General features: G+C 40.4%; 2 protein-coding genes across 5 annotated transcripts; one reads left to right on the top strand and one right to left on the bottom strand.

Moving 5' to 3' along the window:
* Positions 1 to 9,489: 9,489 nt before the first annotated feature.
* CCNA1 (cyclin A1) lies at positions 9,490 to 15,531 on the bottom strand. Its single transcript, XM_040055632.1, has 9 exons — positions 15,477 to 15,531; positions 15,163 to 15,311; positions 13,835 to 14,078; positions 13,497 to 13,618; positions 12,598 to 12,821; positions 11,777 to 11,981; positions 10,840 to 10,953; positions 10,060 to 10,193; positions 9,490 to 9,752 (listed from the first exon to the last, which is right to left on the bottom strand). The coding sequence occupies exons 2-9, from the start codon at positions 15,292 to 15,294 to the stop codon at positions 9,701 to 9,703; spliced, it is 1,227 nt and encodes a 408-aa protein (XP_039911566.1). The 5' UTR covers positions 15,295 to 15,311; positions 15,477 to 15,531; the 3' UTR covers positions 9,490 to 9,700.
* Positions 15,532 to 49,190: 33,659 nt separating this feature from the next.
* On the top strand, positions 49,191 to 66,058 carry SPART (spartin). 4 transcript variants are annotated; one of them, XM_040055570.2, is made up of 9 exons: positions 49,191 to 49,298; positions 54,234 to 55,069; positions 56,228 to 56,425; positions 57,408 to 57,512; positions 59,259 to 59,388; positions 60,179 to 60,373; positions 61,363 to 61,521; positions 61,599 to 61,689; positions 64,418 to 66,058. In XM_040055570.2, the coding sequence occupies exons 2-9, from the start codon at positions 54,236 to 54,238 to the stop codon at positions 64,602 to 64,604; spliced, it is 1,899 nt and encodes a 632-aa protein (XP_039911504.1). In that variant the 5' UTR covers positions 49,191 to 49,298; positions 54,234 to 54,235; the 3' UTR covers positions 64,605 to 66,058. The 4 variants fall into 4 exon arrangements, with proteins under 4 accessions (XP_039911504.1, XP_039911506.1, XP_039911505.1 ...); XM_040055571.2 differs by lacking the exon at positions 49,191 to 49,298 and adding an exon at positions 51,362 to 51,429; XM_040055572.2 differs by lacking the exon at positions 57,408 to 57,512.
* The last annotated feature ends 6,031 nt before the right edge of the window (positions 66,059 to 72,089 follow it).

The following is a 72,089-nucleotide window of genomic DNA, read 5'->3' as shown; positions in this document are numbered from 1 at the left end:
CAGCACCCAAACATGGTTAAAGGCATTAGAAAGTCTGATAATTGCTTTTGACCTTAAAAATCAATGCATCTATACAGACAACATCAGCTAAGGCCTCTGTACACTTTGACTCAATATCGAGCAAAAACCCCATCACTTTTTGTTGCCAAAGCCTGAGCTGCAACATGCCTTCTAATTAACCATCACCCACAACTATCTTAACACACCACTTACTTCAAATTTTAAACATAGGTTTATGTTGGTGAGGATGAAGCTAGAAAGCCTTATAAATATGACTGCTTGGATTCTGAGAATGTGAAACCTATAGGTGGGATAGAATTGAAAGCAAGTTTTGATGTTTGAGATGTCCTAGCTACTGGATGCCTAGGAAAACAGTTATGTGGCCAGCCAAAGGTCAGTCAAATGGAATGTTCTGTCTCACCCCATAACATATGGTCCATCCCACATCTGTAACCCTTCCCTGAAGTATCAGGCATCTGTAACCCCATTGGCTCAAGTCCTGTTCCAGCCCACCCTGAAGCCCCCTGATAAGGTGTCCCAAGGGGGCTGGATGCTCTCTTTGCCTGGCACCCTTCCCGAGGACTTTCCTCTCTTGGAATTTCCTCTCCCTACCTCTCCCTTCCCCCACCTCCCTAGGCCTTGCCACGAACTGCACCTGGCAGCTCAGAGCAAGGCCTCCATCCTTTACAATAAACCTCATCTTCTAAAACCCAACTTCAGAGATCTCTTGTCCACATTCATCCACACCATCCTGGAGTCTGCAGCGAAGCATTATTGACAGGTTTCTTCTACAGCTGAAGTACATTCAAGACTGTTCATACGCAGTAACTTAAAAGGTTCACTGGTGAAACACATGAAAAGCAGTCTGCTCAGCAGGATCCTACAAAGCATTTATTAAAGACAGAACAAATACAAATGAGACAATGAATTAAGTAAAAGAGTAATCATGTTCTCTGAACAAGAAGCCATGGTCCTGTTCAGCCCCTGCACAATGGAATCAGCCACAATAAGACTACCCACTCATTTCAGTCCAAGTGTTTACTGATGAGCAGCGAAGGCTTAGGCTTCATGTGTTTCCTTGGCTTTCTACAGTGGCAATAGATCTTTCCTTGGCAAAAAATAGGAGCCAAGCTCTTTATCAAAAAATGGTGGGTTCTAGGCAGAAATTAGCATCATCCCTGGATGCAGAGTATGGCAAAAAGATCTGTAAAATATGTTCCTATCCTGAACTCCCATCATCAAATGCAGGCCCCATTTGATGACTGTGAGATTCCATGAAGATTTCACTAGCTGAAGACAGGGGCAGTCAATAAGGTAAGAAAACAAAAATCTAGTGATAGCCTTTAATCTGTACCCATTTATAGATCAAGGGAAGATGGGTTCATTACATTCAATACGGTAATGAGCTCTTTTCTTTAGCTTTAATGTTACATTGAATTTTATACCATTACACTTAATGTCACTCTTGAATTTTTCAGTACGTTTAAGATGAGTTACCACAAAGAAATTCCCACAATCTCCTTGAGCATCCCTAGAATGATCACTCCTGTCCCATCATACCAGGAAAATCAGCAAATGTTCTATTATTTTTACAGACACTTACCAACCAACCTTGTGGAGGCTCTTCCCATCCCAAGCATCCAGAAGGTTCTCCAGATGGAGGAAATAGCAAATTTTGATTAATGTTGTGTTGTGCTAGAGACAATTCAGTACAGTATTGATACAATATTGACAGAATAGTCTTTATGATACTTTGATTAATGAATTTAAATTTGGTGGGTGATGGGTTTTCTATACCTTTTTTTGTGTTTGTTTCTTTAGCTTTAAAAAACAATTGCTTTTCTCTTTACAATACAGCTATGAGAGGTTCTGGAGGTTTCATCTGAAAAGACAATAAAGGACTTTTTCCCCAGTTAAGTGCAGTCAGCATTTGCTTGAACACGAGCAGGAGTTACAGAGATCAGCAGTTCCCATATAGTAACCAGAGAATGATATTCAACAGCAGAACCCACTCGTACATCACTTACTGCCCAGCTCAGTGATCTGGGAGCACGAGCAGTGGTTATGCTGTGAGCGTCACAATGGCCTACGCTCCATGCACTAAAACAAGAAGCTGTTTACAGAAAGTTTTGTGAGGCAAAATCTGGCAAACCGCAGCAGAGCTTCCTGCACTGATTACTTGCAGAAAAAAATAGGGCCATCAGAGCCTGTTTACTCCCTGTGAGGCTTGTCTTTTCACCAGGCAATACAGGACAAGTAGCCAACAAAAGATTAAGAGCCAACTTCATGTTCAAGACTGGATGCAGGGAGATTCTTTGAAAATTGGGTGCGCTCTGTTCAACACTAGTGTGTCAGTCCTGCCCCGTGGGATATTTATTACTTGCTGGCTCTGGGCCAGGAGCCCTGCACAGTGTTATCCTGCTGGCAAAGGAGCCTCTGCCGGGCCACATCATCCTTCCACTCCATTTGAAAATTGTGAGCAGTTACCAAATGACAAGAAAAGAGAGAGAAAAAGGAGTACAATGTCCATGTAGCAGTGCACAGGCAGATGTGGAAAATCGCATTTGCTCACGGATGCTCAAAGTGGTTCTTGAAGACATGCCTGCATGATGTGAACACACTCTCCTCTTCCTGCTACCTCTTTCATTCAGACACACCACCACCTCCTAAAAGCTGCTGTTTGCCAGAACAAAACATTTATTTACCTCTGGCCAATGTCCATGGAGTGCCTCAGGCAGCCCATAGCTCTGTGCACATGACGTGTAGTTCAGCAACTGTCTTAAAATAAACGTGCGCAAATACCTGCAGAAGCTCAAAAAGGGTAAGGAACACATGCTCAGTCACAACTCAGCAACATAACTGTCCAAGGAGAAAACATTTCCCTTTGACTTAAAAAGCTTCACTGACAAGTTTTTTTATTGTTAGATACCACTGTTAGATACCACTACAGTACTCAGATGACTTCCCTGGATGCAAGTTTTCCACTGACTCTGGCAGTGCAGCTTCTGCCTCCTATTTAACAGGTTAAAGATGGGAGCAAATACATTATAGAAATAGCTGTAGAAAAAAGAAGTATAAATTTGAATGGGTGAACAGCTACTGAAAGTAAAATTCAATTCAAGCTGGGACAGGACAAGGACAAAATGACCAAGATAAAAAAAAGACACAAATACTTGAATTGGACAACAATTGTCATACTTAAACACTGTCCATATAGCTAGACTACTCTAAAAAAAAAAACCAAAAAAGCCCCAGAACTCAAATTTTCAATGAGCAAGAGAAACACATTCAAACTTAAAATTTTAGCTATTTTTTCCCCTCTTTCCTGCACAAACCATACAAGATCTGTAATATTAGAAGTGCTTCATCTGCCCAACCTGCAGTATAAGGAGATACTCCTCTATCAGACTTGCTTCCACAGAACACTTACGTCATGAATATTAGCGGAGCATATTTCATCATATTTTTATCCTCTCCAAATCAAGCTTTCAGTCAACATCAGTTAGCTTGATTTTCCTAGCCAGGGAGAGAAGGAAAAAAAAAAAAAAATTCCCCAGAAAATGTTTGATAGATTAGTGCAAAGAATCAAGCTTTACATACAAGACCAGAGATGCTCTGAAAAGATAACTTATTTTGTTTAAGTACCCCTGGATCACCAGGTGTGAGAGCTAGGCAGCACAGCTGACAATCTTACGTTGCAACTTTGCTAAATCCTGGTTACATTTCATGAAAAATTCACTGAACAGAGCTGTGTTGTTGCAATGATGGTGCATGTTGCTGGTCCACATGTAAACTGCGTAAAAAGGAACCCAGGACCAAACACTTTGTGGGGCTGTGGCCCTTTTGGGGAGCACTGAGGCTGGCTGTCCCCTCAAGCCCCAGACCAAGGATGCTGGTGCCCTCTTCTGGTCCTGTCCTTCGGAGACCATCAGGATACAGCATCTTTCCGGATTAACAAAAGGCTCACGGTCTTTCCCTGCTCGGCTGAACCCAGCTGTGCCTCCTCAGTGAGCAGAGGTGATGGTACACCAGGTGTGCTCCGCCAACGTGCTTCAGAGTGAACCTGCTTCTGCCACCTCAATGTCTCACTCCGTTGTCACAGGGAGGAACAGCGCTGCTGTTGCTGCTCATCTGCACTCTGTTTTGCCACCCATTTCGTTAATGCTCAGGTATTTCTATCCTCTTTATGAGGAGAAAAAAAAAAAGCCAAATTGATTGTTCTGTTTTGAGATATATGTCTGCCTAAACAGGGATGCAGTTTACATTATTGTACTGTAAGGAGCCCATGTCATCTGTTGAATGCTGTGGGGTCTAGCGCCCTCTCTTCCTTTTTCAAGTTATTTACACATCAGAACACAAACAACAGTAAACAAGCAGAAAAGGCAGCTTGGCTGCAGATGGTGGAGGGAGGAGACTATTTCTTGCCAGAACTCAATGCTTCATCGTGAGCCTGGTTTTCCAGCACTTGGCTCCAGTAAGGTTCTTCTGTGTTCAAATAAAGAAGATCTGAAGTACAAGGACCGAGGACTCCCTCGTGGTTTAACTAGGTATTTACTGATATTGGTGGCAGAGATACTTTGTCGTTCTAGACACATTGCTGAGACAAAGGACGGGCAGACTGCAAACACGAGCTCGGAGCACAGACGCCCACACAGCCTGTTAGCTCACACTGAGTATTTTGTCCTGCTCCAAAAGCTCTCTCCAAGTCAAATCTACTTAAAAAACTAGCCAGCCCTAAGCATCATGGCAACAAGCCAAATGGAGACAGACATTCGGCCAGGAACCAGACCTTGCTCAGTCCACAATTAGTTTTCAGTACCAGCACAGTCTAAGTAGGCAAGCACTGCGCAAAACTCCAAGACAGAGCCATAATTTTAGCAACTTCAGGGGGATTAGGTCCAGGACTGCCGGGTCTTTCATAGCCCAGACACAAGTTAATTTGATACAGGTAGGCATGTACTTTAGGATTAACTCTATCATGTGGTCAATATCTGTCTGCAGGCTGACCTGTAAGTTTGTCTGTCCTAAATTTCTTCAATGTTTGCAGGGCTGCTATCTACAGTGACAAACCACAAGGAGTGCACAGAAGATCTGTGACTGGCTATATTAGATACTTATCACACAGGCTGCCTAAACCACTGCTTCTCTACATCTCTGCAGTGCACATTCTCCATAAACTTTTTTATCAGGGATGTTCATTATGGACATCTCATCAGGCAAAGCTTTGTCTTTTTTGCTATTAGGTAGATGCAGTATAAACAACCATCCAAGAGAAAATCAGAGCTTACCATACCAAGAGAACTTGTAAAACTCATGAAACAAATAACAGACAATAAGTATTCAGTGCATTTCTTGTCTTATGCAATGAGAAAATACATACATCTACTTTAAACACTAAAGGACCCAAGAAACTTCCTAAGAGTCAGCTTGACAGGGCTCTAAACATCTGAGTAGTAGGGGATGGGTCTGTGCTACCTCCAGTTTACATCTGCTTAGCACAGTCTGCACAGCTCTTCAGTATAGGAAGGTGATCTTGCTCTGGGGAAGCAGGCGCTGAGGAAAATTGCAAGATAAAAAGCTTAAACCCAGGAAGCAATCACTGATGTTGCTGGCTTGTTTCTCATGCTTAAGAGCAGCCCCACAAGCTGCTTCAAGGTCAGTGCTAAAATAAGTACCCACCTCAGATCAGAACCAATTTGAGTCATTTGTAGAATGATGACAAGCAGGTTTGCACACACACTAATCACACAGTCCGATTGCCCAGCAAGGCAGACAACCTTCTGTTGCTTAACTGTTCTGAACACAGCTAAAGCATTCTCTCTAAATACCTAATTACCTCTCAGACATCCTTAACTCACCCCAGATAAGAGGAAAACAAAGGCAGACCACAGCTCTTAAACCAGTACCTTCCCATAAAGTATCAACTTGTATTTATCCTTTTTAATCTTAAGGGAACAATGGATCCATAATTCATCTTGAATTATAAGAACAGCTTTATCAGGACACCAGAGGTGGCTAAAATATTGTTAGAAATTATTGGTTAAAAATGTTAACTACAACACAGAAAACCATGATCATACAGCCAAGTCTCTTGAAAGTCACAGCATGATAATATGGAAATTGCTAGAATAAGATTAGGGATGTTTGTGTTTGTTCTAATACCAATGTTAAAGACCTCTTGAACAGAACATCACGGGCCAAAGATAAAATCCTCAACATCTCTCTGTTCCAACCTACTCCACTAGGAGTACTGAGTGATCCCTCAAAGCTCCTCAGACGTGCTCAGCCTGCTGTTTCACCAGTAGGTTTTGTGCCATTAAATTTTAACGGGGGGAAGATACTGTGACCTGCAGAGATGTCAATATTCAACCTTTGAAATACACATGTTGACATTCAACAGACTGATACTCACAGCAGAGATAACTGAGCATGATCAGCCTTGGCATTTCCAAAACTACTACAGTTGAAATACTGCCTGAACTAAAAAAGCCCAACAAATAACAATAACAATAAAAAGGTTTTATTTGTGGCCATGGTCTACAAGCCACTAAGGACAATGGTCAGGAATTGAGACTGTCTCAGTTTAAGCTTTAATACTGATTACCTTTTATTTCTTTTCCAGGATATGGCTGTCTTCAAATGGTCTGGTTCTGTTTCAAGCATAACACAAGGCTGTGGGCTTATACCTTAGTTTTTCCATATATCATAGGCACTACATTAATGGAAACTTGAAAGCAACTCAAAATGAAGCTTTATCTCCCTCTTCGTAGTGAAAATCAGGTATACAGGAAGATGGATTTATAATATAATCTTTAGTAATCCTACGTGGTTTTGCATCTGTATCCAAGCACCTCCTCTATTAAAACAGCATTATTTCACCTTCATTACCACTTTATGCCCAACTGCAGAACCTTTTATCCCTTGATCTCAGGTATCATCTGCAGAGGACACCCCACAAGCTGTAGGCCAGAGTTAAGTGTGATGAGTCACATTGAAGGACAAAGGAGATAGCACTCAGTTTTCACCTTGGAAGAGTCAAGGCTCACTCCTATAACAGCAATAAGTCTTTTTTCCTTGCTCTGAACATGACAAATACAACAAAAGGAAGTGAGAATAGAGCAGGAACAGTCAAAATGACATTGTTACAGATCTCAGATGAGACCACTTCAGGATGAGTTTCTTGTGTCTCTCAAATTAAAATTTAATCCATCTTGCCCAAACTCATTATTAGCATTCACACTGCAGCATTGTATGATTCTTCACCTTATTTTCTTTTACCCTTTTTAGTCTTGGACTGAAACAATATTTAAGTCAAAAGCTGAGTTGAAAAATAATTCTAAAACAAGACAGATGAAGCACAGTCTTCATATAGTATAGCTTTAAAAAAAGCCAAAAAAATCCAGGTACATTTATATACCAAAGAATTGAAGCTCTGAGAACGTGACATGAAACTGCTGCAATTGCCTTGCAGTTATAAGTTAAATCTAAGAAAGTAAAACAGAAGTGTGACTTCTAGAAAGACTCCAGATGTTAAAATACTTAGTAAATTCAGACCCCTAGTTTGTTAGGTGCACCAAAACTATCGGCCCAGGAACGTGAGGCATAACTGTGGTCAGACTGTTTATAAGAACAAAACTCATCTCTTCCCCATTACTACTGCAGCATGACCACACAAACCTTTAATCTCCTGTAACACAAGGAAAACTTTCCTGCACTTGAGACACTTCTTTCTGCTTTGAAAATACCCAACACTACGATTAGCTACAGTTCAGTGAGCACTATTACTTACAAGTAGAGTCTTAGGGGTTTCAGAATATCTAATGTTCAGCCTGAAACACCAAACAAGCTGGTACTCATAAGCTGGGTAGACTTAGCAACACTTGCTCAGGGCACTCACCGCTTCCTTGTTAAACAAGGAACCAAGAGTTGCCTGTTGTAGGTAGGTGCCACTGACACAGCTTTGTGCTGAGACACTCTCTTTAAAGAAGCTGACTGCAGGCAGGAGTGAAATTCATAGCCCACCTCTAGGACATATGTATACAAGCCATGAAATTCAGTGCATGGACAAAATCCAAGGATCGAAGGCCCCACCACAAAATGAATACCACAGTCATGAGCACAGGATATCTGGTCACTTCTATCATTATCAGTATGTATCAAGACAAATTCACTTAACTGGTTAGAAAGCGTCTGAAGCAAGAGACCAAGAACTGGACTGAAACCACAGCACAAGACTGTGCTAGACTGCAATGGAACACTCCCCACCCTTAAAGGATGTTTACTTTGAGACGAGTGAAGCAGTCACGACCAGTACCTCCCTTTGGAGAGATACAAGAGTTTGCATTACTAGAAAGCTCCACCAGGCTGCATAGGGATGCATTAAGGGAAAGGAAGTCTTACATACATTGAAAGAATGCCCAAAGTTAGGAGCCTCATGACACACATATTGGCATAATCAGGTTCTAAAATTAAATTAAGAGGCTTGTTAGCTGGTACTTAATATGTCTGCTGAATTGCATACTGGTGTCAAGTGTTAAACCTATTCTTGCTTGGAAACACATAATGCACTGTACAGATCGCTCTCTTAGGAAGTGGTAAGCCCTGGAACTTTTAAACTCTTGCAGTAAGAGCACACATCAGACTTACCATTTAGATGAGTGGATTGTAGCTCTCTACATGTTGACCAATATGACTGATTTTTAAACTACTTTGGCCAGGGGTTGTGTTTGAAAGTACAAGGTGGTGTCCTGTTTGGATTTTTTTTTTCTTCAAAGCACTACCTAACAAATAACTGACAGTGGGACACAAGACCATGTAGCAGCTCAGGCTAAGATAGCTAATAGTTCTGCCCCATCATCCTCCCTTCACACATGATCACCAGTGCTCTAGTGACATGAGAGGTCATCTCAGACAGGTTTGTTGTAACACTACCCCACATCACAGGAATGACTCAGGAGCCATCTAGGTAACTCTGCCATTCCAGTACCACATAGCTTTTAGCACTGCTCTCTAATACAGTCTGTTCACCTGTGTATGAAATGTTCCTAAAGCTCTTCCAGCCACAATCTCCCCTTCCTCCAAATCCCTGCAGAGCAGCCCCCTATTTTGCATCCATAAAGAGAAGTCTGACTTTTACCTCAAAGTTGATAATCTTCTACAAACATGTTCAGAGTTTTTAGACCAACTGCATGTGGATATGGTCTGATATGGTAAACAAGTCACAGAAAACAGCTTCTCTTCATGCCCACATGATTTTGTCTCATTGAAGAAAGAACTTTCGTAGGACTATAGCAAATCACCTGTGCCTACAGGGATGTCAGGCTGTGGTGGTTCAAGCTCTGCTTTATCCTCTCCAGTCAGCTTATGAGTGCTTACAGCCATTTAGTACAAAAAAAAAAAAAAAGTCCCACTAACAAACCAACCCACTACAAAATTCATTCTACTCACGGTTACTGCAGGTATTAACTGGAGTCAGAAGATTCACAGAAGTAAAGTGTAACAAGACATTTATTAAAAGTGCTGTCAGTTATGTTAAAGAGCTATAGTCTATTTAAAAAAAAGCATCTCATTAAAAAATATTAGCTTAAAAACCATTCTGATCACTATGGTTACAGACACATGACCCGCAGTGCTCTGTGAAATGTTAGACCAGCTTTGTTGATTGGGACACATTAATCTTCAAGTCCAGGATCCATAGTGTCTAGCGTAGAGGAAGAACTGCTGGGAGCTCCAGAAGAGACACCTGAAGGTACCTGGAATAGAAATGCAGTGACTACAGATATCGGCTTCAGATTTTTCAGCTGAACTATCACCTGTGCAATACATTGGAGAAGCATCATACTGCAACATTGCAGACAAAGTTGTTATCCAATGCATCTGCATACTTATGGATTAATCACTTTTCTGGCCAGAAAAGTTTTCCCCTCAAGGGGTGGATGGAGGCATCTGTTTCAGAACTAGAAACTGACAACTATAAGAGAGCTACAGCAGCCACAGCCCAAGCTGGAAAACCAGAGTCATCTTGTGCTTACAGCCATCCAAGACATACTGGTAACTTACTTTGGGTGTTTATACTTCTGCTTAATAGCTTGCAGCTGGCAATGGGGAGCATCAAGGCATGCTCTGTGCAGGTCCGTCAGGCAAGGCGCTATCTCACTTAATGAATATCCAGTAAATGCAGCAAGTGTTTCTGGCTGGGCAGATGAGAAAAAACAGTGTTACTCTACTGTAGTCAGCAGTCATCTAGAAGATGGGTTTCCCGTGGAAGCAGAAACTCTTTTCACTACATGAGAACTCACTCTAGATTCTTTAAGAATGAAAAAATTTCAATTGTATTGTGCCATCAGTTTCACTCTAGGTCTTCCTTGGTGCCATGAGATCTAACAAGCTCCTTCTGCTCTAAGCACATGCATCCATTAGATCTCACTCTGTACTAAAGCTATTCCTCTAACACACAGCTGGAAGGTCTACCAAGGCTTGTGGTAAAGCAGCCACACAGTAATCACTCAAGCAGACACACTCAGTTCTCCCCTTTCTCCCAGAAAGGCCCTGAACTGTATCTGGGGGTGTAGTTTTGGAGATTTATGAGGCCTTTGGTACAGCCTTGAAGTAAGTGAGCAAGACAGTAAAATCTCTTCTGTTTCAGAGAAGAGCATGATATTTCAGGTTTACTTAACAGTCATTTATCAGCTAGTCTCATTAACTCAGTAACAGCTACTCATCCTAGGATTTCAGCCTTTAGAACAACATACTTTCCAGCTACTCCTCCTCCTTCTCAGCTCAGTTCTAACAATAACAAAATGATTGAGCTATTTATTAACATACAGTTGTTGTTCTTACCCAGAAAGATCTGTTCACTGTATAGTTTGCTAAACAGTAGGCTGCTGCAGCAATTTGTGAAGGAAGGTACTTCAGAAGAGGATCAGCTTGAAGGAGACTCAGCTCTGCAAGATACTGAACAAGAAAACCCAAGCTTTTCAAAAAGAATCAACCTAGCTGGTACAATCAACCCAATACAGCAAGTATTAAAGTTTGGCAATGGTCCCAGTGTGATGCACAAAAGCATAAACTACATTATTGAGTGAGGAGAATTAGCATTCTAGTCCTGCTGATCTTACAGAAGATCCTTTATCATGTTTCAGAGGGGACATTTTGCCAAAGCCTAACCCATCTACTCTAATAGGAAGTTCTGGTTCCATCATCAGATCTGACTTGATTTTACAGGCAGAGACTCAGAAAAGTCAAGTTTGTGACAAAAATGACAGACACATTCTTCCCATCTGCTAAGGCTCTTGTTTATATAGGCATACCCCACTTGGACATCAGGGACAAATGAACAGCTCTAAGAAGCACAATATGGGCTCTGTTGGAGTAGAGTCACTGTACAATCCTATATCCTCTGCAGAGAAGCAGGTTGTCAGATGTTTTACTGTAATTTTGCTGTTTCTAAGAACAACTTAAGGCAACTCCTATGCAGCTCTGCAGGTATATTCTGTGTCATTGTGGAGTGATATGCAGTAGCACCAAATCCAGGACAGACTTGCTGCACAGGCACTGTTGAAAAAACCACCAGATTTTCACCACCTAATTGCCTAGTCAGTGAATTATCTCTGACCAGACAAGCTGGACCAAAACTAGGATTTCCATGAGGCATCTATCCAGAAGTCTCAGCACACAAGCCACGGCCAGGAAACATGCAGCTTTAGGCCTGTTGCAGAGCCATTCATGAAATGGATCACTTCTTCCCCCTCAGTCCCAGAAGGCAGATAGTCCATACCCTTGCAAAGTTCTCTGTCCTCATACAGATTCCACACCTCTGAATATACTGAAGGAGGAACTGGTTGATGGTTGGGGCTGTTAGGTCAAAACCCAGCACTTTAAGAAGCAAGTGTTCCATTCTCAGCAACTGCTTTTTGGTGTAGGTATCATCTGTTATGTAGACAAATTCATCCACATCTGGTGGGTAGATCTCTTCATACTTCCTGAAAAAGGGATATAGAAGCCACATTTGTCAGCTTTGAAGTTATAGTAAAAGAAATATTTGTGCTGGACCCACATCAGGATGAGAATATGACATTACTAAAACTTGTGAAAAGCTCTAATTTTACTTGTTACTCCAGGCTAGCTAAGAATTTAGTTTCAAACTTGGGCAAATATGCTTAGAGGAACTCCGAGTCATTAGTCTAGATAGACATACACTCATGTTAGCTCTTAACAGAAAGCTTTCAGTGGGGAAGTCTCAGTAACCCAGCACACTCTAGACAAACACCCATGCAACTCCCAAGCTACATTGCTTACCCTGTCTAGTCAGAGCAGATAAAGGCTAACTGTAGATTGCAACTGAGTCTATTACAGCCTTACAGGCTGGCAGTTTAACATCATACTGCTTCCACTACTGTGTTTATGGTTAAAAGCTTTCCCCACTACAGTTCTTCACATTCAACACTAAATGTTTAAGAGCACCAAAGGAGGCCAAGTTGCTAATCTTGAGACATGCGAAAAGCTACCTACTAATGCAACCTTCCTTCCTTCAAATTACAAGACTAAGCCCAAAACCAGGTTTCAGATCGCCAAGATTTCAGAAGATGAAACACTTACGCAGCCAGAAGAATTGCCGCTGTTCCTACAAGCTGTAACTTTCCTCGGAGAACAGACATGCAGGAAAGAAACCTGTCCAGGAAGTTCACTGCCAAGTACAAAGTCTCTGTCCGAAGTTTATACTCTTCCCCTACTTCTACCAGCCAGTCTACCAGGATAGCACGCATTCCTGCTGTGATATCTGGCTGCTTCTTCATGTAGTAGGGCTTGGGCCTAAATCTTACCTGTTTGGAAAGAGTTGAAGAATCAGGATGGATCACTCTGAAGAGAACCATGGAGGGCTGAGCTGATGAATAATCTTTATACTGATACTAAAAGGCGCAAGGGTTGTCCCACTGTTAAGAAGTGCTAAGCACAATTATTGTGCTAGTGGTAATTATTCACAGCTGGTGGCATCTCTATATAGTAGTATCTCTACACTGAAGAGACAGACTGAAGCTACAGTGTTGGCAGGAGAATAGTAAAACCCTTCCTGGACTATGGACAGCCTTTGCCATCAAACAACTGAGCCATTCAGAAAGACCTGAAAATGAACCAATCAGATTTCCCCCTTCTTCCTATCAGGAGACTGCATTTCACTGCTCTGACACAAAAAGGTAGGAAAAACCACTGCTATAGCTGAAGAGCTATCAGTGATATCACATCAAACTGCTTTACCATTTTTTCAGCATTCTACCCCCATTTACAAGATTTCTTCATACCAAACAGTAAATAGATGCTCCCATCACAGGAAATAACAGGGATGCATTAATCCTGAAAGAACTTATCATTACTATATGCTGCCTTAAGAAATTACTTTTACTATTTCCTTTCTCTTCTTTGTAGTTCAGTGGCAGCCTTGGATCCCTGCAATATTGCAGCCTACCATAGATACCTATAAGCTTCTGGCAGCAACTTACTTCAGCCTCTCGGAGGTACTGATGAATGTCTTCTGCATACTCTCCCACAGCCAGAGTTACAACATCTTCCATGTGATCCTCTGGCTGGGATTGGAAGGATGCATCCACTACCATAGGAGAGCCTAACAGGAATTAGGAAGCAGCAAGACATTCGTATAATTAATCTCTTGACTTTCTCTTGCTAATTTTAGCTTAGAAGTGCTGCCCTTCATGCAGACACAATCCAAGTTAGCTTGTAGCGTTATTCATTGTAACATAAGCTACTCACTAGCTTACAACTCACAACCACCATGCGGTGGTTGTGCTGTGGACACCATCTGAGTAGTATCAGGAGTTACCTGAACTCAGATCCAGCAGCAGATGAATACTGGATGTCATTGCACTCGTATTCAGTTCACAGTGGCTTAATTCCAGCTCTTCAGACACGTGGCAGCTGTAGTTTTCTTTATCTTCTGGGTCATCTACGTAGATAGCAAAACCTTGCTTTGGTACAGCACTGACCATGCAGTTGGGCACTTCATCTTTTCTAGATGAAGGGATGGTGTTTTCAAAGCCAGAGAAGCGCTTGATAACAGCAGCACCCTGAAGCAGAGCACATGGTAACGCTGTGGGAGGGCAACTCAGGAGGAAAACAGAAAGCGTCACTCGTTTTCAAAAAGAAAATAACTTTACTTGTGTAACAGACACCACTAACAAAAGTTCATGGGAAAAGCCACCAACTGCATTTGGTGCCTCTGAAGCTGGCGCCACTTGTTGCTGTCTTGCTGTGACAGACTCTTCACAGAGAGTACAAAGTGCAGTAAAAGACAGGAAACCAGGGGAAGCAGCATCATATTCAGTGCCTCCCACCAAGGAGAATGAGGGTGCTGCTCAGTTCCAATGGGGCTGGGAGGTGCAGTCTGCTGCACATTCAGTTCTGGCCAGGAGCAGGTGCAAGTGCAAGTGCAGCAAGTTAACAAAAGTGCTCAAGCACTGCCACAGACTTAGGAAGGACTGCACCGGCCAGAAGGCACTTCAAGCAGAGGTAAAAACTGAAGCTTTAATTTTGGAGCTTAAGCACCACAACACCTAGGACTACGTGTTACCAGACTACAGTCATTCACACCATCTATTGCCAGTAAGCTATGAGCTAAGTTAGGGGCTTTACACAGCCAAAAACAAGAAGAGTTTCTGTACACACACCAGCGGCTTTTTTAGGTCAGCACAGTAACATTACCTCTGCACCACCAGCAGACTCCAGAGGGGCTCAAGGGACCAAAAGGCAGAAAAACGACATATCATTAACTTAAACTTCTGGCACCCTGAACTGAGCACGGCTAGCCACACAGCAGCGAGAGCTTTGGGTCAGTGGACAGCCCTTCCTCAAATCACCCCCTATACTGTGGAGGGTAAGCAGTTGAGTAATATCCCTTCCTTCCAGGATGAATTACTTACGCAGAGTACTTCCACGGGGAAACACCTGCAGGGTTAGGACTGAGCGAGTTACTAGCAGGGTTTCTCGGGAAACTCACGCCTAAGAGCTGGAGCCCGAGTGACCTTCTCAGCCCGCCACGGCAGGCCTTTGCCGGCAGCCTCGAGCCGGCAGCCGGCAGGTGCGCGCACGGCTCATGCCGCGGCTGCCGGCCCGGGGCCGGGGGGCGGCGGTGGCGCGGGCAGCGGGGCTCACCTGGGCGCCGGGCCGCTGCTGCTGCCCGTTCTCCGTCAGCACCCCCAGCACGGCCCGGCCGCCGCTGCTGCGGAGGGCGGCGGGGCACGACTCCCGCCGCCCCGCACGGCTCTTCTCTCCAGTGCGACGCATCGTCTCGACCGCGGTACCTTTCGGAGGGGAAAAAATAAAAAAAATAAAAGAAAAAGAAAAAAAAAAATCCACAGAAATTAAACGAAGTCGCGTGGAGGGGGGAATACAAAATCCTCCGAACGACCAAAGGTGCGCCCCGGGCAACCCTTCCCACCCGCCCCGCAGGATGACGGGTGTCCCACCGCGCTGCCCGGCTCCGCTCGGCACCAGCCCACGCAGGGGTTCAGCCGCCCCGCGCCTCGCAGCACCGCCCAGGCCGCCCGCCGCCCCTTTGTAGGCGCGGCCGCTGGAGGCGGCGGCTGTTGGCCGCGGCCGGTTGGGAGCCCGGCGGCTCAACCCCCGGCGCGCCGCCCCGTCGGCCCCGGGTCGCCATGGTGACCCCGGCGGGGCCCGGCCGCGCCGCCCGGCCCCGCGCCGCCACGGCCCGGCCCGCGCAGCGCCCGCGGAGCACCGGCTGCCGGGGCCGCTGGGGCCGCCGGGGCTGCCGGGGCCGCCGGGGCCGGCCGGCCCGGGAGCCGCTGCGGCCGCGCGTCCCTTGCGCTCCGGACGCGGAGCGCAAGGAAGGGATGTGCGAATGACAGCAGCGTCGCTGTGGGAACAGCTGGGCTCGGACGTCTCTCTTTGATAAAGGACGAGCGAGAAAAAGGAGCTTTTAGTTCGGTTAAGGTTGGGTTTGACTCCCGTGATGAGTCCAAGCCGAAGGACAGCCAGATGCCGACCTGGCTGTGCTGTTGCACGGCTAAGCAGTTCTCAGCTGCCAACCCGGGAAACACAGCGGATCAGTCAGTCAAACCACCAAAGTTTGTCACCAGTGATGTGGACAGTGATGCAGGCAGCACGCGTGGTCAGTTTTTGGGAAGGCTGTGGCCATGCTGGGGAACACGATGAGATTTCTGAAATGATCTTGGCAAACTGGAGAAATGTTCGCGAAAATCAGGATGTTCCTGAAGCACGAGTGCAAGCTCAGAGCCAGTGGATTCAGAAATGCAGGATGGAGAACAGCTAGGTAGGTAGCAGCTCCATGATGAAGAATCAGGAGGTTACAGTGAACCTCAGCCTGAGCATGATTCACCAGGGTCATGGCTGTCCGAGCAGGAGCAAACAGGAGTATAGCCAGCGTGGCACATGAGCCCTCTGAAAGTCCAGTGAAGACAAAAGAGCAAGAACTACAACAGCCGAAACCTCAGCATGAGATGTAGGTTAGATACCAGAACTGCAACGCCCCAGAAGAGGCAGCATGGGAAATTTTAGAATTTCACTTGTTGCAGCTTTATAAGATTGAATTAAAGAGAATTTTGTCAAAACTGTCTGTGCCTTGGCCATTCTTGAGACGCTCTCCAGAGATTGTAGAAATGTAGAAGCTATGATCCCAAATTTGGATATATCAAGCAGGGTCTAATGGCAGAATTGGTTTTTGCAGTTCTTATGATCCAATCTGCATTAAAGGTCTGTATTTTTTCTTCACATTTTTCTTACATTTATTTTTTTACCCACTCCCTCTGAACCCCCCAAAATTAATTTACCATAAGGGGGAAGTGGTATATCTGAAGGTGAAAAATGTTACCTGTGTTTGATCCATTGATCATAACAGACTATTTTTCCTTTTGGATGGGAGGGGCTCCAAGTCATTGCAGCAACAGGGTTGTAAGCAGGTAATTACTATAGTGGATCTGTCACAGCTACAGGTGTGGGCAAAAGCAAGTCAGGGGAACAGAAGATTATGCTGTATGTCCATGTTTTTCTATTTCTTTAATTTCTAACCCCTAGGTCTGCACAAGGAACACTTCACTTGGGGGCAGTTATTTAAACATTTTCATACCAAGTTTTAATTTCTGAAAAAAAAAAAAAAAAATTGTCTAGTTGCCAGCCTTTGAAATCAAATATTAGCCTAAGTGGAGTTTTAAACACTCCTTTTTAAACACTCCTTACCCTTTTGTTTTGATGGGATTACAAATTTATCTTCAGTTAGTGAACATTCTTTATATCCAAGTACCCATAATATCTTTATTCCATTTAGACATAACTTAGGAACCTCAGCTATCCAACAGATGATTTATTCATATTTTTATGTATGGCTATCGTCCCTAGTCATGTTGTGCATTAATGTAACTGAAATGCCTCTCAAATGCTCTTAATGAGGTTATCTAGGCTCCAGTTTCTCAGGAACTCTTTGAAACAGCCCAGTATGGATTAGTACCTGAGAGAGGCCAGTGAGCTTTGCCAGCCACTACTTAATTGTAGCAGCAAATCAAATAAAGCTTTGGGCCATTAGTCATTTACTTCTGAGCTTCCCTGTGTGCTTGAGAGGAAGCGGAAGCCTTCCTGACAGGACTCTTAGGGCTTCTTGCAGTAATCACTTTCTTACTGATGATTTCTAGGAAGTCAGAGAAGTCAGAGGAATTCCTGACTTGGCGATGATGCTTCCTTCCTCTGTGACACTGGAAAAAATACAGTTAAAGCATTCTGTCTCTTCTCTTGTCAGTCTTTCCTAGTTCCTTAGTTCTTTCTCCTTTTTGCAGTCTTTGCTTCAAATATTACCCAGCTTTGGTGCTTTTTTCAGCTAAAGGGTCTTATTCCATGCTGTGGGAGTGGGCACTGGATTCTGCTTTTTCTCTGAGAATCACTTATATTAATTCCCAGTTTTTACACAGCAAGCTCTGCACAGGCTTCAGTTCACAATCTGGGGCACAGATCACTCTGCCCATGAACTAAACCACTGTCAGCTGTCCCCTTCTCTCTTCAGCCTTTGAAGTATTTTTGGGTCCATAGAATGCTTTAATCCCTAGGCTTCCAGCTTAGCCTTGATAGTTATTTGGCCTGCAGCCTGGGAGTAGCATCTTCACTAACAGTAAAACAGCCTTAGTCTTATGATTAAGTGCAAGTATAAGATGAGAAGCAGTTCATGGAAGACTTGCAACTTCCCAGCCTCGCTCCTCTAAGTCTCGCATTGAATTACAACATGATACTCACATAGGAAAACCCATTCAGGCAGATTAGACAGAGTTACAATGACTTTGGCCAGGTCACATTCAATATTTGGCAAGTCTTTCCAGACCAAAGCATTGAGCAATCATACAGCAGGTCAATGTGTGCCATAGACTCTTCTGAGGCCAGCAATGGAAATACCCCTGAATAGCAAATAACACTCTGGAAAATGTGCTGTGGGAGCAGTCTTAGAGTTAGAAAGTTTCTAAAAGTAATTATGAAATCTCCTTGACATTGAGAGCAGAGCCTGGACTCAATGACCTGCAAGGTCCCATCAGTACCTTGTATGGTCTCAATGTAGCAAAGCAGTGGAGAACATGACTTCTTTCACATGGCTATGATTCCTTGGGTTGTGAATAGTCCTCTGCCTGCAGTGTGTTCTAATTATCCTACCAGTGAATTGATCTTGGATTACTTAAGAATTGGTAGACTGTATCTTGAGCTTCAGTGTTTTTCTGAGCCACCAAAATCAGAAAAATGGTCAAGAGGTAAGACATAAGTGCAGGGCTCAGGAGTTGCTGGCCAAGGCATACAGACAAGACCAGGACATGGTCTTGGTTGAGCCACCAACTCTCCACATACAGGGTGATAGATCACTTTGCACTGTCTGTACTGGGCATGTAGCTCATGCCCAAGCCAGCACTCAAGCCCAAGCTTACCTTGTATTCTTCTGCATGACAGTCCACGGAGTCAGCACTGAGCCAGAGTTTGGACAGGTCTGCAGCCCAAAATCTCTGTGCTACCAAGCACTTAACAGACAGGATCACATATCACTGGTAGTCAGCAATCACAGACAGTCTTTGTTGCGTGGCGTACAGGACCAGAAAATGTACACTGCCATGCAGTTCAGTCATCTGTGCTATACAGTTGTTGGTAGAACTCTGACACGGTCCCTGCTGCTGCAGCTGGTTGTGCTTTTCAACAGTTTGTAAGCAAAATGCAAAGGTTAATATAACCAGTTTTTCTGAGCCTGAATTCTTAAGTATAGAAGAAATGGTCTGAGAGAAAGAATTGTGCCTGTTCCAGAAGCTCAAAAAAGGCCATAACTCAAAAAGATTGTCAGGATTCAATCAAATTAGTAATCTGCCATCTGATGTCCTCTAATCTTCTCGTGTTTCTCCTTTTGCCATTCCTTAACTTTTCCAAATGCCTGTAGCTTTTGCAAAGTTACAGTTGCCTTAATAAAAAAGTAGAAGAAAACAGGAGCTATAATTCATTCTGTTACCTTCAAAGGCAATATGAGGGTAGATATAAAAAGGAAGAAAACTGTGTTTATATCGGTTTCAAAACAAAAGTAAATTGCATTTCTTAAATATTTTAGGGAAGTTTTAGCAAAATAACTGAGTCCTAGAACACAGAAAATATTTTTGGATGCTTATAATTTTTTTTTTACTAACCCTTAACCTAAACTCAGTAATGCAGGTTGAAGTGAACTAGTGTTAATTAGTATGGTTTAAATAGGGCTACATGTATGCTTGTCAGCTGAGGCTATGTGTAATATTTACCTTTCATTTACAGGAGCTAAAAGGAAGTAACTTCTTCCAATGGATGTATTTCTTTAAACTGTTGATTACGAATACCTGATACACTTTAACATCTATGTTTCCCCTTCATGATGCATCTGTGAATGATGTCTACATAACTTTAATTACAATGCATCAGTATTCTTTACACTTCTTTAGAAAAATACTTTATATTTGCCTTTCAGAATCATTCAGTGATCAAATTTGCTAGTGTTTTCTATTAAGCGAGTTCCATGCACTAAACCTTTCCGATATAAAAAAGAAATCAGTTAAATCACCATACAGAAATAATTTTACATTGAGCAAAGTTATGATTTCTCTGTGTATATTGGTCTGTGCTGTCACACAACTTTTGTGTATTTTTAAATATCCTGACTTTATAAAATGAATTAAGTCCAAGGTTTAGAGTTAAAGCTATCTTCCTAAACAGTCCCAAATTAATAACTTCTACTCATTATGTGTGTAATGGCATATTATCAAATCTGAGAGCTGGAAGGTGAACTGAGTGATATTCCTGAAGACAAATCATCAACCAGTGAGAAAGGTTCATATTGCTTGGCTTGCAGGATCAATCAAGCAGCCTATTTTGTTACATAGGGTGCTGAGTCTATCCCTGATTCCGGCTATACTGCATACCATTATAACACATACATTAAATGTAAAGTGGGCATGAGGGAAGACAATAAATGTAGGACCTTGTTAAATAGAATGTTATTGGAAGTCCATTCTGCAGAAGAGCCTGGAGACAACCATGTGAAGCTGGTATAGGAAGAGCTGTGATGATCTCAGAGCAGCTCTCAAAAGCAGATTCCTGCTCTGCAGATATTGAATGTCTTCAAAGTTGCAATACACTTGTTCTTGGCAAATGCAGTGCAGGGTAAGATGTGAGATTTGCATTTATTCTGCATGTACTCATCCTCCATTGCTACAGGAAACAGAAATAATCTGTTGACGTTGCAGGGTGCCTGTGTAAGGAAGGGATGCAGCAAGATATCCATGTCCCAGACAGAGCCATAAGCATCCTGTTCCCACTGCATCAGGACTCTTCCTTGTCTTCTGCACTTGCAGCTGTGTTGTGCATGGTGTGGTTGATTCTGGGAGAAGCCTGATGCACTCTGCATCTTTATTATCCCAGTAGGTTGCCTAAACTTGGAGCACAGCCTGGTTGTAAATCCCATTGCCCTCATGCTAGATACTACGGGGACCCTTCAGACACAATCCTTTGCCACTCTGTCTCATGTGTGATAATAGGCAGAGCTCACTTCAGGGAGCAGGGAACCTACCAGTGTGTCACAGAGCACCAGCTGATGCCCACAGCAGGGAAGCAAAGCCTAAAGCCTTGAACAGCTGCAAGATTTTCCCCCTGGGGGTTGTAACAGTCCCAATCAGAAGACTATTGGGCATCAGAGAGTTAGCGATCCACGAGGAGTGCCAACCCGAGCGGGCTGTGCTGCCCTGTGCTGCATGTACAGCTTGCTCTTCAGGATAAACTCAGCAGGGTGATGGTAACAGAGGAGCCCACAGGCAGCTCCCACTCCGTGTTTCCAATTACACCACCTGTGTGGCCTTGGCAGTATCTTAAAGAAGAGCAGCAGGTTCTCGTGTGAACATACAGTTGTTTGGCAATAGATATGATGAGTACATTATTTTTTGTCTAAGAAAATTCTATGAGGTCTCAAAACCAAAATGGCTTTTTCTGCAGGATGGGACCTGTACCATATGCCCAGAGTAGAGGTCTGTGGGATGCTGCATGGCTCAGGGCTCCCAGCATCTGAAGGGATGTAAGATTACATATATCCTTTCTGCTTCTCATGTTAGTGTCAGAAAATGGTGGTTTTAGCAATAGTTTATGGAATCTGAGTGCCTTTATTACTGGATCATAAGGTACACTGAGGTAGGCTCAGTGCCTTGTACTACAGGTTAGCAACACAATAGCCTAAAGTTGACCCCAAAGATGTTTCTGAATCAAGCGGCATAAAAGGTGACAAATAAAGCTCCAAAGAGTTCCAGCTTTGGGGTTGCTTCTCCACAGCAGTCTGCTCCTGCTAGCTTTGTGACTATGTAGGATGCCCAGCACTACTGCAGTTACTCCCCTTTCACCCAGAAGTACAAGAAAATGAGCTTTTTCTGTATCAAAACAATAATAGCACATAACCTATACCCTTTATTGCATGTGAAGAGAAAACATCAAACCTAAAATGAAACATTTCTGCTAACCATATTTTATTCCTTTACAAGCTTCTCTGTATCATAAAGCAGCTGATAGCAAGCTTTAGCACTGTGCATGTTTTAAATTAATGTCCTTCACAGAACATTAATATCTCAACTCTGTTTTTCATTTCAGAACTACACAGGAAAACACCCATAACTTTGAAAGAACCTTGGAACAGTACTGCATAATTCAGAAACAGCCATTTCTGAATTCTTCAAATCATTCTCTTTAATAACCATCTAGTTCCACTGCCAGGTTCTTCTGCCAGGTACTGCTGAAGTGAATGCTGAAATGCCCTTGCTGTATAATAGGTCTTTTCTCAGTCAGGCCCCTAATTTATACTCCCTATACTTATGGAATCTGTTACTCAGCTGTTATTGACAGGTACTGCTCATTTCTGCTTAGAAGCTGACAGTTGAAAAGTCTCAAAAGAAACTCATGTTCTGACTTGGTGACCCTGTGGAAGCTGACTCTTGGGGCCTGTTTCTTGGGTTACAAATCACAAACAAATTCTCAGAATGCAGCATCTGGACAGAGAGCCAACTGTATCCTGGGCTGCATCCAAAGCAGGGTGGCCAGTAGGGTGAGGGAGGAACTCTGCTCCTCTGCTCTGCTCCTCTCCTCTGCTCTGCCCTGGTGAGACCCCACCTGCAGTGGTGCATCCAGCTATGGGGTCCTCAATACAGGAGGGACATGGACCTGTTGAAGCAAGTCAGAAGAGGCCACCAAGTTCATCAAAGGGATGAAACACCTCCCCTATGAAGAAAGGCTGAGAGAATTGGAATTGTTCACCCTGGAAAAGAGAAGGCATCATTTAATTGTGACCTTCTTGAAGTACCTGAAGGGAACTTACAGGAAAGATGGAGAGACATTACTTTTGAGAACATGTAGTGACAGGAGAAAGGGGGATGGGTTCAAACTGAAAGAGAGTAGGTTCAGATTAGATATTAGAAAAAAATTCTTTGCTGTGAGGGTGGTGAGAAACGGGCACAAGTTTCCCAAAGAAGCTGTGAATGCCCCATCCCTGGAGGTGTTTGAGGCCAGGTTGGATTGGGCAGCCTGGTCTGGTGGAAGGTGTCTCTGCCCATGGCAGGGGGGTTGGAACTAGATGATCCTCAATATCCACATCCAATCCAAACCACTCTAAGTTGAAAAAAAAAATAATTTGTTGCTACAGTTTCTACTTGTGTTAGTAATTCAAATGTAGTGGTGTGTATATATAAAACATATGAATTTTGTGTGTATGACTAGTTGAAGACCAACTGTCTGTAACAAAAAGTTTCAATAAACCAAAATTTATAGTAATAGCAACAGTAATCTTGGAAAATAGATTTTTATATTTGTTGTTTGGAAAAGTAGGTGCAATGATCAACACTTCTATAGTATTGTGAAGGAAAAGGCTATTCATAAAGGCTTCAGCTCAGCATAACAAAATCTTGGAACAAAAACAATGCATGTTTTGGTTTTGGAGGAAATGATCAAAATTATAACAATTTATCAGAATGAATCATGACTAGGAACTGTTGCTCTGCATGCAAGATTTGGCAGTGCTGGAATCTGGCAGTTTTTAAATTAAACTGGAAGAGTGGTTGTCCTCTGAACTCTATGCCTTACGTATTAAGTATATGACTACATGCCACCATACATGGGTGAAAGGAAAGACAAGACAGAGGATGGCTCAACAGAGCCATTGCCAGGTGGATTCATGTCCCTGGCACTCTTTCCCCTGCTTCCCCTAGAAATCAGTGATTAGAATCATTAAAACTGTTGGATGAGCTCCAACATGAGACATCAGACCATCCATGTGGATTCCATAGCCTGTGAAGCAAATAGGCTGTACTGTACTGATCATACCTGGAGCACTGCAGTCTTGCTGTTTTCAAATTAAAGAAAAAGAACAGTGTACTTTGTCACAACTATATGCCAGGATTATTAGCCTTGTTGCCAGGACATTGTGTTGAAAGAGGAAATGGAAGTAGCCAAACTCTTCCATTACTTGGAGAGTTCCACTGGCTTTTTTCTTTGGTTTAATTGGAATACCTTGTGGTTTCTTCACAGTGTAGTGTAGAAATTTTAGTTGGCTCTTGGTTATCTGAGTAAATAGTTAATTACGCTTGCTCACTGCAATTACACTTTGCCACTGCAGTTATCAGAACTCTGCTGTTTCAAGTCACCTATTATGTGTCTCTGTTCATAATTATAGCGTATTTTTTTGTAGCAGACGTATGGCACAGCACTGCTTATGTACATATACAGCAGCCACTATATAATGTAGCTGAGCTCCCACATTCCTGTTGCTTGCTACATGCTTTGCTAGTGATAAATGATAGCCATTTTTCTCTAGCACAGCAAGAACAGAGATTAAAACACTGATACCAATCTGATCTCACAGGTCACAGCTTGTCTGTGTAACCTGTTTCATGTTATAACTGATAGCAGTAAAAGGTCTTTCATCAGCCTTGTTTATTTATGTCTGTGATTCACCGTGATGATGATTTATTAGAACACCTGTAATCGCAAGTGTATACCTCTCACAAAAAAATCCACTTGTAATTGCAAGTGTATACCTCTCACGTCTATACCTTGCATGAAAATGCAATGCCGAGGTGTAAAAAATGACCTTGTAGGAGGGAGAGATATCAACAGTCTAGTGTGCATAAAGAAATCCAATCAATAGGATAATCCGATTACTAAGTATAGAACAAATCTGTATATAAACAGTGGAGATGGGCAATTAGTAGGGGAAAATAGAGGACTGGAAAATTCAGCACATCTATTTTATTTTGTTTATAATTTAAAAAGCCTATTCTGGTAGTCATCTATGCTCTTTGGCTTGATAACATTAATCTTGGCTACATCTTGGACGACTGAGAAGCTCTGAGATCACAGAGTTTGTATTTCCAAATTCAGTCCAGTAGAGAATAACTCCATGAAGCAGAAAACACAAAAACTTTTATAGGGAAAAACCAGTGCCTGCATGTTAAAAAGAGGTTAAAAATGTAGGAATGGATGCAGAACAGGATAAATGCTAAGTAAAAAATGTGGAGGTTTTTGTATAATAAAAATTAAAAGGGCTTTATAGGAAGAGATTTAAATATCTTAACATCTTACTAAGCAGAAGACAGAAAGATGACAGGATTGCATTAGGATTCCCCTGGGAAGAAGATAGCAAGCCTACAAAGCCCATTTATTCTAGCAGACACTGAGATAATAAGATTCAGTGACAGGTACCTGAAAACAGTCAGATTCCAATTAGACATAAAGCAAATGTTTCTAACGTCACCCATTACAGCAAGCACCTGGGGGAAAGCAGAATGTCTTTCAAGGTTTTCAGTATGGCCTTTACTTAAGATGTGCATTATCCAAAAACATTCCTGCTACCAGACTGGACTAACTGGCGAAAAAAAAAAAATAATATTTTGGTATGCTAATAGGAAGCTCAATGACATGATCTTTGGCCTTTAAGATCAAAACAAGTCTTCTCTGAAAATTAATGCAGAGATGTGTTTGGGCTGTAGCCTCACTGACAGAATGGCCCTATAAACTTTCACCTGCATGCTTTTATTTATCTAATTCCTTATGCTGGAAGCAGCTCTTTTCTCATAAAACATAGTAACAAACTCTTCAATCCTTTCTTACTCAATCTGGACAAGATTCGTGTCTGTTCTGTCCTCCAGTTGCTGCCTTGTCCCTGTTTTCATCCTTCCCTATTTTCTACCCCAGAAGTGACCCATGTCCTGTTCTCAGGTAGTTAATAGGCATCTATTGGTTGTCTCTAAAGACTGGGAAAACTTTACCTCTGACACCCCCCTGAAAAGAGATAGACATCTGAGGGGTTGAGCAAACTGCAGCCATTTTAGAATCCTGTAAGGATTCTTTTGTTAGCCAGAAAAAAATATAATTTCAGTTTATCTCTAGCTCACAGACTACCACTGGGGTACTGATAAGACAGTGAGAAATAAATGCCTTTCTTGAAAAGGAATATACTATCAGAGACAGTACTTACATACATCTCTTTCATTTCCGGAATTTAGGTTTCTTTTTAGTGCCTAGTATTCAGATTGCTTTTTAAAATTTTTTATGTGTGCTTAGTGCTAAGAGAGTAGAGAGCTTTTGTTTTTTACCAACTTTTCAAGATATCAGATCTTATTTACTGACAGCAATGCATGGTGACCCTCTTCCAACATGTATTTGGTGCAGTGCAGAGAGCTTTATACCCAATTCTTGCAATGATTAAAACACCACGGTGAAGGAGACATGGAATCCCCATGTTTTAGGGTGAATAAGGAAGCCTTTGGAGCTAGATGCCCTAAAAGAAGACATAAATGTCACTGTTTTCTTCTCCTGTAAATAGTGCCCCCTTTTTGTTCATTTGACGTCAGAATTCCTTTTGGAGCATGGTAATTGTGAATGGCCCAGTGTGTGTCATGGCAGGTCAGCCCCAGCAGGCAGGGACAGCTCCTCTACGCAGCAGTAATGCTCAAACACCCTCTGGATGTTCCCCTTCAGGGTCCCTCCCCAGCACACGGTGCCAGTGTGGGTATTTGGCAGTCCTTGAATACGTTCCTCCACCAGAGACCATCCAGACACAGTTCTGGTTGCCGTTTTTACTCTAGAGTCATGAAGATGGGTTACTACTTTGTGGTTGTACAGAGTACTTTCTCTAGATTCTCTATGCACTATGAAGTTAATCAGCCTGAGATACAATATTTAAAAAGCTTTTTCAATCAGTAAAATGTATTAAGTCCTTTACTGTTACTAAAAATTAAGTGTTCCATCTATCTTGCAGCACTACTATTTCTTATCTATTATGAAACACTTAAAAATAGTAAATGAAAATGCATAAAGTGAAATAGGAAGGAGTTTCAAAGTTTTCTGAAATGAAAATATTCCAAAATTAAATACATGGAGAACCATGTTTAGGAATTTGCATTGAAGTAATATGATTTTGTGAGGGAAAAATGGCCCAACAAATGTGTTTGGGCTAGTTTTAACTGAGCTTCTGGAAACTTTATATAAAGACAGAGCAAACAGCCATTCAGTTTGCATTTGCAGGGAACTGCAGTTACAATAAGCTATTAGCAATGCCAGGACTTTCAAGGGTCACAAATCACAAAGTCACAGTCTCTTAGGTTGAGAGGGAGCTCTTGAGCTTGTCTAGTTCGTCCCCCTTGCTCAAGCATGGTCAGCTACAGCAGGTTACCTGCCTTCTGCCCAGCTGGGTTTGAATTATCTCTGCAGATGGAGACTCCACAGCTTCTCTTAGCAAGGTGTTGCAATGGTTGACCACTTTCACAGTAAAAAAAAAAAAACAAAAACAAAAAACCCCACACCTTTCTTGTGATCATGTGGAATTTCCTGTGTTTCAGTTCATGCCAGGTGCCTCTAGTCCTGCTATTGGGTAACATGGAGAAGAGCCTCTTCTTTATTCTCTCCTATCACATTTTTATACTCATAGGTGAGATTCCCCAAGGTTTCTCTTCCCAAGGCTGAACAGTCACAGATCTCTCAGCCTTTCTTCATCTATCAGATGCTCCAGTCCATTAATCATCTTTGTAGCCCTGCGCTGGACTCACTCAAGAATCTGTACCTTGTACTGAGGATCCCAGATCTGGCCCAAGTGTGGCATCACCAGTGCTGAGTGAAAAGGACAGAACAACTCCATCAACCTGCTGGCAATGGCATTCTATCTAATGCAGCCCAGCCACTGGCCACCCTGGCAGCAAGAGCACATGGCTGCCTAGGGGAAACCTTGCTGTCTTTCAGGACCCCAAGATTGTTCCCTGTCAAGCTGCTTCCTAGTTAGTCAGATCCCAGCATATGCTTGTTCCTTTCCATGTGCAGGATTTGGCATTTCCCTGTACTGAACTTCATGAGTCTTTTGTCAGTCCATTTCTTCATCCTGCTGAGGTCCTTCTGAAGGGCAGCACACTAATTCTCTGTATAAGTCACTCCCCCCTATTTTGTATTTTGCAAACTTGCTAAGGGTGCACTCTTCTCGTCATCCCAGTTATTAGTGAGGATATTAAAACAGGGTTGGCCTCTGGTACTGACCTCTGGTAGTGATTTGCCTCCATCTGGACTTTCTGACTGTGACTACAGTCCTCCCTACAGTCCTGCCATTTCAGCCAGTTTTCAACCCACCTCCTTGTCACTTTATCTAACACACACTTTGTATGTGATAGAGTTGCTATTTCTTGTTTCTCACATCTTTAAGTACACCTGTGATTGCTATCCTAAGGCATTGTAATAAACTTAATCGATTTAGTTTTGGAGTACTAAAGTGATTCTCAGAACCAGCTGGATGCCTTCAAATTAAACTATATAAAAATGTTACAGTACAAAGTGCTAAAGGGTTTGTAAACCTTGAGCAGGGTACTTCATAGTAGGGAATAGTATGATTCTTGAGAGCAAATAATTATATTTTTCGTTCAGTGTCTGCATAAACACAACTTGTCTTCAGAAAGTCAAGTCAAGGTTTTAAAATGTAATATAAAGCTCTTAGAAGAATATGAAAATAGGTAAGAATAAGAAGATATCATTAAGTACATGACAGTCTTCCTAGCAGATCTGTGGTTCTTCTAGTTGAACCGCCTGCCTCAGGCAAGGACCAACACCGCAGAAAAACACAGTTTCTTTCCAGTGCCCACTGTTTGACTACAGAAATTCCTGCTTCCTCCCTATACTCCAGATTTCTGGTCATTATAGTGATCAGTGGCATATAAATCAGAGAAAATGTTATTGTAGTCCAGATACGAAAAGTACATCTTATTTGAAAATCTATTTTCTCTAAATGACAAGAGAAATTTATATTCTCTTGCAAGGGAAGGGAACATCTCATTTTAAGCTTGGAGCCTAAAGACTGAAAACCTGAGTCACCCTAAGCAGGTGCCTTTCGCCCTCCTTTGGCTATAGACAGAATCTCTCAACAGGTCATGCGAGACCAATACAATCTCTTGTGATTAGTTTGTATCTAGAAGCATATGAATGTCTAATTTTTTAAAAGTCTAAAACTAAACTCTCAGACTGTGATATCTGATGGCAAGAAGTAATATGTATTCAGTATTTAGAAATTATACTGTCATTATTTTCCCATGTGGGAACGTTATTTCTGCTTGTATTGACATGTCTAGTTTAATCTTTGACATCAGCTGGAGTACATGCAAGCTTTTAATGCTCTTTATACTTTTTAACAGGTCAAAGACAATTTCTGCTTTCTTCTAAAATAGGAAAAGGGCACTGGTATCTTGCCCTGTGAAGCCAGAAAGTCCAGTGTCTCTGGATTTTAACACTGTGAAAGATTTGACAGCGTTTGGTCAAACTTCTCCCTGGAAAATGTTAATGGACCCAGGTTGCTTGTTACAAATATCCCACTGATTTCTTTTAGACATTCACATGTAGCCGTTCAAGGCTGTTGCAACACTCCAAGTAATGTCAAGAGTCATGCTGGGAGTGCAATTAACTATTCTTTATTTCTGTTCATTGCCATTGAAAAGTTTTGCTCAAGATGTGCTCAGACAGAAGGGAAAAAACACCCTCTCAAAGTATTAATTACAGATTTTATTAGAAGTATACAAAAGACTTAAGGCGTAACCAAGCAAACAATCACTGTTCTCTCACCCTAGGAGAAGGGAGAAGAAAGAATTCCAGTGGCAGGGAGCTTAGTTGCTTTTGACAGGAAGGGAAACACAGGCCTCCTAATTAACAGTGCAGTTAAAGAAGGGTGAGTGGGTTGTTGCCAAATGTAACCCCAGGGAAAACTGTAACTGCTGTAATCAAGGGAGTTATTTACTCAGTCAATAAAAAGAGGCTGAAACAAATGACATGACGCCCTGAATAACTGTGGTCTGAGACCAGGGAGTTACCAAGGAACATGGTTCTCCCTCAGTCCTGAGGAGCCCGGAGTGGTGCAGGTACTGCACTGAGGGTGTGCTGTGGTGCATGGGCAGTGTTGGGCACTGAGCTTGGATCTCATCCCCGTGAAATACGAGAAACACTAAACTGAACACGTCTACACACTATGAATAACCAAAGGGAAACGATGGCATAAAAACTCCTCAGGTATTGTTCTGAGTCAACTTGCAGGCTAGCAGGTGTTGAACTGGGCTGCACCATTTTGGATTTTGTAATGAATCTCACAAGATCTGTGTCTTCATCTAACCGTAACTGGAGACAAAATGGGTATTTCCAGTTATTCTTTCTCATTCTTTCTTTCTTTGGACTTCATTTAAGAGCTAGTGGACCTTTTTCACAACACTGTCAGCATCTTTCAGAGTGTCTGAAAAAGGAAAGAAAATCATTTTCACAAATCTCAATCCAAAAATGATTGGGCGTGCCTCAAAAAGGCAAAACTTTACTATCTATGCCTTGGGTGATATTTAGAAGGATACCAGAAAATTACCCAGATTTAGAGCTTTCCTGGCTTACCCTGGGCCACTCAGTGTTAAGTAACTCAATGTCAAAATTGAGTCCAGTCCTATGTGCACTGTATGATGAGAGACATTGATAATGGTCAGCTGAATATGGGTTGGCTGTTTTCTTCCCCATTCATATTAGATTACCCAGAACATCTGCCATAGCCTCACGTTACTATGAGCCTACTCCGTAGGCTCATTCCTACAATCTTAATGTCCTGATGTCTTGGTATCAGATGGCTCAGTGACAAAAGGTAGTTAAAATAAAGCAGTGACTACTATATTTGAAGAATACTGAATACTGTTGGTTGGGGTACCAATTAAAATCTTAGTGCATATAAACAATTTAGTTCTTAGCTTCAGAAATATTATTGTGTTGAACCCTAGAGATGGTTCCATGTAATATGTGACGAGATTTTAGATTCTTTGGTACTCCTTCAGATAAAGAGGGCTCTAATAATGAAGAGTTGGTTGTGGGAGTAAGATTACCAGGGTCAACAAGGATTTTAAGGACTTGGAGTGACATACCAGAGCATTCCTCTAAAACTGCCTTTTTGATTAGCTTTGATGTAGTCTTCTCAAATTCTGCTATCAAGAAATCCAGCCAATACTTTTTGTGTGATGGCAGCCAAAGTAACAAGTAACATAAAGCTGAATCTGGAATTGAAATTATTTCCTGCTTTTGGTTCTCTGAGTACCTGCGTCCATGCTGAAGTCTCTTTGTAGACACAGAAGATCAGTTGCCACCAACATGAAAGACTTAAAGTTCTGAAAAAAAGCATTGAAGGCAAATGAAAGATCTGACTTAGCTGGAAAATCTGCCCGTACATCCATCAGTGAACTCTTTGGGTTTTTTGCTTTCCTAGAAAATAACTAGAAGCAAGGTTCCAAGGTAGCAGGGGCAATGAGAGAGCAGTTAAAATGCCAGAACTTTTAACACTGTATAATGCTTGCCATAAAGGCTGTCCCCATGAGGCCCATCTGTGAATGGTGTTTGTTCATAGGGCTGGGGGACCCACAGTCTCCAGACAGGGCAGTAGCCTTACCATACACCTTTGGCTACTGACTCATAATAAGCTTTAACTCCTCATGTCACAGGCATTGCTGCAGCAGGGAGAAGATGTAGAGATCAGAGGGAAATGGGGGAAAACATCAGATTGGCATAAAACCATAGGAATGGCTAGCAGCGGACAGTTCCAGCTGAGCTGGGTGTTCAGTTACTGTTACTTAGGCTTTGTGAAGCAGATACTTGGTAAGAGACAACTTCAACATCATACAATCCACACAGCTTTTAAATGGAGCATGGTAGCAATGGCACCTGCTCACAGCACACATCAATCTCATCTATAAGTACTTCCATCATTGCAGAACACAGTTACAGCTGTCTCCTAAAAGTATATTATTTTGTTGACTGATGAATGGCACTGTGAAATATCACCTATAATCAGTACCCATTATGGCAAAGCTCATTAAATTTCTGACAAATCTAGTGTTGACAGCACTTTAATTTTGCTTCATTGCCTTCTTTTATCTACACAATTTCTATCTCTGGTTTACAGTTAATAATGAGAGACAGCAGAACCACACTGTGCTTGAGAATCAGAAAAATAAGTATTCATCTTTTTAAAAGTCCCTGATTTAGGCCATAGGAACAGCGAGTACTAAACAACACGCTCATTGAAAAGGTGATTAAAGTTTAATAAAACTGTCAAGTGAAGTAAACCAATCTCCTTGCAAAACATTCTGTTTGCCAGGTGTCTGGACTTCAGCTGTAAAAAATTCTCTTTCCACAGTCTGTTTAAAAGTGTAGCAGACAAATGTTGTGCCTGCCAAGACACAATTCAGTTGTTTGGTTTTTTTTGCATGATCTGTTGAGACTTGCTAATAAAGACTGCTAAAAAAACATATTCAGAAGCCACTATAACAAGTACTATGTAGGATAAATGCACTTTTACTTAATTAATTGCTAAAAACATTCCTATCTCACACTGTCCAAGTTAGACGTTGGAGCCTGGTCTTTCACGCCTGGCTTAATAGAAGATGTGATTCTCCACCCATCCAGTCATCTGCAAATGTCCAAACTATGTTGCTATCTGTCTGACTTGATGCAGTTTTGCAGCATTGTTTCCATATGCATATGATTATACAAAATCCAAGGCAATAAGAAACCAAACATACACATATAGATATAAAACCTGTAGTCCCTACAACCATCTGAAACATTTTTGTATCACAAGACTCTATTAAACTTTAGAAATTGGTTGTAATTAGTGGACTACTAATTATTAATTGGTTTGCTATGCAGTACCTGAGGTAACCTTTTCCGATATTTTTACAAGTTGTATTCTCTGTAGAGCTGTGAGTTAACACAGACTGATTCAGCAATGACATACCCCCGTGATTCTGCCTGATGTGTCAGTGTGTGCGCTGTATGTCAGACCTTTCCTCCTCGTTCTCCAGCAGCCTCTCTGAAGAAAACAGCTCAGACAACAAACTGAGTTTCTTGAAGGTCAGGATGTTCCTGAGAGATTCGCAGTTATGAGAACATCACCATGTTCTTTAATGAGAACATCACCTTGACTCTCACAGGGTTTTGCCACGCAGAGCGCATCAGCTCCCTGACTCGGGGGCAACCCTGACCAACAGGAGCGAGAGACCCCAGATAATGAGGAAACAGTAACACCCTGGCACTGCCCTGAGTTAAAAAGATAGCCTGGTGCTCCGGAAGACAAGCTTTTATGAGGGCACTCTGGAAATATGCTGTGGCCTTGAGAGGGAGAATTGTCCCACTGAACAAATCTGTCTATACACCTGCCAGCAGAGCAGGCTTTTTTCTGATTTTAGAGGCAGCCAGGAATACCCACCCAGCCAAATGCTCTCTACATAGGAAATTAAAAGAAGGACTGACAGCTAAATTTACAATGGCTTCTGTATCTTGGTGCTATCTGAGATATCCTGTCCTCTCCCCACCTTCTTCCCAATGATTACTCCTTTTGCTTGCAATTCATTTTAAATTGTACTGCAAGGTTGTTGGGAAGAGGACGGATGCCTCTGTGCGTCTGTATTAGCTCAGCTTCACGTGTGAATTTTGTGTTCCCCACACAGGTACTGCTACTATGGCTAAAACATATGCATAAAAAAGGACAGCACTAACTTCCCCTGCAAAAGTTCAAAACAAAGATAGTAAAACATGCAAAATTAAAAGATTGTATGAATGTCTTGAATTTTTAATTTCCCCATACTTTCTCTGTGCTTTTGACAAGATGTGTGAATTTACACAAAGCTTTAATTAGAGCTAGATAGTGAAAACTGAAAAGCTTTATGAAAACACACCCATTTGCAATTTTATCTGGAGACTCCTAAAGATAATGAGATAAACTTCATCTTTTTTCCTCCCTTGTAATTGGCTTTTCAATAACACTGCCAACATACACTGTACCATATACAGCATTATCTCTACAAACCCACCACAAAGTAAAAACAAAGAAAAGTAAGATATGCTGCATTTAAGAAAAAATCATTTTGCTTTTTTATGCTTTTAACAATGGTTTTGAAAAGAGTTTGCATGACTTCTTAGTAAGGAACATGCATGACTTTTTCAGAATACAGAAATCTGACTTTGTAGAAAGATCCTTATTAACTGACAATGCCTGGCATTCTGCTGAATGCATTACCAAAGCATCCCAGCCCTGCTACCTGGAGGACCAGTGAGATTAATTCCTTCACTGTCACACTGATAAACACCCAAGGTTTGAATCTGCCGCCTGGTAGCTTAGATCAAGATTATAGAGTTATTGTTCCTTCTCTTCTGGCTTAACCAAAAAAAATCCACCAAAACACCAAGAAGGGATACTAAGATAAAAGAAGCATTTCCAGGGGGGTGCATTTATTTTATTCTAGAAGAGGATTTATTTTTTTTTTTCCCCTGAGGACTTTTTTTAAGACTATTGAGAAGTGTGGGAAAAACAGCTTAGGTTCAGAAAATGGTTAGTGCTGGTGTGACAATGCTGAAGTAATAAGCAGGAGAAGGAACTTCAGTTTAATGACCTGGGCCACCAAGGGCTCTACTCTCATTTGGATTTCTGTATGTTAAACGTCTCTTTCTGAAAAAAAACTGTATTTAGAAAAAGTTGATATTTTTATGCTCAGAGTGCTGTCTAGACCAGGAGTGGTCACCCTTTAATTTTTGATCTGCATTGTCTCATTGGCTTAGAACAGTCCTCAGGCCCCCAGGGGCTGAGAGTGCTAAGTAGATTATTTGAATTCTCCACAGTGGGAAAAAGCAAACCATCTTGTCCTGCTAAGTCTGCCATCGCTAATTTGCCCAGTGTAGTCTTACCCTGCAGAATGAAGTGCTAGAATGCTGGGAGAGCTGTTGCCTACAAACTGCCCCCAAAGATTCTGATATGCAGCTTGCAGGGTCAGGATCTTTTGGCTACCCATGTTTTCGAACAATTTGTTACTGCTTTTCTTCCCCCTAGGAGATAGATGTTTTGGATAGACATGTACAGCAATTGTTGCAGACAGTATTTTTCTCCTGTAAATCTTTCGCTGCTGGAAATCTTTTGCAGATGGAGCAAACCACCCTGGCGTCATGTTGGCTCAATACACCTCCATAATCCAAAACCTCACACATATGTCATTCTCTCAGACCACCTTCTGCTGATTTGAAGGAAGATGAAGGATGCCATCTTTCCCTCTTGGGCTTTTATCACGGTTGGAACAAAGACACTTATTCTTGTTATTTCTGGTGAGCAAAAAGGATAAACCACAGGACTTAGAAACAAAGAAAAGCTGAGAAATATAACTAAAAAGAATAACAAAGAGCTGGCTGCTGCAAGGTACTGCAGGAACTCAAAGCTGTTGTGGTGCCTCAGGCACAGGACCCTCTCTGGGCCTAACGGATCAAGGTAATGTGAGAGGAAAAAGATGATAAGGAGCAAAAAGATGATAAGGATGTTTGTCTCTAGTGTTCTTCTGTTTTTGTTTTAGCATTTACCAGGCACCTTCTCTGGTGCTCAAATCTGTATCTAGATTTAAAAAAATATATATCTCTAGCGAGGGTTTTTTTTGGTTATTATTAATAAATAATGGATTTGCTCAGTCCATTTCAAAGAAATTGTTACTGCACCTGAAGCTCTGTCTAGATTTTAGCCCTACTGCTGTAAGTTCCAAAATACCTGGTCTTCTAATTTGCAGTGTGTTTAACTAACAAACAGCAACACCTTTGTAATCCAAGACCAGAGTACAGCAGTGACAGCCGCACCTTTCTTCAGTTCCACAGCCAGTTGTAGCACTGCTGATGTTAGCTGCTGAGAACGCTTCCAGCTGAAGTGCAATCATGCTAATTAGGACTAGCACACACATTAACTAGTCGACAACTTGCAGAAGCTCATACCAAAACCAAACACAAGGGAGGTCCCTCTCTTCCACTGGTAACAGCTCCTCCAAGAAGTCTTTCATAAAAGACTCTTTAAAAGCTGCCTTCTCTATGTGCCTTTTGGCATTTGTGTATTGATCAACATAGAATATTTATATGCAGCTTCCAGACTGATACTAGTCTCAGAAGAAAAGAGTCAATGAGTGAAGTACATTGTTTTTTTACTTGCAGTCTCCAAGCCATAAACCAAGTGTTTTTCCAGCTTTAACTAGAAAACAGTAGAGTGATAGGATTTGTTTCATTTCTGAGAACACAGGCCACTATTTCTTAGTGTAAATTTAATTTATTAACACTTGAGTTGTTTGTAAAGGTGATGTACACCAGGAGTACTAATGTATTACCAATGCTTTTCTGGCTTAGAATTTGCTTGAAAGACAGGCAATCAAATTCAAAGTGATGGCTAACTGTAATTTCAGCTGTAATGCAGTCTCCTACTCTGTGTAATGATGACTGCTGAAATAGAGAATACTGACACATCTAGTAAGCTAAAGCAATAGAAAAGATGGTATCACCACATTATTCATTATTTTTATGCCTTTTTCCAAAGGAACCAAACTAGGAAAAAGAATATGGAGATAAGCAGGGTTTCAAAATCATTTTGGCAATGATAATAACATACTTATTTAGGACACTTCATTCAAAAAAGTTTTGCACCCAGAGATTTTAATTAACTGCATACACCAGACAAAGGAATCACAGAAACTCAGCCATTTCTGAGGGAGAGCTCAAGCGATTCTACAGATAAAGGATGAGCTGTGGAAATCAGCTTCTCCAGCTGATACAGAGGACTAGCTGCTTACATCAAAGCTGCAGGGTCAGTGTAGGCAGCTGCTCCCCCAGAGCAGTGGGAAGAGGCTGGGAAATACAAGAACTTTTTAGCTCTTTAGGTCTTGGTAGGGGTGAAACAAGATGCAGTTCATCAGTTTTCAAGCGCAGGAGCTCCCACATCACACACCTGCCCCAGATCTCACACACAGCCTCGTCTGCCCTTATACACCAAGCTGGGCTGAAGCCTCCCTGTCCCTGTCCCTGTCCCTGGTTGCCTCTCTGGGGCTCTCCCATTACCCCTCAATGCCACCCAGCACTCTCACAGCTGCCACCACTGCCTGACACCCCAGCTATTCCCAGCACAGCTGGCACCTCACATCACCTGGACCTCATTCCTGCAGATATACAACTGTTTCAGCAGACACACCTTCCTGCAGTTTTCCAAATTACTGATCCTGACTGTCACTTGTGCAAGAACTGCAGCTGCTTTGACAAAGAGAGAGCAGTGCTGGAGTGCCTGCTTGAACCTCCCCACCACTCCTGGACTTTCCCAAGAGTCAATGTGACAATACAGATTCGTGGCCCTGTGTACCTTCTTTTTTCTGTCTGGAGACTGAAAACACTTCGGTTTTCAAGCACTTCACAGAAAACCTGTGTATTGTACCTGTCTCACGGGGAGACACTTCCTGGGCTCTCCAGAAAGTGAATCACAAGACATGAACAAGGCCTTGGACATACGTCCTTTTCTTCTTCCAGCTTCAGAGCTCCTGGCCCTCACCAATTGCAGCTGCCTGTGCTGCACCCCAGGAAGGTGCTACTGCACAAGGTGGATAATTTGCTCTGGTTAGCACTGCCAGCAGTAAACCCTGCACTGTGCATTGTACCCCAAGAACACACAATGGCAACAGCCTTTACAGCAATAAGTGCCTGCAGGAGTGGAAAAGTGCTGGGGCTATCCTGCTGATTCTGAGGACTGCATTCATTTATTTTACTAACAAAAAAATTATTTGTAAAGTTCTATGCAATTCACTGTATATTTTTGAAGTACAATGTTTGTTTCAACAACGTGTCCACAAAGTAAATCTATCAATTACGGGTTCAGGCTTAAACAGTTTATTATTGTAAGATGATTAGCTAGGTTTTTCTGCAGTTAATGACAGAATTTGTTCAAGCAATTTCTGAATTAACTTTGGCTTGATGTATTTTCAGCACAATTGCCAAGTTTGATTTAACTATACCACGTGGCTGCCTGAGGTGCTTCAGATTGACCCAGGCTGACAATGAACATTTGTTGGCCCATTGTTCTTAATTATATAAACCTTCCCATTACCTCATCAGTTTTTCTGCTTTACAGCAGAAAGAGTATGTAAGCACTAGGCTGGAGTGGGCTCTTTTCCCTTCCAGAGCCCTGACATTAGCACAGGTAGTGCAATGTCCTGAGTAACACTGAACTGTTAGTAAAACTTAAGTTTTCCACACCTATATGGTATTACTTCAGTCATACATTGTCTTTTGTTTCTTCCTTTTATATGATACCTGCCTGCTAGCAGGTTCATGTTAACTTCTCTTGGTCCATCAGTCTCTTCAAAAATTTCCTTCAAGACTTTATGGTTGTGTCAGAATCTTGTTATATCTCTATTTGAGTGCAATTAATGTAGCCTAACATCTAAGATCATGATCTGATCATAACATTAGGTGCTACTACAGCCAGTGCTGGCTAACAAGTGAATAGCATTATTTTCAGTAAGGTTACAAGAGGCAAGTATGTCTTTTAGGAGGGAGCAGTCCGTGCATGTGTTTAGGGAAATGTGGTATTTGCCATACTTGTTGCTTTACATGAGGTTTCTTTTTGTTTTTTGATCTCTGAGATATTTTTGTCTATAATCTTTTCCAGAAGGGAAAATTCATGGCAGGGCAGTAGTTGATTTGTAGGAAATGTTGCTTTTACTGTAAGTGCAAAGCTGAGACAGAAAGATCTAATAGAAGAAAAATAGAGTTTCAGAGGAGCTATTAAGTCCTCTTTAAGTATTTCAAACTAGACAAATTATTAGAAGCTGTTTCACCTCTAATGTGTATAGTCCTGTTAAAATAGAATTCAGTTCAATAAGGATTAACTCAAATTTAGGTTGCAATTGATGCCCTAATTTAATTCCAAAAGTATTTTTAATGTACTGACTTTTTCATGCCTACCAGACAAAAAAAGTATACAGAAACTTTTTTTTTTTTTTTTTTTTTTTTTTTTTTTTTTTTTTTTTTTTTTTTTTTTTTTTTTTTTTGGTAAAGGCCTCAAACAAAACAGGAAAACAAATTGTATAAACAACTACCCATCCTTAAAGTCAGGAGAACAATGTTCTGCTCTTGAAAATCAATTTTTTCACTCGGGCAGCTCTTGAAAACAGTTACAAAATATATGCAGTTGACAAGAACAGTGGAACAAGTTCCCCTTGAGTAAATATGTACTGAATTTAAAGCACTTTACAAGTAAAAACAAATCATAGAGAATGAGTACGTTCAAAACCACATTTTCTTTAACTTAGAACAAAGTAAGCATTTGAACTGTCCAAGAGGAACATGGCATATTGTGAGGAAAGCTGATTTACTTTCCATTGTCAGGTACTGGTACTATGCAGAAGTGTTCTTTTCCTGGATGATGCAAGCCATCATCCCCAAAGGCTGGTGCCTCCCTGTGCACAGAGGTGTGCCTTTCTCACAGCCCCTTAGTTTTGCAGAGATCCATGCCCCATTGATTCTTGTTAGCTCATGCAAACAAAAGAAATGAACTAACTACTGCACACCACAGAAACTGCCTAGAGGGTATATTTTAGATCCTTAGGGTGCTGGTAGTGCTGCATTTTCTCGGGCAGCAGGGTTATTTCAGTAAGTTTCTCAGCTCTTTGCTGCAGTTCATCATCCCATCAGGTCTGCAGATGATGGAAACCTACCTTCAATGGCATAAAAGGCATTAAAACTACTGTCAAATCAAAGAAAAGGAAACAGTTCTTCATATGTTATTTCTGTTCGGTTGGTTTTTAAACCAGGATGATTTGACTGTTAAGGTCATTATGCCCCGGGCCTTTCTGCATTTCATTAGTACCCAAACAGCATGAATTCCTGAGTATTCAAAGGGTGAAGTAACTATTAATTCATTTGGTCTGCAAGAGGGAAAGTGAAAGGATGTTTTGGTCCTACAGGTACAGACTTCAAGTCAGGTTAATTCCTTAATACCATTTATTGAGATGATGTACATTAAAAAAACCCCCTAGCTTTAATTAAGCTGCATATTATGTTTTCTTATATATTAAAAAAAAATAATATTTGAGGTAATAAAATAGTCATTCTGAAATATAATAATGTCTCAGGCACTGAGGGAATAGAGTATGAAACTCATTAAAATGTAATCGAGATATTACATTGTTACTCGCATTTCAATATCATGCACATACTTTATCTTGTAGGTTAAAGAGTTCTCAGTGATAGTTATTGGAACCTGTTTTAAATAAGTCCCAGAAGGGTTTTCCTTGTAATACCTTTATAAGAAAGGTAGATATTAAATATTTAAATTACAATAATTCTGAAGTTTAATATAAATTCAAGAAAGTTAAAAACCACCAATTTAATTTCAGGAAAGTTTCACGTCCACTAAATTTAATACATATTTCTCCTTCATTCAAGAGGACTGAACAAAGAAACAGTAATTTTACTGTAGCTTATTTGCACATTTGCACAGTGGAACAAATTGCCAACTTGTACTAGGCAGTTTACCTAAGGAAGTACATAAAGACAATAACAAAGCTTTTGTTTGAAGTTATATATATATATATATACACACACACTTTTATATATGCTTCTGGTACTTAAATATTGTAATATCCAAGCTGGAATAACCATGAGGCATGTCTGGGTAAAGGATGCAGCCCCCTAAACTAGGAAAGAAGAATTAGCATAAACAGAGAGGTTAATAGGTCACAAATTCTTTAGACACTTGGACAAAATCCTACAGATGTAGGTTCAGTTATGGCAGATCAGTCCAGTACCTGTTAAAAGTACTTAGGTGTCTGTGTTATTGTGGTCTCATTTTTCTCTGTTTCGGCAAATTTAAAAATAAATCCAATCATACTGCAAACTAATGTATTACCTAGCAAGTTTACCTGTATATTCAAGGTCAAGGCTTCCCACTGAGTTTCCTATCTAAGTATTAATAACAGAGCTGTGAACTTGCAGGTGGCTTTTTCATTCAACTTTTACAGCTTCTGATGATTAGATTTAATGAACTATTGACCATTTTTCCATCTTATACAGCTTTTTATTATGAGATTTACTGACCTTTACTTGATATTACCCATCTGAAGAAACTCTGGAGCTTTATGTCAGTTTCTGACGGCAGTTTTTGTCTATCAAACTGGTAAATATAAAAACTTTGTCATAAAATAAAAAAGCACAGGCACTGGGTTTACAGAAATCAAGAAAATTCAGGAAGTTTTTAGTCTATGGGTTAGCAAGTAATGCAGTCAAACAAGGCTGTAAATCCAGAATTACTGAATTGAAACCTAATGGTGCATTTTAGCTAATAAAACCATGCTTACATTTTAAATTATTACTTCAAGTAGATATGCCCACAGTACAGCCTTCAGTGTTACGCAGAAATACTGAAAATTGGTGTAAACATCTCTCTGCTATCCTACAGTCTGCAATACAGATGCTGAACAAAGCCTAATTTTTCACTGCAGTATTACTTCATTTCAGGCTCACACCTCTGCACCTCTGTATACAGCTATCCTGCTTTCTTTTCTGCAGTTTAGTCCACAAACAAGAGATAAAAATGTACAGAGAGCAGCAGAAAAGGTTCTTCCAATCTTTCAATAGCTTCTCCAAGGACACTTAGCTGAAATACATAAATAATTGAACTGCAATAGCAGAGATAAACTCAGCCCCGTTTTGATTGCTGAGGCCATAGCAACAGCTTACCAGAAAAGACAATACCAGGATCTCCTTTTCCTGCCAGATCAGATCAGCACAATCCTAAAGGTTCTTTTTTACAGCTTGGGATTGTTGTGACCCATGTGCAGCACCCGGTATTTGCCTTGTTGCATCTCACACAGTTGACCTCAGCTCTTGGATCCAGCCTCTCCAGATTCCTCTGCAGAGCCTTCCTGCCCTCCAGCAGGTCCACACCTGATTTGGTGTCATCTGCAAACTGACTGAAGGAGCACTGGATCCCCTTTCCAGATCATCGATAAAGTACTGAGCCCTGGGGAATACCATTAGTGGCCAGCTGCCAGCTGGATGTGGCTCCACTCACCACCACTTTCTGGGCCCAAAGAGCTGGCCCACTTTTTTACCCAGTGAAGAGCGCACCTGTCCAAACCATGAGCAGCCAGTTTCTCCAGGAGAATGATGTGGAAAATGGTGTCAAAGCCTTTACTTCAATTGACAAGGTATGCACAGAACCATTGCCCATGCCTATTTGTCTGCTTCTTACCACACATAATACCCATCTCCCTGCTCTCACTCTGCGTTTTTTTGTCCACTCAGTCCTTTGAAACTCACTTTGGCCTTCAGCTGAGAGCAATCAAAATCTATTTCACATAGAGCATTGGGCATCCAAAGCTGCATATGACTGCAAAGCAGGCTTTTAACAAATGAGCCTCAGGGCATCATCCTGCAGAAAGCTGAAAGGACAAGGTGGAGACAGCCAAAACTTTGCTCACAGTAGAGTGTTCTGTATATGTCTCAGACTGTGTGAGCCAGCAGGGTCCAAGCTCCCAGTCTTGGGTCTTCCAAGGCTCACCTTCATGTGGGCTGACATGTTAGGGACAGGATGCTTGTGTGTGTAGTAGCCTGGACTAGACAAATAGACATCTTCAACAAGTAGGGAGGAAAAAGGGCTAACGTTCTGAAAGGTGTCCTTGTCCCTTTACAGGGCAAGGAAGGAGGCAGTGGGGTTATACTTAAGGAGATTGGTAAAGTTTGGGAGAGATGACAGGAGGAGCTTGTTGGACATTCAGAAAGACTTTGCTGAATAAGTTTTTTTTGTTTCTGTAACAGAGGGAAGTAATTTTGTGTATCACCCAAACAAGCTTGTTTTGTGATACAAATTCTCACACAAATGGAATCTTGTATAAGATAAAGCAAAGCCTGATTTCAGGCTAAACATTAGCCCGTTTGAAAAGATGTATGCACACAATCAGATTTTTTATCCTTTTAAATAAATGGGTAAGTATTACATTTCATACTCATTATCTGTAGGGCCAAAGTATAATAAACCTCCAGTTTAGACCACCTAAATGAAATGGTCAGATTTCCAGAAGTATTAGTTATTCAGACATTCTTGGGCAGCACATTTCAGAATAGAACCATGCCATTTAACTGTAACAGAGCAGCCAAATTGTACAAATAACTATAGTTTTTCTCAAAGCAATGTGAATGCTGCCATCTAGCTATACAGGATCAGCATACCTCTAGCCCAGTTCTGCTAGACACAAACCTTTCTAGTTTCAGTTTGGAACAGAGCAAGATAGAGATACAAAACTTCCAGCTGCACTTCTGTCAATTAAAAAAATTGACTGCAGCATTCATTATTAAAAAAGAACTTATAGTATTATAAAATAGTATTTTGACAGCAAACTGAAAGGATAAGAACAACGAGGTTAAAATTTTTGCATTTGATGGTGAACAGGCCTTGCAGATGACATGTTTTACAAATGCAGGATTTTATTTTTCAAAAGTTTATACATGCCTTCAGATAAATGGACTTAATAATAAAGTTAAACTCACACATATGTAAACTGAAGTCTAGATCCATTTTCCAGTTCAAGATTTATTTACCAAAGATCAGCATTTCTACAAAATACTTTGTTTAAGAAATATCCATTTTGTTATGTTTGATCCATAAACTATTTGGAAGTGTTTATGTAGTGTCAGCTGAAGCCTCAGTATTCTCATAGTACTGTTTGAGTTCTGCCGTGAGCATATGGAGGCACTTAAGGATGAATATCATTTCATGCTCAAGATGTTCATCCACCAAGCATCCCACTGAACACTTCTTTGTGTAACAAAAGGACCAAGAGACAGAAGACACATGCACTGGACTCGCCCCGACACTGAGAAGGCCATGGGTGGTCTCAGCACCTAGACTTGGGATCCAGAAGAACTGATTTTCACATTTCATCCAGAGCATTATGTACAGAGTTGGGCAGAGCCAGACTGCTGTTTGAATGTGCTCAGTGGATAACTGCAATCACTCTGGTTGAACTCCTGCCCATCAATTTGAGGAGCTTATATTTCAAAACAAATAGAGATATACAACTCCTTCCACTATTTTTCCTAGGTGGGGGAAACAGATGTAATTACAGGATAGATATGCCACCTAGTTAAACACACAGTCTCTAAGTACAAAGCTCTTGGAAAAGCTATCCACTTCCCACCTGAGGAAAAAACAATCTACTTCATCTAGCATACACATAGTGGAACTCAAAATAGATTGTGAAATTTATCCAAGAACAGACATATCCTAAACATAAGAGGAGAGGAAATCTACATAAGCATATGCTTTTAATCTAGTATTTCATATAACCATGACAAATAGGACATAAAACATGACAAATATCCTTGCATAGGATCAGTTCATAGAATTCTGTAGTCTAAAAACTGGCCAATACTAGGTTCAGCAAAGGAAGATGCAGGAAAACATGCTGTTATGTACAAAATAGCAGCCCTCAGACCCATTCTAATTTAAGCAACAGGAGATTGGTCTGGATTTCAAACTGTGAAGAGCTGAGACCAAAAAAAGATGACCCAGAACTTCCATGGGCAGGGTCACAGATTGTCTCATCTAAATCATTAGGAAAACAGATGTTCCCCCACATAGTCTGTAGTAAAATATTGATGAAATTTATTCTTACATACAGTATATCACAATGGCCTAATTCTGCTGATATAATTTTGGAATAGCACACTGTAAAGGTTGGGTTTATGTGCTTTTGTACACACACATATACAGCTAATTAGAATTACAGCTTCTTATTAAAAGAAAAAGAGACAATATGCAATCAAATTACTAACTCAATTTATCACAAAGGCAAAGCCACTTGGACACTGAGTAATATGGAAAAACCAACACTTCATTTTCCTGTGCTATACATTAGTTTTCAGTTTAACATATTAATGCTTGATGGTGGTGTGAGCTACGGAAACCAGAAGACACAAGAGAAGTTACCTTTCATATTCCCAGAGAAAATAATTTATGGTGAAGTGCTATCAATATCCATATCTCTGCTTCTCCTAAACATCAAGAGTATGAAAAAATATATTTAATTATGGATTAAGTATGAGGTGCACTGCTTTCTAACTCTGCACTTTCAATCTTGCATTTTTAATCTTCTGTGTAGCCTTCCACTCCCTTCAAAAAACCTGTAAAACAACAACCAAGAAACCCAGGATAAATGTCATAGTTCAGTATTATTTATTAGCTGTATACAATTTCACTCCTGCACTTAGGAAGCACAAAGTGCCCCTCAATGGTTTCTCTTTTTTGACAGCAGCATACTTTTCCAACTTTGGTGCTGAAAGCAATATATTTCAACACCTCTGCTGCTTTCTGCAGTCTGACAGTATGTCAAATCATTCTGGAAAACATGTAGATGCTATCCAATAAAGTGTCCACTATTCCAAGTGCCACAAAGGGGGCATGATGGAATAGTCACTCCATCAGCATTTGAATTCATTCTTCCTCTGAACTGAACAATCAGCATCTCAATATAGTATCAACATGTGTGAATAACTTGAGTTTTCTGGTGCCGGCTTTGCTGTGGTCTGTCCCAGCACCTATAAACCATCCAACAGAGGAGCTTTGTTACCATTAGTCTTTAAAGAGCCAGATATTTCCCTCGTATTTCCTCTTCTGACCATTTTTGTCAACTCATTTTATGTATTGCTGAATAAACAAACTGAACTCCCAGTCAACTTAAGCTGGTCCATCACCTGTCTCTCTTGTTCTCCCCATTGCTATCCCCATTAGCAGACCTTCCAAGAGCACTTTGATCCCTTTCCAGAAACATTTTCCTGAGGCTGAACTTGAGGACCATGTTTATAGTATCTCCGATGGTCGGGAATGTTAAATCTGGGATCCCATAAAATGGTCTTGGTTTTCTGTGCTTGCTCTGTAGGTACAGCACAAGAATACAGCAGATCGGGGAGAGGGCATTTAGTGGTTGCACACATACAAATAACTGTTCCCAGGAAAAAGGCAGGAAAAAACCTTGCACAAGATGGCAGCAGCCTGGCACACGGCCAAATGCAGTGCACAGATGCTGTCTGGACCCAGCTCTGTTTCTTTGAATTAGAGCCTCTTTCTTCCCAGGGCTGCAGTGGCAACAGCCAGGTTATTCCACCACATTTTGGGACTGGCCATCCCAGATGGGATCATCTCAGGAAGTAGGTACCTTTCCAGATATTTCATACTCATCTGCTCTAAGTGCATTATCCCTGCTTGTGGCTCAAGGCTGTCAACACTGCATACAGATGCTGAAGATGTGTTCTTACACCTTAACAAAGTGCCAGTTCAGTCTGAGGTCAGTGACTGGCCTAATTTTAAAAAGGTGCATTACCTTTGTCAGACAGCTGTTATTGCTGTTTCCTCACTTGGCCTCAAGATAATTTTTCTGCAAACAATTATGAAGTTTGAAGTCAGAAAAAAGGTAATAATCACAGTGAGATCATCTATTCATCTACCACAAAAGTTTATACTATTGTTAGGAGCTGTAGAATAATTACACATTCAGTTGTAGCCACACAACAGTGATTTATAGTGCTTCCATCAGTGATTCAGGGGCTGCTGACTAAAAGCACTCTGTTATGCAGCCTGATTCCCATCGGATGTGTAACCAGGTTACAGTTGTACTGGCTTTTGGCGTGAGTCAATGAAATTTATTTGCATATAACTAAGTGGTTTGGGAGAATTCTCACATCATTTTTACTCACAGCCTCACTCCCCCGGGTTTGTTAGCATTTACAGATCAGTCTGAGATCCCTCATTGATTTTACTGTTTGTGATGTTTAAATAACTTGGAAATATATATATACATATATATATGTGTGTGTGTGTGTATATATACACACACATACATACAGATATATTAATAGATATTGCCTATCTTGCATAGAACTTTATGTTATTAAAGGATAAAAAGGAGATATTTGCAAGAAATTAATTTCATGAAAGTGCAGACAAAAATTAAGCAAGCCTATGGTGGATGTTAAGATTGAAATCACTAAGGATATAGATTACCATAAGTAGAATTAGCATTTACAAATGAGGTTTAAGACTTGCAGAAAAATCACAGAGTTTAAAATTTGCAGATTCAGGTGAGGCAAAAGCACTTTATTTCTGTAGTGGTAGGAGGGAACATGTCATGATAGCAATTCATCCCTCAGTCTAACTCTGACTTAAAGCAAAAATACTAGGGCTTATATAAATTCAAAGCCGATACAAGCTGCCCTGTGAGGTGGAGGGTGGTACAGCAGAGCAGCATGTGGTGGAAGGAAAGGTTGGCATGTGTTCCTATAACAGCTCAGAGCACAGCCTTGGTGCTCACCTGTCCAGCTCATCTCTCCCTCGCTTCTGACACTGCTGTGCCCCTCATCAACTTCTGCACCTCGCAAGGTCTGCTCCCACGGAACATGGGACAAAGGTACTCCCTGCATGGTTAAAAAACTTAAAAAGTCCTTCTATTGTCTTGTAGCCCCGCTTCAAAAGTGTCACTTTCTGTTATAAAAACATTTTTTATTTCCTTATAAGCTTTGTGTATACACGCATAACATAATCCAGTGACATCGAGTTACCGGAGTGCAACCTGCCTTCTGTTTAAACAAATGTTTAGGGCCCTCTCCACCAGTCCAAACTCTCATCTGTCTATACACTGCTTCACATACAAATATCATCCTCATTGCTCTTTGAAAAGAGGAACCCTCCCTGATTTGTGGATGACTTTCTCTCTTTCAGGTTGCTCTCTGTTTCTTGTCAGTAGGAAAAGGACTGAAGAATTGGCATGTGAAAAGTTTGGCACATGGAATTCCAGAAAAGTATTATGCTAGAAACCAGAATGTGTGACAAATTCCCAGAGATACTGTAGAGCTAAATGAAGCTAAGAGGTAAAACTGTCTGCCAAAGGTAGTGCTGGACAGGGCTGCCACTATCTAAAGTCAATATTTATTATGAATTTCTTATGGTCTGTGGCTCTCAGTGTTGATTCACGGTCAGTATACACACACAGTACCTGAGAAAGCGAGTTAGCGAGCCTTAACAGGGCTGGAACCCAGCAAGTTCAGTAAGAGCTAGCACAGGTAAAGAGTCATGCACTATGGAACAAACCTTTGCTCGATTTAACCAGGCTAGAAATTTTCCATGTGGAAATCAAGCTGCAGAAGATTTTTAGCACTGATTATCAAAGCTGCAAATCAGTAATATACTGCCAAATTATACCCAGTAATTTGAGCAGCTGTTTCACTGAGAAGTTGGAGGTTTGACTGAAAACATGAGTGTTCATGGTCTAAGGCAAATGCTGGATGTTTAGCGAGATCATTTTTCTTTTGGTTTTTTCACAAACCAGTGCACAAATGCAGTTCCCTCTCCCACATCCCAGCACTTAGGGCAGCAAACAGCTCCAGCTTACCCAGGTTGGTAAATAAGTGTCACCTGGAGATAGCCACCCTTGGAAATACAACCTTGATCAGTGCCTCTTTGGCACCATTAAAGTAAGTGTCTAAATGAAGTTGTCTAAATGAAGTGTGAAAACATGACATGGAAAGGACAACTTCAGAATGACAGATTTTAGGACTTGTTTTTCCATTCTGTGGATATTCATACCAACTCCATAACGAGAATTTGGGTATATGTGCTTTTGTACACACATATACAGATAATTGGAGTTATAGATTCTTATTGAAGAGATATATGGATTTAAATTACTAACTGAATTCTTTACAAAGAGCAAAGCCACTCAGCTACTGAAAAATCACAGAAAAAAGAAACAAACCATGGTATCACTGGGGCTATACATTATTTTTCAGTTTGACATGTTGATCCTAGATGTGGTGAGCCACAGAAACCAGAAGACAAAAGAGAAGCGATCTTCCATGTTCCCAGCGAAACTACTTTTTAGTGAAGTGAAATCAACATGCAGCCCTCTGTTCCTCCCAAACATCAAGAGCATTAAAAACAAAAACCCAGAAAGCAAACAAACAAACATAACAAAAACCGCACCAAAATCCAAGTTTAATTCGGCATACGGCATGAGGCGCGCTGCTTTCTTTCGATCTCGGCATTTTCAATTTTGCACCTTAATCTTCTGTGTAGCCTTCCAAGCTCCCCCCCCTCAACCCCAAACAAAACAAAAAAAATCCAACTCACAAAAACAAACAAGCAACCCTCCAAAATAAAAACAGAAAAACGGACGAAAAGAACAAACAAAAAACCCCACCAAAACCCAAGACAAGCCGCGCAGCTCATCGCTAATTATTAATTGATAAAGCTCCCGCCCCGCGCTCAGCCCGCCCACGCCGCTGACGCCCGAGCCGCGACCCTTCGGCCCCGCCCGCTGCCGCCTGACCCGGGCGGAGGCGGGGCGGGCCTGGCCGGGCTCAGCGCGGCGGAGGCGCTCGGATCGGTGAGGCAGCGGGGTTGGGCCCTGCCGCGCCCTCGGGGGTCCCTGCGGAGCCGGGGGCGCTGGTTGTGGCGGGGCGGGCAGCGGGAGGCGGCGGAGCGGGCCGAGGCCGGGCCGAGGCCGGGCGGCCCCGCGGTGCGGCCGCGCCGCTGCCGGAGAGCCCCCGCGGGCAGGTGGTGTGAGGGGGCGGCGGGGGGAGCCGTGGTCTGGGCAGGTTGAAGTAAGCCTGATGGTAGATAATGTATCGAATGTCTTGAGAGGCTGTTTGTCAGAATACTCCGGAAAACTGCTCCTTTTATTTTGTCTTGTTCTGTTTTTAAAGGATTCGTGTCGGACAGGTTTGAGTGGTAAAACGTCGGCAGTGGTCAGAAGCCGGCAGGCACTCGCAGCTAATGAAATAGCATTAAGTATCAGCCTTACATAACACTGAATTTTCCATGATGATCTTGCAATACTTTGGAATGGTAGTACAATGTCTTTGTACTTCGGTGCTGCGAAAAACGTCAGTGCTGGGCAGCATTGGTGCGAGATGAAGGGCATTATCTGCCCCACTGGTTTCTGCTTTCTCTTTTAGAGAAGTGACAAGTAAGCACCCGGGGCCTAAAAGCTCCGTGGTGGCAGCATGTGATGGAGGTGCAGGCCATGGAGTAAAGAAGGAAGCTCTTTCATTTGGACAGAAACAATCTTAAAACAGCAGTAGAGGAGGAAAATTAGACGTGCTGGCTGAGTGAATGTAGGTGCTCGGATACCAGCCTGAGAAGGTGTAGGTTGAAATGTCAGAGGATGGCAGTTTACTTTTATGTATTTGGTAATTTCGAGAGTAAGAATTACTTCAATATCACTAAATCTTTCGGTTGTCTAGCCTGTTATATTATCTAGCCTGACAATTTTTTTTTTTTCTTTGCTTAAAAACTAGGAGTAGGCCACCACGTCATGAAAAATGTAAAGGCTTCTTTAAACAATTTAAGTAAGACAAAAGCATGAAAAGGCAAATCTGTTAGCTAGTACTTGGCTTGTATTAGTTGATATTCTAGATACCATTTAATTATTTAAATTCTTGAATGTTACTAATACTTTGTTACTTGCTCTTTTCATACCGAAATGAGGCTTAAACAACTGTGTTTCCGTGGTACTTCTTAATTGGTGACTGTGAGAAAAAACAGCTGACAAATAAGAAGTACTCTTGGGTTAAGGGTGTTTTAGTTTAGGAGGTTTTTAAAATTTGTTTTGCATTTTCCTCCCCTATTCTCCTTCAAAAATACTGAATTGACAAGTGTATCCTACCTCTGTCAGTCAGGCTGTTTAATCTTCTTAATAAGACTTAGACTTCATGTTTACAGTCTGCTAGTGATATCCACCATTGACCTGTATTTTTGTTAATATACATTACTTTTTAATGAAGTGGGCTTTGCTGCTTCAGAGGAAGGATGACTGAGATGTTATCTTACATTATCAAACCAAACTCAGGTTTCGTTGCTGCAATGTAGCCTCCTTTAGTCAAGTCACTTAAAACCACAGAGTATATCTGGACTGATAAAAAGAGCTGAAGTGCTGGATTGATCTGTGATTATCTACAGTGCCCTTTAGCTCTTATCTCGGTTTTGGACTGGCTTTCTCTGAGACAAGTTCCTCTAAATCTTAATTAAAGCTAAATAGTACAGATCTGGGCTGGTCTGAACAGGCCATAGGATCAAGGATTAGCCTGCAGTGCTCTTGAGATTCAGTAATACACGTTTTTCTATTCATCACAGCTTTAAAACAGAGGAAATAAGATTAAGCATTGTACAGAAGTGGATTACAGATACATATTATAACATGCAGGACACTTAAATGCTATATTAAGATTGTTCACTGAAAATAATAGTGAGCAAGGATATTCCTTGGATATGATCTGATTGATATTTAAGCGTTCTCTTTCAGAGAATATTTATTCTTGTGTTGTGAGGGAGCAATTAGATAAGCTTATTTAATATAATCCATTTTCTTTTGTATTTGTTTTAATCAATTACTAAGAATAAATGAAATTCAGTTCCTTGGGCTGACTTTTAGTTATCACACGTGTTTAGCTTGAAATCCACGGTGAAGTCCTGCCTCCATTTCCAAGTGCTCTGCCAACCAAATGCATTATTTGGAGGTAATGACACTGCACATATACTGCAAAGTTGGGATGTTTCGGATAATCAGAGTTCCTGAGCCAGCTTTTGTAGCTCTGCCATGCTGTGTGGGCACTGCTGGTGCTGACATCTCCATTTCCTTACAGACCTTTTCTAGTGCAGTAAAGACTGAGCTTTAGCAAGAACAGTCCTGCTGTTAGTATGAGAACTATACAGTGAAGAGTAAATCAATTAAATATTAAGTTGAAATGTGGTTAGGATTTTACTTGATGTCTCTTCTTGTTATGTGCTAATAATCACTACCAAAAGAATTATTTGAAATCTATGTATCTTTGCATTAGCCTCACCCAGGAAAAAAAAAATCAATAAACATGGGGCAAAGGGGACTAATGTACTGCAATTGTGTTCACACAGATAAATTATTTACTTCAAGACTTGAGAAAGGACTTTATACGGGCTTGGCCATCTACGCACTAAAATCTCAAACCAGTACATTTTGCTCAATAGAGAAGTAAATGGTGATGATACATTAAACTTGTCTGTCCTTCTCAGTATTTGAAACATTTTCTGTGTTTTAAGGACCTACAATTCTCAAATCAGAGGTCTTTACTGTTAAATTGGTTTTCATCTTCATTCCTACTCAAACGGAAAAGGGGATCTTTCAATAGTAAATACAAGCATTGACACACAGTGGTGTGCTTTGGCTGTCACCAGTTTGTTTTTTTTTTGCTGTTAAGGATCCAGCTATATTCACAACCTTCTAAGGAGTTCTTTCCAATTGCTTTTATTCTAATGGTTTGCTGTTGTGCTGGTCAGGAGTATACTTTTAACTTCTAAAGGTGATGTCCTTGGTGATTAGTAAATACACACATATGACAGTGTTGTTGTTGAGCTTAAAGATGCTGAGCCTCTTGGCAACAAGTTACTATAGTCAATCAGAAAAATCTCCTCCCGCCCAAAATTTTCTACATGGTGGGCAGTGAACCTGGAGGCTTGAGTTGCTGCTGACCCACTCCACTGGGCTTCCTTCTCAAGCCACCCCTGTTCTACTCTGAGCTACATGTCTGTTATTGTACTGAAACCACACGTCTTGACTTTTACATGAAATTGGATTCTGTAGCATCATAAAAACAGGTGCCTCCCAGATTGCATGGCAGTTCTGCTGTGTGACTGCAGATGCATCAGTCACTTAAATGCTGTCTGCGTTTTGATTATAAAGAGTGTGGGAGTAGAACATAACATTCTTTTCTTCTTTACAATCTTTTTATGATCTGCACTTTGTAAGTTTCTCTGTTTTTGTTAGAGTAGGGGAAGGATATTTTCCAGATTATTTTTTTAGTTTGTTGATAGTCTGAAAAGAAGAAGAGACATTAAGTAAACTTATATGTAGTTACTGTTTCAGGATTTTATTACAAGTTTGGATTTCATTGTTTTTCTTTCCCCATAATTATTTTTTCTTTACTGATTTACTTATTTCTTTTCATCCATTATATTTGTAGAGACTAGTAATCTCCTAGTATTTGTTGTATTGCCTTGGTAAGCCAAACCTACACCTTTCTAGGGAAGAGTGATTGATTCCTCAGGAAAAAAACAAAAAACAAAAAAAAAAAACCCCTGCCCACCTCTTCTGGCACAACTCTGGCACAACTTCCTTGAGTGTGGCTCAGTGTGTGAATTCTCACCAATGTACGGTGGTGTTAACGCTTCTGCCCATGTAAGGGAAGTATTTTTGGTTTTGCACTTCGGCTTTGACTTACCCCCAAGTTTTCTGTGGCTTAATACTGTTGTGATTGATAGATGTCTGCTTTCTTTCACCTGCCTTACTGAAGAGAATGACGGTTTTGCTTGAAAATATCTGCTCTTTAGTTTTAATATAATATCCCATTTTTGTTGTCCACAATCATTTTTCTCTTCTAGTATAATTGCCTGATTTTCCTGAATTAACAATGCCTTTCAAGGCTGCCAGCAAAAAGAAACAAACTAAACCCAAAATCGTTGGAATTAATTGTTTGTATTTCCTGTGTTTGGCCAAGACTAACAATCTGTGTACAGTTAAAACAATGAGTTAACACATTTTAGAATTCAGACAAACCTACTGGATTCTTTTCTGCTCTTCAGTTGAAATACATGAGGCAGTTTGAGGCATACGTTTCAAAACAGACCTAGAACATGCAAACTTTTGTACATATTGGTACTTCCAGTTTTTGTCACCAGGGGAGCAAGGAGTGTAAAACACCAATTCCCTTTTCTCACTCTATAATGTTTTTATTTTGTAAAGCACAGCTTTAACTTTAATTTCACAGTTCTGTGTATTGATGTTAGTTGATCAAGATCTAAAAATCTGTTGAGTGTTTTCTCTTATAATTATTCAAATGGAAATGGACTGTTTGTAAGTTCAGCCTTTATTTAAACAGACAAAATGGTAACTGAATTTTTTAATACCTTAGAGATGTTTTTGGAAAATTTAGATTTTTTTTAAAACTTATTTGTTTATTCCTTTTGTTTCCTACTGATCTTGAAGATGAAAAATTTAGTATCAGGCATGTCCATGTTCTTCTGATGTTTAACTTTTAAGAAATAAATATCTGTGATGTAACTAGATTTGATGGTTATAGATTTCTTGCTGTCTTGGAAACATGGCATCAGCTGAATATGAATGTTACTAGGAGATAACCATAACATATCAGACAATGTTCTAAGCAACTAGATAGATTTCTGCTAATACATGCAGTAGGGTCATAATTAAGAAGATATTTTATTCTAAGGAAGACATTGTTTGGCTTCCTCTCTGTATATTCTTATTGATTTTTATTCCAATTTGCAGTAATGGAACAACCGCGGGATCCAGTTACGCAAGAAGATGCAAATATCAAAGCCATTAATGAAGAGTACAGGAAAGCCTTTTTTTTTATCAATAAAGGACTGAATATAGATGAACTGGGTCAGAAGGAAGAGGCAAGAAGTTACTATGAGAAAGGACTTGACCACTTGCTCCGAGGAGTTAGCATTCCATCAGAGGGTCCTGCGTGTGTAGGGTCCCGGTGGGAGTCTGCCAGGCAAATGCAACAGAAGATGAAGGAGACCCTGCAGAATGTTCGTGCTCGACTCGGCAGTCTACAGCGAAACACCGCCCCAGTACAAGCAGCTCCTGCTATGACAGATACCCCTCCTGGGGTGCCCAAGTTATACCCCTCCATTCCTTCCAAAGAAAAGCCAGAAAGACCCCTTCCCCCTAATTCTCTGTTTGTACCAAGTCAGCTGCCTGCAGCAGGTGGAAGTGTTGCAGCTGTGAGTCAGGGGCAAATTCCAGCTATGAGCCCGTCATCTGCAAAACCTCTCTGTATGCTAAATGAAGCACCTCCTGCCTATACTCCTCAAGCTACCAATGGCCACTTTACTGTGTCCTACGGCACAGACTCTGGGGAGTTTTCTTCTGTCAGTGAGGACTACTACAACAACAAATGTACTCAGCCACCTCCCCTGGAAAACCTGGGAGTGGATGCAGATGAGCTGATCTTGATTCCCCAAGGAGTACAGATATTTTTTGTGACTCCTGATGGGCAGGTTAGTGCTCCTTCATATCCTGGATATCTGCGCATTGTGAAGTTCTTGGATACAGATACTGAAACTGCTCAGAATCGTCCACCAGCATTTCTTCAGGTAACAGGAAAATAATTTTCTCCTTTAATTAAAATTTCAAGAACTGTCATAAAACTCTTAACAGGCAACCTGCTTAGGTTCTTGCTCTTCTGAGCCTAAATATCCCTATGATAATACGAAGGATGTTAGGGGTGTTGCAGAAATGGTTTTCTGCAAGTACACGCTTTTACAGCTGTTTCTGTGAAAAGCACCTCTCTCGCTTCCCAAGGTTTTCAAGGTCTCACTGTTCTGATGAATTCCAGTATGTAAAGGACTTAACATGTCTTTCCATTTCATAAAATTGACTTTTTTCATCACATAGAGAAAATATTTTGTTTCACCTAGTGTAACAAATCAAGATAAAATGGGGTTGGGTACTATGTACTTCATTCCTAATTAGTGATAAAGTATTGCAGTTATGACAATTGATAATTTAAAATTCGAGGGTCCACGTTAATCCAGACTCAGAACTACAAATAAAAAAATATGCATTATTTGTACTTTTTCAGTCCTTATTTGTTTCATGTGGGCATTTTCTGTAATGAACATTGTGATTCTGGTCTGGATTCTGACTTTGGATCTCCTTGTTGCTGCTGAGATTGGGTCGTTTGAGGTCTGCTGGATCCTAGTTTGGGGTCTGCTGGCTCAGCAGCCTTCAAGAGTAGGCCAGTGACAGCTGTGCATTTCTATTTGTCCTGTCACATAAACCTGTCCTGAGATCTTCAGAGTGGTACAGGCGCTGTGAATCCTGACTTGTTTGGCAGTTCTTTTCATCTGGGCCTCAAGACGAGATCTCAGTTAGTAGGGTACCAGCCTGAATCCTAGTCCTGTGAAAATCAGTACGTTCTCTGTATTAGGTTGTCAGAACTAATTAAGAGTGATAGTTCCAGAATCATGTATGGATTGGTATTATTTTTTTCTTTTTTTCAAGATGGTTTTGAAAAAATAAAAAGCTTTCTTTTCAAGAGGGCTTTTTTTTTTTGTCATAGAATCATAAAACAGTTCCAGTTGGAAAGGACCATAAAGGTAATTTAATTCCAACCCTGCTGCCATCAGCCTTTGACTAGAAGGTTCCACTAGATACTTTATGGAAAATCAAATTTATGGTGTATATCAGTATGTTCTGCCTAGCTTTTTTTTTAAAAGCATCCTTTGATTCTGTGTACTTGTTTTTCCTAGGTTTGTGACTGGTTGTATCCTCTGATGTCTACCCAGTCTCCTGTTCTGTGCTGCAGTACTGGGGTCTACATGTTCCCTGACACAATGTCCCAGATACCAGGGTCCTACGTGGGAGTAGTGCTGTCTTCAGAACTTCCAGCAGCTGACAGAGAGCTGTTTGAGGATCTCTTGAAACAAATGTCTGACCTACGTATCCAGGTAAATTTCTAGGCAGTGTGTTATAAGCCGATAAGAAAAGGTATAAATCTTCAATACATTCTCAAATTTACATTTAGTTGTGTAAAAAAACAGATTTTTGTCTTGGTTAGTAAGCTCATCTGTGGGAAATAGATAAAGGAGCTGTAATAAAGCAGCTTTGTAATGAAACTGTAGGTCCTATGAAATGAGACAACAGAAATTTTAAAATACTAAATTTTAAGCACAGAGTTTGAGACCAGTTTTTATATTTTCTCTATTTTTCTGAAAAAGAATATAGGACCCCAAATAAAATTATATGTTCAGGAGAAAGCATGCTTTTCCTTAAGTGTGCATGCACACAACTCTTTGTGTAGTTTTGGTGATGCTGTTCTTGGAATATAGTGCCCAAATGTGTTCACTGTTCAAAAAAGTTAAACTGCCTCTGAGAATATCTGTGAAAATAGTAAGTACCTCAAAAATCTGACCTCCAGATCTCAAAGTAGATAAATCTGATGCCTTATTGTAGTAAGGTGTTGAGAGGAAACAAAAAACCCCCCATAGTCTAACAAATGTGCTGCAAAATTCAGTGATTCATAGCAAAGTGGAAAATACTACTGGTAGAGCCCTGGAGGATCATTTCAGGAAGAGCAGTAAATTAATAACTACTTAAAAGATTTTAGCATGATTAAATCTTTTCATGCAAAAATTTTGTTGAATCACCAAAATGTGAATGCAGTAATGATAAAGGACCAGTTTGGAGCATCTCATGAGGGCAAAGTTGTTATGTTGTAAATCCTGGTGAGTTCAACAGGGAATTTCACTAGTACAGGAGGCCACTAATTTTTACTTTAAAGGGGAAAGTACTACAGGATTATGTAATATTGACTCACTGGATAAAATTCTGTCATTTTTTCCTGTGTAGAAGTAGCTCAGATTTTGTATTAGTTCCTTATTTCCCTAAAACTTCGTGTTTTTGTTAATGTTCCCTGATACAATGTCACAGGTGCCAGGATCCCATGAGAGAGTAGGGTTACCTTCAGAGCTCCTAGCAACTAAGAGAGCACATTTTGAAGATAAATTTAAACAGAGGTCTGGCCACAAAGTCCAGGTAAATCCCAGGACATTCCAAAATCCTATAGTTGGAAAAAAAAAAAAAAAAAAAAAGTGACGGAGAAATGCATGTTAGAACTGCTGATCTGATTGACAGCAGCTGTGTATGCTGTGTCCTGTAGTTATTTTTTTGTTGGGTGGCTTTTTCGTGTTGTTGTTGTTTGGTTTCTTGTCAAACACCAATTAAGTTACTGCAGCCTGCCACATTTTTCAAATCAGCATATTTCTGAAGTTTTAAAAACTGTGATATAGTACAAGTATGCCAAAGCCTAGTCTGATGGCCATTTAAAGTGTCTGTTTTACAGAGTAATCATGAGGATCTAATTGACTAATTTTATTTAATATAATTACAGTACTGAGTCCCCTATCTTAGTAGAGAATCCATTTTTGTTCCTTAGTGTAGATCTTAGAGGTCTTATTGACTGATTTTCTATATAGTGACCCAACCTGTGGCACAGCTAAATTACATCTGGAACATCGTTTGGGTTTTTTAATAGTTTTTTTGTTTGTTTTTTACCTATACCTATTTATTGAAGTAATTTCTCCTGCCTAGCCCTCAGAGTGTTTTGGTCACATGCTGAAGATATTTCTTGAGCACCAGATTTCACGTTGCTGTCAGGCTGTAAATGATGATGTAGCACATATCAGTGATACATTGTTAACCTTCTAGGCAGCAACTTCTTAAGGTTTAATCTAGTCTTTCCTGTTAATGTTGGTATGCAATATCCTGCTTTTATATCCAGTAAATATTTCAGGGGAATTTCAGAATTCCCTGTAATAGCAAATACTGTATTATGACCTGCTTATGTGTTTAAATACTTTCATTTAAACTCTTCTAGACTAAACAAAAATGTTTTTTCTTTCTGTCATTATCAAGCACTGTTTTCAATCTCTGAAATATTAGGGGGGTTTATTTACTTTTATATTGGAAAAGTTATCTTAACAAAAACTTAAACCTCTTACAATTATTTTAGGTTTTTGTAATTAAGATTTAATTATACATTGTCTGTGAACTGTGGAAAGTGATGTTACACATTTTATCAGTGCTGAGCAGCCTGTGGTGGTGGTTGCTGTATTGAATCATTAACATCTACTCCAGAAACAGTTTGACACCAAGTAACACAGAACCTGCCTGCCCAGCTTTAAAATGGGGGTCAGTATTGTGCACAGCTTCATGTTTTCTTGGCTGTGCCAGTCTGATAAAGCAGCAACAGCACACAGCATGAATAATCTCCTTTATTTTTGAATTTGGGAGGAAAGGATGAGGAACAAAACAACCTCAACAGCTGCATTCCTTTAGTGCAGCTGTATTCTCTAACCAAAGACTGCAGTTCCCATGCTGAATAACAACAGAGTTGAATTCTGTCTGAGAAGATAAAAATGAGAGATGGACAGTCTCTTCTCTGTTTTGCTGGTGAACTAGGATTGTACATTTTCCCTGCTTAGCTATTTGGCCATATGGCTGCATTGGCAAGCAAATCTTTTCATTGTAGCTGGATGCAAGAAGTGTACAAAAAAGCTGACCTGTCTGATAAGCTTTTTTGGATATCTAGGATTCCTGTGGAAAAAAATAATTGAGTGTTAAATTTAGTTTGAGTTTCTGTACACTTACTTAAGGCATGCACAACTTTGGTATTATTTGGATGTGTATATTTGTTTGGATAATGGATGTGTATGATCTAAACCAGAAATACTGATGATACCTTGCAAAGTAGATGCTCAGATGTTTGTTTTCACTTGTCAGCCTTCTGAAGCCTCTAGCGATGCAGTTCACTTGCCTCGGACTGTACATATCCAGCCACAACCTGAAGAAGCTGAAGATCAGAAAGAGTTACCAGAATGGAGTGAGAAAGTTGCCCATGGAATCTTGTCAGGTATAGCTGTAATAAGGGGACTGTGTTGAATAGAAACCCAAATGAGTGACATTTAAGTAGTACTTTCACCTAAATGCATGGGTGCTGATAGAACCTGAGTGACCAGAAGTAGTTGTTCACTAGTTCCGGTGTTGATCTGGTTGATCCTCTAAAGGATGCCTTGATAAGTGTTATAAAAACCATGCAGTGTATAAATCCATGGTCAACAGTTTGTTCATTGCAAATAAGTTTGGCTCCTCATTTTACTCTGTTAGCATATCACCTGCTGGGACTCAAACCACTGTGACAGAACAGTTTTAGCCCTCTATGAACCATATATTACAGTAGGCATCTTTGTTGTGATTTCTGCAGATAAGCATGTGGGTTTTTTCTTCTGAGAACCTTTGGAATATAGTAATGACCACCAACTGATTGTAATAAATATGAATCTGCAAGGGATGCTAGAGGGTTGGGTTAGTATGTTTTCTTGTGTGTTAATAGCATTGAAATGTGGAGTTCTATCGTCTCTAACAGCTGGTACTTGCATATCCACTAAAAAACTGAGTATCTGTATTAGGCTGACATTTGGATGTGGGGTGGCTGTATTAAACTTAAATAAAATGAATGTAAAAAGTGGTGGTGTAGGTGCAGAAATTACTGCAGGACTTCTGTGCTGGCCCATTCAGAGGAGAATATAATTGCAGACTGTAATCAGGAATGTTTCTAAACATTTTTTGCAGAGGAGAGATAGCTGAAGGAATCACAGTCTGTAAAATTGTACATACTAAGAAAAATAATTTTTGCCTTGAAGGTGCATCTTGGGTAAGTTGGGGCCTAATGAAAGGTGCAGAATACACGGGTAAAGCGATCCACAAAGGAGCCTCTAAACTGCGAGAGCACATTCAACCGGAAGAAAAGCCTGTGGAAGTCAACCCAACTGTAGCAAAGGGACTTCACATAGCAAAACAGGCTACTGGAGGAGCTGTGAAAGTCAGCCAATTCTTAGGTAAAAATTTCCATCTAAAATTTTTGGCTTAAATAACAAAAATTTCATAAAATGCAAGCTTATTTCTCTAGCCAGTAAACTGGAGGAGGTACTGAGGTGATAAAATTCAGAAGTCAGTAGCTTGCGCCTAGTTATCTCCTGCAAGAGACTTGCTTTAAGACTAGTACATATTACTTGGCCTTGAGATATCCTTTTCTTTCCTAAAAGAATAGTCTGTATAGCCTTATGTTTGACATACTTTTGAAAGCTTTAGACAGTTAATTCAAAATGGTGTCTTTTTTTTTTTTTTTTTTTTTTTTAAGTTGATAACCATGTTTTTAAAAGCTCTACTCTCACTGGTTACTAACGTACCGTACCACAAGAGAATTTGTGTGTGTGCATATTTTTAAACATGCACATCTGAAACAAGTCTATCTATGTATAAATATCAAAATAGAAACGGCCTGGTATTCAGAGGTGCCTGGCAACCCTAACAGCTCTCAGTGACTTCATTTTGTTATTTATTTGCATATAATCTTTATATTTACTGTCTAGTGACCCATACTAGTTTAAAAGTAAATTTTGCTGATCTTATAAAACTACTTTGAGGAGCTGGCGTGCTTGTAAGAAAGACTTCTATAAAAGACAAGTCAGACAAGCAGCAGCTTGTTCTCTATCTACAAGTCAGAGATAACAAAGCAGTGGAAGTAGTTTCTTGAAATTTGAGTGTGGGATGTGTATGTATGTCTTTTAAGGCACTTAAAAGTCACAAGGCCAACCTCACTTGTTTCTTAGGATTTGGAGCTCTGTGGAACCTGAAAAATAAGGTTGCTCTGTATCAGTTGGGCTCTTACATGTGGATTAAAGTCTCTTTTCATATAAGTGTATTTAGATAGAAGCATCACTTAAGGCTTCAGTGAAGCTTCCTGTTAATTATGAGTAAAGATTTTTTTGAAGAAGGATGTCCTATGTTCTCACTAAATAATCTGCATACTGTTGTTTTATCGTAGTTGAAGGGGTGTGTTCTATAGCAAGCTGTGTTGGAAAGGAGCTGGCTCCACATGTGAAGAAGCATGGCAGCAAATTAGTTCCAGAATCCCTAAAGAAAGATAAAGATGGCAAATCTACTTTTGATGGTGCTCTGGTTGTAGCAGCAAGTGGAGTTCAAGGTAATAAAAATTCCTTACACATTTTTAATGGCATATTTTTAATGATATGAACTCAAATAAGTTGATTGTTTCTACAGGGTTTTCAACGGTGTGGCAAGGTTTAGAAAGTGCAGCGAAGTGCATTGCTAAAAGTGTTTCAACTGAGACTGTAAAAACGGTCAAATACAAGTAAGTTATGTTTGTATTGTTTTCATCTTCTACAGCACACTGTTATTGTCTCTGACCACTGGCAAAAAAAAGCTTATGAAAGTGCAGGGAAGCTAACTGAAATGCCTTCTTTGCTGTAATTATGTGGCACGTGATAAGGTGGTAAGTGCACAGTAATGAGCATCTACTATATGCAAAAATCTGAAATGAGCAAATTATTGTAGGAAGTATTTTTTCAGTTCTTTGTAGAAGTATTACAGCTTCAGGCTGTGTTACAAAAAATGTTCAGATTCATGTCTTTGTTCTGTGGTATAATATCGTTATGAAAAAAATTACTGGTTTAAACCTCTCAGCTCTAATCCTGAATTTATGCAAACTTAGCTCAATTTATGAAAAATGAAAGAACCTCCTCTATCAGCAGGTTTGGCTAAAGCAAGGCAGTACGATAAAGGAAAATTTTGGAAGGAAATCTGAGGCATATATAACAATAATAGAACAGCCTCGACCTGCAGAATACAGATGTTCTTCGAAAAAGATAGTGGGAGAAGAGGATGGTAACATTTGGGATTATGTTACTAAGTCGATGGAAAGATGAAAGCTTTATGCATGTACTAGAATATGCAGTGGAGAATAAAGGAATATATTGAAATAACAGTGAAACATGAAATTCACCCCTCACAAAAAGGGCAGTAGATTTAATGGAAAGTGAAGAGTAAGCAGAAGCAAGCAGTTTCAATGGAATCAGTGATAAGTGTGGCAAAAGAGATATTAAAAGGATTGCTGAAAGTGCATACAGGCTACAAGCCAATGGTAACAAGATAAACATCAGCATACAGTATTAAGCAGATTGGCATTCAGGGTTGTGTTGTGATGCATTTCAAAGAGGAGGCCAAACAGCGAAGTTCTAGTCAGTTGTGGTTTCTTGCTACTGTTTGCTTGCAGTAGGAATGTTAGAAGAAATTTTACTGGTACTCATTTCACATAAATTCATGTTAATGTTTTTGTTTTAGATACAAATATAGGAAATACAGAGATCAGCAGACAACAGACACTAAGAGTGAAAAACAATAAGTAACTGCCTGTTGCAGCTAACTGCAATATGATTGAAAATATTTGATATGTAATCTTTAAAATCTATCCTTATAATAAAATTTTACATAATCTCCCTTTTGTAAGCTTTTTTTAAATTTTAGTGACAAAGATGTCTGCCACTCAAAGTACTAGTGAATGAGCTAAATTCCACTTAATGGAAACTGATCTAAAGGAGCACCTTCAGTGTCTCTAAATAAAAAAAAATGGCGAAAAGTTAGCTGCAGTACCCTTGTTGATGGAATTTGAAAGAGATGCTCATCATATGCATGTTGATTGGAATGGGGGGAAAACGTCGCTTCAGAAGTAATATGTCTGCCAAAGTCCCGTGCTACTACCTTTTTTTAAACTATTTAAATAGATGCATTGTATATATCTGCACAATTAAAAAAAAAAAAAAAGTTAAACATATGCAATTCAAACAGGCAAACTAAAAAATTAGTTATCAGACATTAAGAAGTTGTTACTATTGCTGTACTGGATAAGCTACAGTCCTACTTCAAATGAGGTTACTTATTTTACTGATACTGTACTGGCTTATGATGTTCCTGAGGTGAAAATAATCGAATTGACAGACTAATCAAACTGACAAATACTTCTGCTGTGAGATTAAATCTCTGACCTGCAAATCTGATGATGATTCAAGGCTGCTGCTCTATCAGAGAATTAAAGACAAAGAAAAAACCCACTAATTCTTTTTATTCGGTCTCATTGTTACTTCCAGCCATGTGCTCTGGCTGCTATACTGATATGTTATCGATTTTTGGATTCTTTGGTATTCTTTGCTTCTCTGTAGCCTTATCTTGAGGTCCCCAGAGAATCTCTGGTCATAACCAAGCACAGGGAAAAAGTAACTCTGCTGACTGCTGGGATTCTGATGCTGCCAGGAATATTTCCCTTTGCCCTGATTTGTCTAACTGCAGTGCTCTCTGGAGAAATGTCTGGCTACCCAGAACAGTTGGAGTTACTGCTCTCACTGTACTCTTGTCCTCTTTCAGTGTGCTCTCTGCACAATTGAGTCATTAGTCTGAGACTGCCGACTTGCCCACTAAAGCATAAAGAAACTGTATTCAAAGCTCATGCGAGAGACCAAAGTTTTTTATCTCTTCATAATTTTCATTGTGTCCTCAAAATAGTTTTGTTGAGCCTTTTGGGGTTTTGTATGATGCAGCACTCCAGGTGTGGGTCTCACAAGAGAAGAGTAGAGGGGTAGAATCCCCTCCTCGCCCTGCTGCCATGCTGCTTTGGATGTAGCCCAGGATACAGTTGGCTTTCTATATAGAGGATGTAGGATTTTTCCCTAAGAACTAAGGTGAAAAAGAACCTTTAGTTATTGCACAGAACTTCTCTCCCCTCCCTTTTCATTTTATAGATATGTTTTTTACTCTTCAGAATTTGGGGGAAAGAAAGGGAGAAAGACTGGAAGTGCTCTTGAAGAAAAAGAGTAGAAGCATATTGGTATTTTCAAAGAGCAAATGATCTGATATAGGAACAGCCTTTATTCAAATGGCTTTATAAATTCTAATTTTATTCTACAGACATTTAGGCACTGTGCTTATTATTTTTTCTTGGTAATGCCTGGATTTCTGCTCTCAAAAGATTTCCAGTGAAGATTAAAATACTATGTAAACAAATCTACAAAACTGCTCTCTTTCCTTAGGTATGGAGAGGATGCTGGCCATGCTACAGACAACGCTATGAATTCTGCAATCAATGTTGGTGTTGCAGCATTTAACATTGAAAATATTGGTATCAAATCTGTTGTAAAGAGAACTGCAAAGGAAACTGGCCATGCTGTGCTAGATGAATATAAAGTATTGGATAATGAGAAGAAGGGTAAAAAATGAAAACAATTAAATACTTCTCAAAGCCTTACATTAGAGATGAAACTTCCTATTTAGAAGTAACTACATTGCTCATCTGACACTGAACATAAGTCACACTGTACTTTTCAAGCAACTGTTTCCTGCCAGGAAAATGTAAAAGTAGGAGGAGCATTTATAGGAGAAATGGAAGTTGTCACCTCCTTGTTCTGTACTGAACGAGGATTTAAACAACTGTATCAGGGCTTTAGGCAACAGGAAGGATATGAGTTTGCAGTTAATATATTTGCCTCTTTAAGCACTTTTTCAAAATAATATATGGAATAATAGATTAATATAGAAATATTATTGTGAATATTTTTGTAATACTTTATATTTATAAGGAAGGTGGTGATACAGAAAGAGTAGGATTACTAATTCTGGAACAGGTCAAATTACCAGTTTTGGTTTTATAACTATCCTTAAGAATTAGTTTTACTAATCAAGCCTTGTCTTATTTAATATGCACTACTAAAATAAGCATTGAGTTTCATGGTTTTGTAGAGAATTTCTCTTTTCACCTACAAAACAGCTGATGTTATCCAAAGTTCATGTTAGGAGAAATGAAAGCTGAACCTCAGGTAATTAGGTAGTCATTTCCTTTCAAACTTTTTTTTTTTCCCCCCTCATCCAGCATATAAGTAAACCAAAAATACCAAGCATTTCTTCTAAACGAGCGTATTTACAGGTCTAGAAAAATGTATTTTCCAGTTGACTCCATAAGGAATTTACAAAGATTTTTGAAATTCAGGTTTTTATGTAGAGAGGATGAGTATGTTTTTGCATAAATTAAAGTATTTTTCTGTGAAAATATTAGAAGGCACTAGGAAATTCTATGCATTCTGTAATTTTCAGCTGATCCAGAAAGAATCAGATTATATATCATGACCTCCTAATGGAAGACTCCTAATGTTTGAACAAATAGTCCTAATGGTCATCATCTTTATTCCATTAAAGTCATAGTTGCACAACGGCGTTTCAAAGGACTATGAAGACAAACCCTTTTAATGAAAGAGTTGTGTAGAATAGACATTTCTGTTTAGATTTGTCATCCTGTTTGTAGCACACTGTAAAATAACGCAAGATGTTAAATCCTTGAGATGCTTTGACACTGCTAATTATTTGACACTTTACTATTGAGTTTTAAAGCTGCTGCACATTCTAATATTGACTGGACCTGCAGCAGACAGAATGCCAACAACTGACAACTTCTCTCCATTTCATGTAGATGGAGAAAATAACTATAAATTGTTGGCAAGTGATACTCACAGAAGATTGAAAAAATACAGTAACAACTACAGTCTGTTAGAATGGTAACTGGTGCATATTTTGTGGTAGCTATTGCAGATGTGTGCTTAAGGTGAGAAATGTGAAAGAGAGGATCTAACCACTTGAAGTGTAACTGATATATGGAAATAAAGATAAAATCTGTGCTTGACCTTTTTATGATATGAAGCTACTATACGTATCTATAAGTGGAAAAATTAGTAATAAAATAGCAGTAATAGGGTATATCTACAGTATTAATAGGCTCATCAACTATAGAGCTTAAATATTTCAAACTAAAAGGTTAAAAGGTTCCATCCAAAGTACACTGCAACAATTTCTGTTACTGTAGTCTGCCACTTGCCAGCTTGTGTAACCAGTTATAGACTGCTAAAGACTTCACACTAGAAAAAGCATTTTTTGTTGCTATGAGCTGTATTTACAATAGGGATATAGGTATTTTTATCTTCTTTCTCCTTCCCATTTCGAGTTTTTGCATATATTTCATACTCTTTAGTTTCATCTATAAACCATCAAAACAGAAAGTTGTGTTAAAACAATCAAGGTGTTACAAGTCAAGAGATCACATTGGAGGACACTGAGGAAAAACAACATTTAAATGCTATCAGTATCAGGCAAGTAGTGGTGCCCTTCTCAACCTGCTGTTATTCTCTCCGTGTGTATCCAGTCTTTCAAAATGGATTAAAACTATTTTCTGAATTTTACCTACTCCATTTTACAGTTTGTAATGTGATATCTTCCCTTTTATGTTGTTCCAACGTTTAGTCAATTTTTCCAGCTTATAGCATGGTGCTGTTAAACTCTACCTTGCTTCACCTGCCACTTCTTGGGCCCAGGGTAGCAACTCCATAAGCTTTTCCTCCCTTCTTCTACCATATACAACAGCCTTCTCACATTCACTGCCTTATCTCAGCTCTCCCTTTTATATATTAAGCTCCCCAAACCTCTTAGGAGGTTTTCTTAGGTTGGCTTTCTATTCACAGCTTGGTTTTCTTTCTTTGAACACCGAACATCTTTTGATACATGGCAGTCCTAGAAATTTTACTAAGCTATGTAGTGCATGAACTACTACCTGATTTCCTAATTTGTCATTCTTATTTTCAAATTCACTCAAAGTCTTTTCTGTTACAATACTGGTCTCAAATCTTGTCTTCAGAGGATTACTTTAAATGATCTCCAAGTCAGTCTAAGCTACTGCCCTCTCTTGACTTTTCATCATTGTGTAGGTATAAACAACGGTTCTTACCTAAAATTCAAAGCACTGTATTTGAATGGATTCCTCTAGATTCCAAGGGTTATTTGATTGGTTTGTTTAATGGTGGTTTAAAGCCAACTTGGAATAGCTGATTTTAAATATTCTCTGAATAAATCCATAATACTTTAAAAAGAATTGGTAAACCTACCTTCCTCTACAAAGAAACATGTTAACCAGCTTATGATAGAATGGTGAGTGTTGGGAGGGACCCCCTGGTCTGTTATCCACCTCCTGCTCAAAACAGGTCCAACCTGGAGCACAGTACTCTGCCCTGATTTTGCTCACGTGATTATGCCCAAGAGTGGAAATTTCACAGCCCCTCTGGGCAACTTTTGCCCAACTTGACTTTGCTCAATATTTCCCCTTAAACAAAGCCAAACATTTTTATATGCAGGTGCATTCTATTGCATATCCTTCCATCATGCACACTGGAGGAAACTTCAGCTTCTCCATCTTACTAAGATTTTCATATTACATAGCTGATTACATCACTAAGCTTTCCTTATGCCTTCTCCAGCCTGAACAAAGGCAAGTTTCTGACCTTATACAGCCCCTTGGGACTTGTTTGGGAGTGGAGGAACCATCTCCCTCAGGCTCTTGACCATGCTCTTGCTATGGCAGCCCAGGAGCCCTTTAGTCTTGCTTGCTGAAATCTGTTGTTGGCTCATGGCCGCTTCTTCACCACAGAGCCTATCTTCTACAACACTGCATTCTAGACACTGCTCCAGCCTGTACTGATCCATGGGCTTTCCCTATGCAGATACTGGGCTTTGCACTTGATTTTTGTTGGATTTCATTAGGTTTCTCCAGGCTCTACACCCGCCTGGGAATGGTCGCCCTTTTCCTCCTGCATACTAACTGTTCCTCTCAACTTACCATGGTCATCAAATTTTCTGAGCTGGTGCTCAGTCTTCCAGGTTGTCAATCAGGAATTAAGGGTATTGGCTCAGATATTGATCCCAGAGTCAAGCAGTCATACTGCTGATCACCACACTTCAAGCCTGACGGCCCAGCCAATTTTCCAGCAGCCTTATGACCCAGTTACCCAATCTAGAACTCACCAATTCAGCTATAAAAATACTGTGGGACACTACATCAAGGTCCTTGGTAAAGTCAAAATATGCAACATCCCCCTTGTCCACACAGCCATTCATCACACCTTAGTTACTGAAACTACAGAAATAACTTCTTTGTAAAAATTAATTTATGTCTTCAGCAACTGGTTTACCTTGCTTTTAAGTAACTCCAGGTGTTTAATACCTTCACGTCATAAATACATATTTAAGTATAAAAATCTGTTTTCAAAACACATTGTGTTGTGACCAAGTTCCCTAACTGTTCTTACTAAAAGTTTTGATCTCAAGCCATTAAAAGCCTTAAAAGAATGATAATGCCTTTAGTGGTATCCATATACCTAATTTTAATCAATTTATTTGGAATAAAGAAATGGAGGAAAGTTCTTATGTGTTGCAAGTGTCACTGTGTTACTGCTGTGATTGTTAAAAATATTGATGGCTTGAAGTTTTACACACACAAGACATTAGTCCACAAGACACGTTTGATTTTCTCTCACTTCAGTTCCCAAATCATCAGGTGAAGCACTCAGTTAGACCTGCTGTGCTGTGCCAACCCAGCCAGTGTGGTCTGGGCTCATCATTATGTGCACAGTGACCTGCTTCCTAAGAGCTTACCCAGTTAAGACACCTAGTAATACCTGGGTGAGGGTGAGACCTGAGGTCAAATTAAAGTCTCCTGGGGCAGGAAGAGTATGCTGTGGGTAGGGATACAGCCCTCAGTTCCCCTGTGCCCTCTGTTCTCAGGCTTCTTGTCATTTCAGGGCTGTTTCTGAGCTTTCTGAATGTGCCCACACACTAAGAACAATTCATCAGGCTGGTTAGATTAATCTTGAAGCAGTTGTTCACAAAAACTGGTCTGGTTAGATTAACCTTGAAGCAGTTGTTCACAAAAACTGGTAACAAGAAAAATGGTTACTGGTGAAAACATTTGCTGTTAATATTCAGTACACTCAGTTATGAATGCTAACCTACATCCAAGTTATTACTTAAATTACTGGTTTGTTATGAAATGTGTTTTCAATATGAATCTTAAAAAGGTAGCATTCAGTAAAACATGAAACCAAAATGAGCAACTAAATTTAAATGCAGTTACAGTGCAGCACTCTTCTAAATTTGTTTCTTGATTAAATTATATCAGAAAATTCTGAATTCAACCCACAACAAAGATGGTAATTCACTGATTAGCTGATAGCATCAGTTATAACTTGAGACTCAAAAATCATCTCCCGCTCCAATATATATCAGTGTAATGGTTTTAATTCAATTCCCGGGCGGAAACACCAATTAATGTAGTGGTTTCACATTCGCTAAATTCTGATTGCCAAATTTAGTGTAGTGGTTTTAGTGTTTATTCTCTTTTTTGTGGGAGAAGATGAGAAGAAAGCAAAGCAGGCTTAAGCTTAAAAATAAACAAATAGTTTTATTAACACACACTAAAAGGATGGAAAAGTTGGGAAAAAATGAAAACAAAACAGAATGAAACTCCAAAACGCTCTTCCCTCTCCCTGCAAACTGTTAACTTTCCTACAAAACAGCACTGAGAGACACAACCTGTGATTTTCAGTCAGTTTCACCATTTAAACATAATCTCTCATCACTTTAGGAGAGAAGTCTCTCTAAAGTACCATGGAGACACTCGCCACAAGACTACAACAGTCTGATGGCTCCCAGTGTCACAAATCTGCAACTGCACAGAATTTTTGCAGACTGTGCTGTTCCACCCATTAGCAGCCTTTCCCTTGGCTACTCATGGTCCTCTTGGTGTATCTGGGGTACTGTTTAAGAATGCTTCTTCTAGTACAAAACAAGGATTCTCTTCTTCTATCTCTAAAATTGTCTCTATCTCAAAAGAAATAAAGACTTTTTACCGCAGGAGCTGAGGGCTTTAAATCACTTTCTCTCTAAAATCATCTTTGTCTCAACGGCTGAGACCTCCTTTTAACTCAGGAGCGAGGGCTTTGAGATTCTCACTTAAATCTCAGTCATATCAATCCCCAGTTTTGATTAGGTCCAGCATTTCCCCAAATAACATTAAGATGTTACAAGGAACAGTCCATTTCTCCATAGTTTACCCCAGAGAAGTCTGGTAAAAAATGTCCACTTTCTCAATCTCTCTGTCCCGTAATATTATCAGTTCTTTCACTCTTGCTCCACTGACTTCATGCGGTGTCTTTTCTATGTACACTCTGTCACTCTGTCTCTTTCTTCTCCGTCTCAAGGAAGGCTTAAGCCTTGGAACCTTCATGTTGCCAGGAAAGGATTAAATCTGCCCAGGCCTGCAGGGGCCATGAGATTTCTCCCCCAGGCAGCAGTCTCTCTGCATCTCACATCACTGGCCGAATTTCCTCCCTCCACTTTTTCTTCCTCTGGAATCACTGGAGGGGTGTGGGGGGGTGGGGGGACAGCTCTGCCCACCCCTCGGTGACAATCAGGGCGGCCTCGGCCTAAACAGGCCCATAGCTGGCTCAGGGGCCCGGCAGAGATCCTTCCCTGCTTCAGGGCTCTGGGGAAGTTGAAAAAAGTAGTTGATGTTCGGCTGCAACCTCTCCTCCCCTGCCTGGAGCCGATGGAGCTGGCCAGGCCTCAGGGCCAGCTTACCCTCCAAAGGGGAGGGAGGGAACAGCAGCTCCAACTCAGTGTTACCTGTTCAGCCGACCAGGAGGAAAAAGGCCTAACCTGCACGAAATCAGGGTTTATGTGGGTACTTCCCAAAGTTGCATATAACATTCTCAGTGGTCAAAACAGATGCCAGTATCCCAAACTAGCCTTCTGATAGGTCCCTGTCCTTTCTAAAACAATTCCAAGGTCCTGACAGGGAAAACCGCTCCACATTCCCCCCTAACTAAAAACCAAACTGTGCCAACCCATGACAATCAGACAAGTGAAATTAAAATTCCTTTTTCTTCTTAGAATCAAGCTTCCCACTCTCCATCCTGCTGTTCTGCTCCCAGTCATTAGATCCTGCTGGATTAGTGCCCTGATGTTGCAGTATCGGTGAGGCATTAGATTCGGCAATTCCAATTTCTACCACTTTAGGATTACAATTCACAACATTTCAGGACTGACTTGTGGATGGCAACACCGGTTTATGCTATGTTAAAGTAATGGCAATACATATCCCATGTTTAAAACTTTTAAAGCAGTGCCTCACCCAGCAAGAGGTAAGGCTATGGCATTTGGCTTGCTACTGATGCAACAGAATTACTTAACTGAGAATACCATACCCTTTTTCAGAATGTATCAGTAAAGGAAAATTAAAGTCCACACCCTTCCAGGGAAAGTGAACAGATAGTTCTTCTAGTGAGTGTTAAGTCTTGTGTAATGGTGAGTTGATCTAAGAGCGCACTAATTACTCTCAGTTTCACCCTGTCCCTTGCATCAAGCCTGGTGCTTTCCTGTGCAGCTGGTAGACCATTTCAGATCACCAGTAGAAACTGTGAACATTAAACATTTTCCCTTATGTAAGTTTATAACATTTCAGGAGCTGTACTGGCTCATTAAAGAGTCACAGAAATGTTAAGAGCTGGCAGTGAAGCAGCCAGAGAAGGGGACAGGGAGAATCTGACAGAGGTGATACCACCCTTGCAGCAATAATCTGATTAACTCACTCCATAAAGATTTCCCTTGAGAAACCCAAGAACTGATCTGACATTCCTTGTTTGAAAAATGCAACAGCAAATATTTTTAAGCATCGAGGCCAATGTAAGATAAAGTATTTTTGCAATATATATTGACTAATTAACACCATTGACTTGATCAGTGATGAGATTAAGGCTCTTCTGTCTCAAGTTAGGATCTTACACACTGATTTGTCAATAGCACAGATCATAGTTATTGAGTTTACTAAAATAA

Source organism: Hirundo rustica, chromosome 2 (genome assembly GCF_015227805.2).
Source record: "Hirundo rustica isolate bHirRus1 chromosome 2, bHirRus1.pri.v3, whole genome shotgun sequence".
NCBI classification, from domain to species: Eukaryota; Metazoa; Chordata; class Aves; order Passeriformes; family Hirundinidae; genus Hirundo; species Hirundo rustica.
Note: the sequence above shows the minus strand (reverse complement) of the source record. Positions and strands in the feature narration are given on the sequence as shown.

Excerpts from the sequence above, each read along its gene's own strand:
- CCNA1 (XM_040055632.1), bottom strand. The coding sequence starts at position 15,294 with ATGCGTCGCACTGGAGAGAAGAGCCGTGCGGGGCGGCGGGAGTCGTGC. Across the intron at positions 13,619-13,834 it reads GCTGCTGGATCTGAGTTCAG|GCTCTCCTATGGTAGTGGAT; the intron begins GTAACTCCTGAT and ends AATTCCTGTTAG. Across the intron at positions 11,982-12,597 it reads GCGGCAATTCTTCTGGCTGC|GAAGTATGAAGAGATCTACC; the intron begins GTAAGTGTTTCA and ends TCCCTTTTTCAG.
- SPART (XM_040055570.2), top strand. The coding sequence starts at position 54,236 with ATGGAACAACCGCGGGATCCAGTTACGCAAGAAGATGCAAATATCAAA. Across the intron at positions 55,070-56,227 it reads GTCCACCAGCATTTCTTCAG|GTTTGTGACTGGTTGTATCC; the intron begins GTAACAGGAAAA and ends TGTTTTTCCTAG. Across the intron at positions 61,522-61,598 it reads AGCAGCAAGTGGAGTTCAAG|GGTTTTCAACGGTGTGGCAA; the intron begins GTAATAAAAATT and ends TTGTTTCTACAG.